The sequence below is a fragment of the Cygnus atratus genome, chromosome 3 (genome assembly GCF_013377495.2).
Source record: "Cygnus atratus isolate AKBS03 ecotype Queensland, Australia chromosome 3, CAtr_DNAZoo_HiC_assembly, whole genome shotgun sequence".
Classification (NCBI taxonomy): Eukaryota; Metazoa; Chordata; class Aves; order Anseriformes; family Anatidae; genus Cygnus; species Cygnus atratus.
Window position 1 is genome coordinate 103498397 of NC_066364.1, and position 72089 is coordinate 103570485.

General features: G+C 45.0%; 1 protein-coding gene and 1 long non-coding RNA gene across 3 annotated transcripts in view; both read right to left on the bottom strand.

Moving 5' to 3' along the window:
- Positions 1-373: 373 nt before the first annotated feature.
- Positions 374-58732, bottom strand: LOC126913274 (uncharacterized). 2 transcript variants are annotated; one of them, XR_007708141.1, is made up of 6 exons: positions 57141-58732; positions 10646-10724; positions 9151-9425; positions 6896-7017; positions 2310-2377; positions 374-2159 (listed from the first exon to the last, which is right to left on the bottom strand). It is a non-coding gene; the product is annotated as an uncharacterized LOC126913274 (long non-coding RNA). The 2 variants fall into 2 exon arrangements; XR_007708140.1 differs by having other exon boundaries at positions 374-2162.
- Positions 58733-66028: 7296 nt separating this feature from the next.
- Positions 66029-72089, bottom strand: part of LBH (LBH regulator of WNT signaling pathway) — an 11135-nt gene continuing 5074 nt past the window's right edge. Inside the window, exon 3 of the mRNA XM_035563898.2 lies at positions 66029-68543. Within this exon, the coding sequence (XP_035419791.1) occupies positions 68340-68543 (204 nt within the window). The 3' untranslated portion in view covers positions 66029-68339. The remainder of the gene's footprint in view (positions 68544-72089) is intronic.

The window sequence follows — 72089 nt, forward strand, 5'->3', positions numbered from 1 at the left end:
AAAACAGGGAAGGCAGTGACAGCATGGAAAGATTGCACTGATTTAAGCTGGTATAATATTTCTGGTGCCAGCAAGGTAGGTGTATATCTCTGGAAACAGACTAAACTTGTTCTTCTGCACAGTCCCATGAACAGCAAACAATAAATGCCACTGTTTACTGCCTTATAAATATAGTAACTGGTACAGATGACATAGGGAATTTAGCTGATTTGAGAAACACTAGGAGTTTAGTGTGTTAGCTATCAAATTCAAAAGGCATCTGCAGGTATAACCACGAAAGATAATTCAATAAATTACTGGTGTTTAAAAAAAAAAATCCCCAAAGCCTGTGAGAAGATTAATTTAATTCAGAAATATTTATTTGACTTATTGGCTGTTTGGTTCACAGGAGACTCCCCCACAAGGGCAATAAAAAACAAGACTGCCTTTTTTGAATTACAAGGATTTTACACTGCGGTCCTTTCCAGTCTTTTTAAACATACCCCTCTCTTGTTTCAAATACTAAGAAATTCCATTCATCACGTCTCAGAAATTTCAGAGATGAAAATGATCTACTAAGTCCCATGCACCATCTCCTAAGCAGTGCAGAATTGCTCCTTGCAGTGAATTAGTATTTTTAATATTTTGTCCATCAAGTTTAGAAGGTCATGTTATCAAAGTGTTTTAAATCGCATTTCATGTTTGTATAAACAAATACACAGCTGGTGTATTTTGGTGTGGTATTACAGATGTGCCACAGAAGGAGGCAAGAAGTAGCCAGGATAAATGGCAGGTGCCAGTATCAGGGTGCTTTGTTTTGTTGTTAATGTGATTGGTGCTGCATGCAATGGGCTTTCAACTCTTCCTCTGTGGAGAACAGTCACTCTAATGTCAGTCATTAGCAGTTTGCTGTTGGTCAGTTGGGAACAGCATGCTTTCTACAAATTGCTTCCATTAGTCACCAATTCTGGTCAAAATAATTGGCTAGGAGGGAGAACAAGTCCCTGTGAAACAGGAGTTAACAGGATGGCAGAATGTACATTATTCTAAAATATATACTTAACATTTTTTGGATGCCAAAAGGTAGCGGAATTAGATCAGATCTCTTTTACACTGGGGTCAGGCTAGAGCTGCACCACTAACATCCAGTAGAGGCATTTGAAAACACAAGGCTAAAGTACATGAGATCACAGTCTGGCAGCAATACAGAAGTACATTTGCTTGTCTCTGAAATGCAGTCACCTCTGGCTTGAAACATGGCAGCTGTTTAACATAAAACGGTGAGCGTGTTGACCAGTATGCCTCCGAAAAGGATGAAGAGGGAGAGGAAGAAGAGCATGGAAGAGTCTCACCAGTCCACAACCTTTGGTCACCAGCCTGTTTAGTAGAAGCTCCTATGACAACAACATGGTGTTGTCAGTTCAAGTACCTGGTGTTTTGACAGCCTTTTGTATCACTGAAAATAAGTGTTTTGGCATGACAGAAAAAAAAATGGAACAAAAAAATGTAACTATGTACTAAACAGAAAAACACTGTGGCAGAGAAAACAGGTCAGAGTCAGCAGCACATCAACATTTGGTAAAGTCATTCTCAACAGGGTCTTCAGCCTTCCCACCATATAAAAGGAGCTTTGAGATCATACAGGTCATACTGGAGCCTGTGAAAATATATATTGGAACTCAAATGCAGACATGTTTATCAGTAGTGCAGAAAGAAAAGCAGCAACCTTTGAATCCAGATCTGCCTGTCTCTGAACCAACATGTAGGAGACTAGACAGTTGTCCCTCTCTTAGGCTCAGTAGGATCCTATCCTATCTCAGACTCAGTAGGATCTGAGAGAGAGACTGGGAAAACAAAGGTGAGTTACTGCTGTCCCCAGAGGAGGCAGCAGCACCCGAACAGTGGATGGGGTCAGAGCAAGAACAGAAGAGCCAGACTTGCACAAGCCATTTTTCAACATTACACAATGGAGAACAGTAATAACACTAATGAACTTTTATAATGCATTCCTATGGAGATTTAAAGTGCTTGGAAAAGGTAAGTAAATATTATGTCGCAAAGTGACAGATGGAGAATCCAGAGCAATGAGGAAATAATCGACTTCCTTGTAGCTCTGTGGAGAGTCAGAAGTGTGGTGGAATGCAGAGTTAAGGTCTGCAGGGCTCTTGGAGGGCACAGGTCTGCTGGAAAGAAGAAAAACTGGCAGGTTAGGAAGAAGTTTTCCCTAAATATGGAAACAAATTAGAACAGAGAAGCGCATTTTTCAAAATGGGAAAAGATGTTTGGTGAAAACAACAATGAAGCATTTTGGGTTCCCAAGATTTTATTACCTTTTTCTAATGTGAGCCAAAGGATCCTATCCAAGTTTCCAGAGATTCCTCACGGGAAAAGCAAAGGCCTAGTAAAAAACGTAGCAATTGCACGGTAAAAACAACAACAATAACAAAAAGATGCCTTTTGTTTAACCACCTGGACAGATCCAGCATGATGCAAACAAAATGTGGGATAACAAGCTGTGAGAGGCAGCTCACATCTACAGGGGCTTGCCAGGCCAAGGCAGTAAAGCGAGACAGTGAGGTGGGGAGTGAGGAAGGACAGTACTGCCAGTAGCACGCTCCTGCCCCCAGTCTTCATAGCTCATAGCTTTTTCATAGCTTCATAGATCAGATTATGTTGTCCACTACTCGCCCTGCAATGCAGAAATTGAGCTTTCATCAAAAACTCAGCTCTTCCTTCTCCTGGATGAGAAGCTCATCTGTGAAATGAGAGCTCAGCTGTGCAGCCATGGGCAAATGTACAGATCTGCAGGAATAGCTTTGTGTTGTCTGTGTTAGCTTAGATGCCAGTGACTTATGGAGAAATATATGTCCTGTCATATGAAACGCAGCAATTAATCTGCATCTGATCTGCATTTCTCTGGCTGCAACATTTAGCAACCATTCACGATTGTGGCATGATAACAGGTCGGTGACCAGCCAGGTGTTACTCCCATTTCTTGTTGGAGAGGTTGAGAGCACAGGACTACTCCTTTTTCCCACTTCCCACTCCAATCATCCTGTTTGTTTTTGGGGGGGGCAGAGCAAAGCCAACACTCGGGTGCTATATTTGGGCCTCTTCACAGTTATAATCTTTCCAGAGTAGTATTGCTGCCAGGGAGAGACCCCAGTAATGTCCCTGGGGTGTAGGAGGCACTGCTGGGGTAGTGGAACGGTGAGCATTTACAGGACACATCTAGATCATCCTCCCTGGCTCCTGCCTCTGACAGGCTTATCCACAGACTTGGAGGTAAGCAAGGTGGAAAAGACTCGACCAGCTTTGTTAGAGAGGTCATATATCTGGCTATCAGAAGGAATTCTACAATTCTGTGAACTTGATACTGAAGATATGAAACCCAGCACTGCTTCAAGCAGCTCTTCTCATCTGCTCTAACTTGGGGGGGACAGGATCTGGCATTCTGGGTGAGAGCAACCACAGCAACAGAGGCCGGCGTGGAGGGGATTGAGCTGGCTGCAGGAAAAGCATGTGGCTTTCCAAACATCTTGCAGTCCGAAGCAAAATCAGCAGTTCTGACATGCTGTGAGCAATAAGCAATGAGTTTTGTCAGCATGTCTAGAGGAAATGATAATTCTCAGAGTGTGAATGATGAAACGTTAACCAAGGTGGAGGCTTCGAATAGTATTGTGGTTAGGAAAGCATATGTGCAGCACTTTGGAAGAGCTGACACTAAGACAAAGAGCCCTAACTAAGGCATTAAGGTCTTCCTGGTTTCTCAAGCTACCCCAGTGGTGGTTTCTCCTGCTCCCTGCTTCAGGTGGTACAGCGTTTCCACAGGAAGGGAGATTTGCACTGCTGTAACCATCACCTGAGTCTATCCTGTCTCCATGGACCTTCATCACCTACCACTCAGCACTGTCATTCAGTCCTCTGAGACACACAGGTCTTGGGTCAAGTCAATTTACTACTAAAAATGCATTGCAAGATTGATTATCCATCTTTCCCATTCTTTTCATTGATGGGCAGCTCTGATTGCTCTGGTCTTTTCAGCTTAAGATAAAGCTTAATGAATTCAGTGGGAGGGTTTTTGTTTGTTTGTTTTTTAATAGGTTACTGTGGCCTTGATAAAGCCCAGAGCTTAAATATTTTGCAAATCTGTCCCTTACTTCCAGGGTCAAAAAGTTTACTTGTCTCCTTTGCTCAGAGAACATTAAAACTATACACTGTAAAACATGTGAAATGCTTCCAGTCACTCCAGTGATGGGTACCACCAACGTGCATTAGAAGAAAACGAGTGAGAACAACTGGAATCAGAGAAAATGATACAATTATTCATAGTAATAATACTAATTTAATAATGTCACCATTGTAGAGGTCTGTTGAAAAAATAACCTAAAGAGTTACCCTAGTGTGTGTGACAGAGGACATATGTGTATATTAGTGCATTAGTGCATCAGATTACATACTTACTTTTTCCTGATGCATCCTATGAGACATGGATCTTTGATCTTTCTCTCCAACCACCCATTCTGAGGTTGTTTTAAGAAAAATGTCAGTCCCATTATTTAATGCTGGAGAGAAGGAAAGAAGGAAAGAAGAAGGAAAGAAGGAAGGAAGGAAGGAAAGAAAGAAAGAAAGAAAGAAAGAAAGAAGCCCTGATGTTCTGCTGTGGCTAGTGTTACCCTCAGGCATTTCTGGTGTGCTTCTGTTATAAATTAATTTTATATGTGGCCAGGAAGCACAACATCTTATTGCATCATGTAAGAAAGTACCATATTTCTTCCCTGTTGCTCGTTTCCAATCTATATAACCATCTGGTGGCAGAGTTCTGTTGCACATTGCAGTTTCACGCCTGGGCCTCATCTTGAAAGAATAAGATCTAATGGCATTTTACTTTTCTCCCTTTTTAAGTGTGTCTTTTTATTGTGCTTCCCTCTTTCAAACATGACAATGATTTTCTTTTCTACCAAAAACTGCTTTTACCACTTCCACCTCTGGGAAAATTTAGTTTGAGTAGAGATAAAAATTAAACCCTGCTGCTTTCCAGGAGTATCCTAGCACCATCCATTTCCACCAAGGGCTGGCCCATGTTTTATCATCTCCAATTTTTGAGGCACACTTAGCAAAAAAAGTACAAAATACTACACAAGGAAAAGTAGTAAAAGGCCAAACACTCCAGTTTGTATTAGTGATACAGAGAATATGAAGGCTCATCTGCAGTATGATGAACATGGCTTCTCTCCCACTTGTTGTTCATTTCTCTTCCCGTATCTCCTGACCAAGCCAACATCTGCTTCACCACTCCTACGATTTTCACAATGGCAACTCCAAAACATGTCTACTAAGCATTAGGGGAAAGGCAGAGGGCCATTTGCACAGCATAAAAACAGACTTTCATTGGTCCTACTAAGCCAAGGTCCATGCTGTGTAGTCTTTAGCACTATCTACTGGCACAGTGCCTGTCAACTCAATGCTCCCCCCTGTTGCCCCCAGCCCCTGCATACATGGACTGCATACATGGCTCTGCAGTAACAGAATTGGATCATTTCTGCCATGCTTTTCTCTCACAGTAAAAGGCCATGACCTGCCCATTTCTGTCACCATGCCTTGCATCCTGTGAGGGTCTCCTTGTCACCTGGTTAATTTGGGAACTGAGACATGGATAAGACAGGCTGTGTTTACTAGTGGTCAGAATAGTTCCTCTTAGATAAGCCTCACACTCATAACAGAAGCAGGGAAATTTGAGAAAATGCATCTGATGTAATTAGTGTGACCTTTCTGTCAGGTGATTAAGAGCAGAGAAAATATTTGGATTTAATATACCCCCCCCTTAGTCCCTCTTGATAAAGGATGATAAAAAGATGGATTTTCACAACTTACGTGCATTCCCAGACCTTTACTAGGCATGAAGGAGCACAGTCATAAAGCCATGCAAAACCAGCGATGGCAATATATATCTATATACTGAGTAAAAGACCCTTTCTTTTGGGATTTGTTGGCAAGGGTCCACCTGCCTCTCTTCCCTCCCTCTGGTGAAAATACCCTAGGCAAACCCCATAGCTCTGGAAACCATGCCCAAAATTTAATATACCCCCCCTTGGTCCCGCTTGATAAAGGATGATACAAAGATGGATTTCCACCACTTACGTGGATTCTTTGCCACATTCAGCTAAGCTCAAACCTAAGCATTACTCTTAGGGATGAAGATGTGGAGTTAGAAATTATTGGGAAGGTGTGAGTGGAAAATGCTGAGTTTGAAGGGTTTGGATATTTTTCAGGTTTTTCACATTAGTCTTTTGCCTAACTAACCTACACTTTGTGCCCATCCTAAACCTAGAAACCTATTCAGAAAACCTAAGAGAATCGTTCCAAGATACTTGCAAACTACCTTTCCCAGAAGAAAAGGGAGGTGCTTTCTCCTTTCCTTAAGTCCTCCACTAAAATAATATAACACCTTGACTCCAGAGCACGAAGGAGCAGGATCATAGTCAGAACCAAGGAAGGAGACTACGAGGAAAAGACAGAGAGAGACTGGAGATACAGTGCAAATAGTAGCAGAGGAAACAGGAATTGTCCATGGGCAGCTCTCCAGGCAGATTTGCTCATCTTTCCCTCCCCTACACAGCACTGATGACCAAGGAGAGCTGTGTAGACTAGCCAGTGTTACAGCAGAGCTGTGAAGAGCATTGCTCAATGTTTGGATAATACAGCCAACCACTCTCCTGGCTGCCCAACGCCTCTTGTGAAGTGAGCAGAGGTGAGAGAGGCTGTCTGGGCAGTTTGAGTGAGAAGCAGGGCTCATCTTTCCCAGCAGTATTGAAACATTTCCTTTTAGCTCTGTTCTTTTCTCTCTCTCTCCTCCCACCCTCCACACACCCCCCCTTTTTTTTTTTCCAGAAGGCACCCATCCAAACGGCCCTACATGCTGCCTGTGCAGTGTAGTTGTTTCCTGTTGAGTAGCTGTCAGCTCACAGCAGGGGATCTCAGTGGTGGTAGTTGCAGTGATCTCTCTTTTGAAGGGTTTGCATAATGCCCCGGGAACTCCTGGAATGAAAAAAGAGTTATGTAAATAGGAGATATTCCTGCGGTCATTACACACTGCAGGAAGATCCTGAATCACACTGATCCTATGAATTTCCTTCATTCATCTCAGCTGATGTCAACAGTCCAAAGAATTTTAAGCACTTGGATCATACAGAATATATAAATACCTGTATTCTGGCTAGCTGCAAAAATTGAATAGTAAGTATGGCTCCCTGGTGAATGAACAGGATATCACAGACTTATTTTGTCTTCCAAATGGGTCAGAGTTGAATTTCCACGTATATTTTCTCTCAGTAGGTTAGGTTTTTACTTGGAGTTATAGTTCTTAGACTCATCATCGTAACAGAAACACCTCCAGATTTTCTGAAGATGTTTGAAATTATTTTTTACCAACTGCAGTTTGTTTTCTCTTTCTAATGAACCACTTCATTTTTATACATACAGTTCAGGCTTATGCACTCAGCCCGTGTTCTACATATGTAGAACCAGTAACCTTGAATCAATATGTATCTTTTCATGACAATTCTAAGGGGAATTAAGATTAATTAACCTTTAGAGACAATAATGGCCTTTCCTGTGGTATTCCTATTGGAGTACACATTATCTTAATTAATGACATTATATTCCTTGCTTCAGATACCGGTGAGTCTTACTTCTGTGCCTGGCAAGATCATGGAAAAGATCTTCCTGGAAGCAATGTCAAGGCACATGCAAGACGAGGAGGTGATTTGAGACAGCCAGCACAGCTTCACCAAGGGCAAATTGTGCCTGACCAATCTGGTGGCCTTCTAAGATGGAGTGACTGCATCATAGTTGACAAGGGAAGACCAACCCATGTCACCTATCTGGACTTCTGTAAGGCCTTTGACAAGGTTCCACGTGATATCTTGATCTCCAAATCGGAGAGAGATGGATTTGATGGGTGGACCATTCAGTGGATAAGGAGTTGGCTTGAAGGTCACAGCCAGAAAGTGGTGGTCAATGGCTCTATGTCCAGGTGGAGGCCGGTGACAAGTGGTGTCCTTCAGGGGTCTGTCTTGGGACTAGTATTATTTAATAGCTTTATCAACAACATAGGCAATCAGATTGAGTGCACCCTCAGCCAGTTCGCTGGTGATACGAAGCTGAGTGGTGCAGTTGATACAACAGAAGGAAGGGACGCCATCAAAGGGACCTGGACAAGCTTGAAAAGTGGGCCCATGTGAACCTATTGAGGTTCAACAAGTCAAAGTGCAAGGTACTGTGCCTGGGCCAGGGCAATCCCAGACATGAGTACAGACTGGGAGAAGAACTCATTGAGAGCAGCCCTGCAGAGAAAGACTTGGGGGTTCTGGTGGACAAAAAGCTTGACATGAACCAGCAGTGAGCACTTGCAGCCCTGAAGGCCAACTGCATCCTGGGTTGCATCAACAGAGGAGTGGGCAGTATGTCAAGGAGGTGACTGTCCCCCTCTACTCTGCCCTCGTGAGGCCCGGCTTGGAGTGCTGCATCCAGGTCTGGATCCCCTAACACAAGAAGGATGTGGATCTGTTAGAGCAGGTCCCAAGGAGGGCCACAAAGGAGATCAGAAGGCTGGAGTACCTCACCTATGAAGAAAGACTGAGGGAGCTGGGGATGTTCAGCCTGAAGAAGAGAAGGCTCCAGGGAGACCTCACTGCAGCTTTTCAGTTCTTTAAAGAGTGCTTATAAAAAAGGTGGAGAACAACTTTTTGCTAGGACAGATAATGACAGGACAAGGGGGAATGGTTTTAAACTAAAAGAGGGGAGAATTAGATTAGATGTTAGGAGGAAATTCTTCACTCAGAGGGTGGTGAGGCACTGGCACAGGTTGCCCAGAAAAGCTGTGGATGCCCCATCCCTGGAGGTGTTCATGGTCAGGCTGGATGAGGCCCTGGGCAGCCTGATCTGGTGGGTGGCATACCTTGTCACCTGTTCACATATTTCAGTAGCAGTGTGTTCAAGTATAGGCATCTCTGTATTCACATTAGATAAAAATTAACCCAGTCATTGCAAATTTGATATATTTCTGTGTTTCTTAGTGAAATGAGCTGATTGCCCCAAGCCCTTGCTGGTTAGCAGGACTAAGAGCAACAATCAGAAGTTCTGTCATCTCATCCAGAATCACATACTCACCATCAGAGCAGGTGGTCTCTCCAACTGTCTCATTTTGCAACAAACTGCTCATTTAGCTTTTGTATCCTGAAACAGAAGGTAAGACATCTGAAGCACCTCAGCTCCAAAATGGGTTACACTCAGAACCTTCCAGGATCTGACCCAATTTTGTCAGAGGAGATGCAGGTGTGGTGCTCAGCAGCCGGGTGAATCCCAGTGGAGGCCTGCAGGATTTCTGCTAGATGCTTTGTTGAGCACAACACAAAGGGATCAGCATCTCAGGTCTGCTCTGATCACTACAGAAGGGAAAACAAAGTTCTAAATTAAAAAAAAAAAAATCCTATCAAGGTTAATCTTTCAAAAGCTGTAGTTCAGCTGAATGCCCTCTTCCTTGGTATTAATTACGAAGACTCACTCTGTAATCCGTAAGTGAAAAATGAGTGAAATGTAAGCTCACTGCAATTGCATTTAATATTTTGCTTGCTAACAGGGCATCTAATCCACCATGAGCAGAATTCATTGAGCCTCAGGGACTTCCTAAAACATGCAATCCCTTTAAATGAGCAGTGATCTTCTCTGCTGAATCTTCAATCTCGTGAACTAATAAGTGATGCTAAAGGCTCATTTGCTTTAGGAGCTCCCAAGGGGGAAGGGACCAGCATCATAGCCAACTCCAAGCGCAGCAGCAAGCATGGCTCTGAGATGAGTGTGTACAAAGAAATAGATTCCAGGCAGTTTTATTTTTGTGGCAGAGAGCACTTCTTCCTTGGCATGCTAGCACTATCCTGAAATTTGTGAGCTGTGTGGACGCTGGCATAAAAAGACCCCACTAACAGTCTTAAGCAGTGAGATCAATAGTAATTTCCACAAACTCTGCTCTTTCGTATCTCTCTTTCATATCCCCATGGGATAAGCAGCTGGATGCAGGGCTGACATTCTGCAGATGCTGGGATTGGGGTCTGTTCCAGGACCAGCAGTGGTGGTGGCAGAAGGAAGCAGCACAGGGGAAAAGCAACTGAAATTCATTACTTGGAGAGGTCACGGGGGTCAGTGACAGAGACACTGAATGGATTTTTCCAGTCATTTTGAGCTGAGATTTGCACTCCGTAATCTGAAAGCTTTTATCTATTTCTGAAAATAGACAGGAATTTTTTCCACAGGCTGCTCCAATCTGGCCATGGAGATGCAGGGAAGGATTACAGGGATAAATTCAGGTTTTGTTAAGCAAGCATAGCTTTTCCAAACCAAACATAGACAGCTCCCTTGCAGTATAAACACACATACAATAGTTCTTCTCTAGGAAGGAGACAGCCCCCTGAGAAACAGATGCAAATGATAGCTGCCATGCACTGCCCTGGGGTCCTTAACTCCTGTTTTGCATGCTGTTTGTGTCTCTAGGCCAGCTGTGCTAGAGCCAGTGAGATCATTCCAAGGCTGCGGAGACTGATCTAGATTTGTTTCCCTGCTGAACGGATGAGTACAAGTTTACTCAGTGATTATTTTCTGTTTCACTCACATTTTGCTGCAGTTAAGCTTCCTCTTTTGCTTAGTCATGTCCTCTTTTGGCGGAGGCTTCTTTGAAAAGAGGGCTGATTCTAGAAATTAGGACAGAAACCATTGGGCGGGTGTAATATAGCCGTTTCAGGGACGAGGAGTTGATAAGAAGCCAGCTTTATTTACTAAGCCTTTTCTATCTATCTGGAGCAGACTATAGGATGTTTTTGGCTGGTTTTGGTGTTCCTTAAGGGCTTTGACCTAGAAACTCAAGCATGTACTTGGCTGTGTGTATGCCAATACCTTGGGGTAAAATACTGTGGAATAACACAACCTGCAACCTCACAGAATCAGCTGTTCTCACAAGGTTTTACCATTTTCTTGGTGTCCCTCTGTCCCACCAGCCCCATGGCTCACCTGCCCACCCTCCCTGGGTCGTGCAGTCACTCAGGCCTGGCTCCTTCCAAGTGCCAGCAGTGAACCAGCCATGCTTTTCCCCTACCTGCATTTTAGCACCCTCACTTTATACACACAAAAAAAAGTTTTTATAAACTATAGACAGTTAGGTACTAAGACATAACCCTGCTCTTTCTGTCTGCAGGCTGGGGAGACTTCATGGTGCCTTTTTTTTTTTTTTTTATTAATGACTGTAATATCTTTGTGGTGGGGAGGTACGGACCTGGATGGAAAGCAGTGCATATGGATGGGCTCATCTCCAGAGCAGGGTCTGCATCAATGCAAGCAAGGCTTGGAAAACCATGCCATGAGCTGCTAAAGTATTCTGACAGCTCTGAAAGATGGTGATGAGGAGAGACTGTCCCCTGGGAGTCTCCTCAACTGGAGGTTCAGAGGGGGGAAAAGGTCTCCTAGGAGGCAGCCAAATCCACTGAGCTTCAGATGTTTGACAACAATGAAGTTTTTAGATCAGCCCTGGTCAGACTGGAGCTTTAAACATCACCATCTCCTGGGCAATGAAAAAGTCTAACAACAAAGCCTAAGTAAGCGTTCAAAGGAATTTGCTTGTGGGCTGAGATGTTTTTGCAGAAGACTCAGGATTTTAACCCCAATACCAAGGATTTTAACATGGTACTTGGCTCAGAGAAATCTGCACTTGCTCCTAATGGTCCCAACAAGTAGAGTGCTGTGTGTACCCACAGCAATGCTGGATGGGCTCTGTGCTATCAAAACTCCAGCTGGCTTTTCTGCTTCTCTCCCTGCCTTCCCCACTAAACAAATAATGTCAGACTCCTGTTTACCTTGTCTATTCTGGGATCTCTGACAGTCCTACTGATATTCACAGTTATACATGTTTACACTGATAGGAGACTGGCCCATATTGTGCAGAGATAATAACAGTACAATTTGATATTCATGAGGTGCTGATGATCTCCAAATATAGAAATGGAGTAATTATTGCTGCCATTACAGGCTGGATTTCAAAAAGCAGATAAATGGAGAAATGGATATGCTGTTTATTGCAGCTTCAACAGTAACAACAGGAGAGCTGTCTCACTTGATTAGGCAAGGGCCAGACTGCAGAAGACAGAGCTCAGGGCAGAGGGATGAAAGGCTAGGATACCCTATCAATAGAATGGAAAAGCACAGAAAATCTGAAAATGCACCTGATGTCAAGCTCACCCCGTTGCACATCACTGTACAAGACACTGATAAAGCAGGTTGACAGTACCATGAAAACCTATTGTGTAGCCGACTGGAAAAAACATTGCAGACTTTTCTACCAACCCCCCTTAAGGAAAGACAAAGCCTTTGGCTACTGTAATCAATGCATGTCTGCAGCTGGAGCAGCCTGCCAGGCTGTGATGAGAGCATGCTGAACGCCAATCCCAACCATTTGCACCCACAGGCAGTGACCCTTGGCCTCTCTCCATGTGTACAAACCACAGTCACAACACTTGTGCAGTTGCCTATAGGATGAGCAGGGTGTGCAGCAGCCCTGCACACTAGTCACTGAACGTGCACTTTCCGTAGCAGGGGATATGATATCATCTCATAACTCAAAGCCAAAATCTCTATTTCTGGATAAGGTGACACAGAGTTCTTTTTTTTTGTTCTTTTTTTTTTTTTTTTCCATAAGGTCTTAGGAGAAAATGGCCCTAGGATCTTCTCCCTGGCATAAGCCAAGGAGGCCTTATATCTCAAAACTATCACATCACGAACCAGCTGCATCACGTCCAGTAACAAAAGGTCAGTGTTCTACAGACAGTCATGATAGATAACGGCAGGGGAAAACACACAAGCAAACAAACATGGTTCCCTTAGTCTGTGTTTTTTAGATTAATTTTATGGACCTTTAGCTCTTACTGAAGACAACAAAAATAATGGGTACTCAGGGCTTCTCATAAACAGGCTGCTGGTTGACTACAGACTCCTTACACACAGGGATAAGCACTTAGCTTCAGGCTTGCAGGTTGAAACCTTTGAATGATTTTCCAACAGAATCTCTCCTTTGTCAAATTTTGTGTGGTTGTGTATCTGAGAGTATATGTGTTTGGGGTCGTGTCCTTATCCCAGTCTTGGAAGGGTGCTAAGCAGTATTAGTTACCTAATGACTGGGAAGATGTCCGTCTGTCTAGAAGAGTGGCCTTTGGAGTTCCCATGCAGCAGTGATACCCACAGAGCTGAACAACTGTGCTGTTTGGACCACCAAAGTCATCCAGGATATAAAGCTATTTTGTGCAGCCATTCCCTCATGTCCCGCTGAGGAATCCCACCCCTTGCTCCTGCTTTCACAACAGGCAAAGCCAGATCTGCTTTGACTTTGACCTTTACCACTGCTGTGCTTAAGAAAGCACTCACCATCTTCTGTTGCTAGAGGGAAAAAAAAAACAGCACATGGACAATAGCCAGCCTGTTGTCCCAGAGAGATCAAAAGAAGCGAAGCCTTCAAGCAGAACAGGACAGGAGCTGTAGGTGCATCTTGGGTTTGGTTGTCAGTCTCACTTTTGACACTGATTTTATGAAGTGAGATATGAAAGGGATAAAACAGACCCTGGTCTGAAAGTTGACTGCAAAGGGGATTTTTCTTAGAGAAGTAATTCCTCAGTCAGTCTCCTATTTAGGTGATTCTGGAGTCCTAAGAGCGAACTACACTCTAAATTTCTCCAGGGTTTAGGGAACCAGTGCTTATATGTGGACTTCACATGAATCACCTCAGGGCATGAAGAAATGAAATTATTCACATGCTCTGCTGCTCTGCCCTCCCTGTATCTTCTCTATGAATGCTACTAGCCAAAAAGGGGGAAGGGAAGGGAAGGGAAGGGAAGGGAAGGGAAGGGAAGGGAAGGGAAGGGAAGGGAAGGGAAGGGAAGGGAAGGGAAGGGAAGGGAAGGGAAGGGAAGGGAAGGGAAGGGAAGGGAAGGGAAGGGAAGGGAAGGGAAGGGAAGGGAAGGGAAGGGAAGGGAAGGGAAGGGAAGGGAAGGGAAGGGAAGGGAAGGGAAGGGAAGGGAAGGGAAGGGAAGGGAAGGGAAGGGAAGGGAAGGAATCTAAAGAGTTGCAAATGAGAAAAAAAAAATAGAGGTAACACTCCATAGCAGGTACATGGTGTTTAATATGTTATTTTAGGTTTACGAATATTGACCAACCCTTGAAATGCACTATAGATTATTGAAGTGGCTTTTTTCTGTGTTGTAGGGGCAGCAGGGTTGAAATGGACTTGTACAGCTTTCTGTCAGGCAACATCAAGGGATTTTTACTCAATTTTACAGATGGGGAAACTAAAGCACTGAGAAGTTACATGTCTTAGCCAGGGACCAACAGCAAGTAACTGGTATGATTTTCCTGGGAACTCATTCTGGCTCTTGGTCTTTGACACTCTCAAATGAGAATGGTCTTGGTTAAACTGGACATGCATGGGGTTTCGCGCTCGTTCTCTAGTTCTAGTTCTCAGCAGCATGAGCTACATGACTTTGGGGATGCTCTCATGTGATGTGCTTGGCCTTGTGTCGGCATGATGGAGAGAGATGAGAGACTGCAACTGGTTCAGTGTCAGTGCCCAGAAGTCACAATGACTTGGCAAATGGACCCTGATCTCTCAGACCAGGTTCAGATTTGTCTGCACTAACTCCCACACTGATAGATTCACCAGACATTTTGCTTAAATAACTGCTGTGGGATCTTGTTGAACATGTGTTCAGCTGGATAAAAATCGCTCGGCCTGTAGGGAATCTGTGCTAGCTCCTTTGCAGCATGGTGCAGAGAATTCAAGGCACATACTGGAGATTAGAAGGGAGTTAAAAGAGCAGGAGAGAGTTAGGGTGAAAAAAAAGAAGAAACCCCAAATCTTCAGTTCACATGTATGTTGTCTTATGCACTTTAAAGAGAAGTATGTCAAAAGCATGTCTTTACATGTAGCCAGGGTTCAGTTTGCTGTCTGGGACAATGAGGGTGGGAAGTGGAAATAATTATTGTTTTTAGCTCAGGTTACATGTCCAAACCAAACCTCCACAGCTGTCTTTCCTCATAACTTTTTCCACTTCCGCTACCTGCAACTCTCATTTTGGAATGAGTGGTGGAAAGTCCTTGTGGGTCATGAGAAAGGATCAGGCCTCTAAACACGTTGTTATTCCTGTTTTCCAGCTCTCAGCACTCACAAAAACAGATGATTAAATAGGGTAGGTAGCAGTCAAGTGATCCAGCTCTCCTGACAGGTGCAGAGAATTCTCTGCAGAGAACAAAACTTCTGGAGTAGTCATTTACCCTGTTGCAAATTTGCTTATTATACTTTACAGCCAAATCAATGCAGGTGCTGCAAAGAAGCATCACCACCTTACTGGAACACCCTTTCCTGCATTTTTGCTCAGGCTTAATACTAAAATACCTTGTCTGCAATTTCCCTTTAACAAACTTATGAGCAAATTTGCATCTCTCCTGGTTTAGCAAGGCAGAGCTGTGTTGGTTTCTGTTTGTTTAACACAAGCCTTTCTCCTACATATTGCACAGGACCTAAGAGAATGGGCTTTTACTTTGATCCAGGTTTCTTGTCATGAATAATAAAATAAATAAGAAGAATCAGTAGTTCAGTATCTACACATATGCCCACACCCTTTATCTAGTACTGAAGTTTCTGAATTTAGAATAGTCTTACCCCTTAAAAACAAGAACAAACAAACCACCAACAACAAAACTGAAAAAGACCACAAAGTTTGTGTCTTTCCTCCCACAGAGTCATGGAGTCTATTAGATATCCACAGCAAAGAACATTTCCTGCTGATTCATCATCATCCCTTTCACTGAGCTGATGTTACTTCTCCTCAAGCATTTAGACCCCTCGCGGCAGTATTATTTGCAAAACACACAGGTATTACCTGGAAAAACACACGAAGTGCACTCTACATTTATTGGAAGCTGTGGGAAGCTTTAACTTGCCACCACGTTTCCACTACCCTCCTATGCCCCAGGGAGAGACCTGCACAGTGTGGAGGTGATGAAACACAGCACGAAGCTAGTACGAGAGATCAGAAGAAGGTAGATGGCAGAAAAGAGCCCACAGGGCCTGTCCTAAAACTCTCAGATGGCTTTAGAAGCCAGGACATCATGGGTAATGGCAGTGGAAGGGAAAATATAACAGGTGAATATTAGAGAAAGGGGTCCCTGGAAGGACAGGGCTTCCGGCTTGCAGTAGGAATGGGCCCTCTTCATCAGCTTTCCCCGCTGCTCCTAACTTCATGTGCAGGGCAAATTCCTTGGTGTCTGCTGGGAGGGGGGTGAAGTCACTTACAATGACAAGCTAGGGAGAAGACTCAAAGCCTCTCTTCCATGAGAGCGTCTGACAAAGATGAAAAAATTTCAAAGTAAATCAACATTCAGAATTCAACTTCAGAATTGCTTAAGACCTCCTAAAGATAGGCTCCTACTGTGCTGGGGTACATTGAGCTGGCTAGCATGGCCTTACAACACACCTAATCCAGTCTCCCCTGCGCTGTACACCCTCTGCTCCCCCAGGACATACCCACAGAAATACACAGTATGCCAGGGCAGTAGTTCCAGGTCCAAAACAACTTTGGTCACCAGGTCTCAAGCAGGAGAGGGCTCAGCAGAGTGTTTGCTGGTACTAAGGTGGGGTAGAAATCTCAGCAAGTACAGAGAGCACCTATTTCACACTCTGGCAATTGCCCACAGCTGACAACAACACAGAGAAATGAGTTATACTAGCCCACAGAGACAGAGCCTGAAGGAGGGATTCCAGGTTTTCAGGCAGGAGAAGCACAGTCCATTGTGTCTCTGTTCCCTCCTCGCACTGGTGCATGGTCACTTGGACATGAAACACTTCCCAGCTGCTGCGGCTGTTGCACAGCAGGGCTGGCAGTGAAACAGCCTTTACGAAATGCATGGCCATCCCTTGAGACATGACTTTTTACTTCAGAAATGCTGGTGGTGTTCTCAGAGAGGCCAAAGCCATCGCAGCCCCTGCTGCACACTTAGGGTCACTAGTTCACTGGGGTCTCCACTGCAGCAGCGTTGGGGTCACCAGGCTGACTGGTCCAGGAGAGGGGGCCTTGCTCAGACCCCAACATGCACATACTTCAACACAGTCATTTCTTTGCACTACCAGAATAGGAGCCTTGGGAGATGAGCAGTTCAAACCCTAAACAACACTGCAAATACAACAGCCAGCTTAGGCACTTCTAGCAGCCCTGGTGCCTGAAATGAGAAAATAAAGCTGCTTGCAAAATGAGTGGCAGTGTTTTTCATGTACATGTGCAACTGGGAATCATTCAGCTATAAAGAGAGAGTTTAAAAAAAGCTGGATAATTTTCTTTTGTCCTTTATTTTTCTGCAATGACACAATGCAAAGGGCAATGTTATACAGATGGTCAAAAATGAAGCCATGTAACAAAAGGGAAAAGAAGTTGGCCTAAAATATTTCACAGGGATCCTTCACAATTAAATACGGGCCAGAAATAAAAGTGACCCATGCAGCTCTGGTAGGGATAACTGGGAATTGACTCTCCAGTGTGTCTTCTACACCATACCAAAAAGCTACCTGAAAATCCCTTACTAGAGTCAGCCAAATTATTTGGAGGTATTCCGGGGCCTTGGCCAACTCCAGTGTCTTCTGGTTTATGAGCCTTGTGGACCCTAAGGCATGTGTGCTGCTGCTATTCACTGCAATGGATCCAGACAGGCTCTCTGCTATCTATATTTATCACGATCCCCTCAGGAAGTGCTTTGGCAGGATTTTGTAATGAAAACCCTGCCCAGAGCACTCTTTGGCATGCAGTGAGCAATCTTAAAATAGTGCACTGACATACTGCAATAATTACTCATATTAACACTCTTTATTGTGCAGTGTGCTGTTTTGTCCCCGTTGCCTCGTTCGTTCCACTGCCTGGTGCCGGGTGGGAAGGCAGGGGAGAGCTAGGCTTTCTTAAAAGGTAAAGTTCAGTTCCAGGCTCAGATCCAGAGCCCTGAAAACAACTCCAACCTGATCATGATCTCATCCGTTACACAAAGAGAGCCAATGCCAGCACTGTGATTTTCTGCCAGATCCAAATGTCACAGGTGTTCAGACAGGATATCTCAGATCCTCTTTTGCCCATAGGTGTTGTTTGAAGAAAACATTAAAATAAATAAGCATAAGAACAGAACCAGAGAATGGCTTTGAGTGCACACTGTAGGAGCAGGCTGGTTCCTGGCTGGTTATGTACTGGCTTCCAGTCTAATCCATGCTTTAAGGCTTTTATACCCTTAGGAGTAAATCTTCCTGCACTGTGATAACTGTAAACATCATTTTGCTGTAAAAGGTTAAAAAAAAAAAAAAAAAGGCAGTTTTCAGTCAGAGGATAGATGGGAAAGTGAGGACAACTTTGCTTGGGGTTGATAGAACCCACAAAGCTGCTGCTTCTTTTTTTTTCTCTTTTTTTTTTTCAAAGTGTTTTCCTCTTTTCAAACAGAAAAAAAAAGAAAAAGAAAAAAAATTGAAACCACTTGAATTGTTGAACTGTGCATTTTGAACATCTGCAGAGTGTTTTTTCTGTTGATGACAAAATGAGCTTTTAAAACAACTTTTTACTCATGCCTATTTACCTAAACACCTAAACTTGCTGGATAAAAAGAACTCAATCTAAAACCCATCCAAGTCAGTACAAAGAACCCTAAAGACTTCGATAAGCTTTGTTTAAAACCTCAAGGCCCATACAGTTGCTCAAAGTTCCCAAGGATCGTGGTCCAAAGAAGACACAGCTCTATAATTACATAGACCAGGATCTCTGAATAGATGTTAGTAACTGCTTAATCACTGCCTCACAAGGGTAGATGATACTATGGTCTCTTCATTATACTCTATACAAAGAAAGAGAAATTAGGGCATGGAGGCAGCTACTCTTTTAAATCTTTATTATCAGCAAGTGTACTGTTAATTCTGAGAAAATTAGCACCTGATAACACACATCATTTATCAAAAAGATGATCAGAGAGCTGAAGCCGCCTATGAAGACAGGCTGAGGGAGTTGAGGTTGTTCAGCCTGGAGAAGTAAAGGTTCCAGGAAGATATACGGAAGAAATTCTTCAATCAGAGGGTGGTGAGGCACTGGCACAGGTTGCCCAGAGAAGCTGTGGAAGCACCATCGCTGGAGGTGTTCAAGGCCAGTTGGACGGGACTTTGAGCAATCTGGTCTAGTGGAAGGTGTCCCTGTCTATGGCATGAGGGGTAGAATTATCTTTAAGGTGCCTTTCAATCCAAACCATTCTATGATCCTACAGTTCTATTACTTGCTGGTATAAGATGTGATCATATGACAGAAAGCCATCCTGCATGCTATATTTCTGTATGCTAGCCCTTTGGACTTCCATAATGTTACCAAGGAGCTCAAAGCACTTACTGAATCCTAGCCATGCCTGCACAGCAAGTTGCTATCACTGTAACACTTCTCCTCGGCCCCATTTTTCAGACACAATGAAATCAAAGATGTGGAAAGATGGGTTGCCCAGCTCCACTGAAGCTCAAAGAGGCTGAAGTTAGTGTGTGGAAGTGGGGTCCAAGCTGAAACCTCCCTCATCTTTGTGTAATCCTTCTGCTCTTTAGAGAGAATGGCAGGAAACCAACAGCAACAACATCAGGAGAGAATGGCAAGAAATGTTACTCCAAAAAGTACAGTTAAATGATTCAAACACACATCTGCCTAGAGCAGATTACACCTCAGCATCAGTGTAAGCTAATTGCTGAAACGCAAATAACTGAAGTGTTCCCCTAACAGTCTTATTAGTTGCAAATATGTTGGGATTTGGATTATATTCACTGGGCAACAGTCATCCAAGGATCTGTTTTTTGGTTTCACACTAAGGGCCACAGTTCTGCTTCCTGGATGACTAACTGAAACTTACTAAGGAGAAGCAAAGAAAAAGTAGCCCCAGTGAGTAAAGCACTGTGAAGAAGCACAAGGGGTATGTCCCTTCCTGGCCAGTTTCCAAATATTTTCTGGGTGGGGAGCATCTTTCAGCATATTCATAAACAGCAAAATATGACTGAAGGAACAACAGCAAACTGAATCAATACTCAAGGCTATTTTCTTCAATAAGAAAACTAATTCAGGTCACATGAGTTTGTGAATGTGCTCACAACCACTTCTGTAACTATGATGCCATGGAAAAATGTTATTCCAAGAAAGCATCTGGCGAAGTACAGCACAGTTCCATTAAGCGATCCTACACTTCTGTCAAACAGCGAAACATCTTTCAGAATATATCAAAGGACATTTTTTTTAAAGCTGCCATTCTCTAGTGTGTCATCAAATCTACCCTAAAATCACAGCTCTGCAATGAATTCAATATCTGAATTTGTAATGGGATAGGTATCTGCCAAACATATCGTCACCACTGAACAATGCACTAGTCATATGGATTTTTTTTTCCATGCACTAGCCTTTATTAAAACTTTTTCAATTAGTTCCATGGTCTCCAGGACCTTCTGCCAAGGTCACTATTCATGGCTGAAAGGGCTGCTCACTGAGTAACGAGAACTAACTTCTCTGGAGACTTTTTTGAAAGCTGTATTCAAACACAATCTCCTGTTAATTGCTTACACATACTTGGTGCATTAACAAGAGCAGCTTTAAATATATACACCCAAACACAACAGAGGAAAGCAAAGCTTAGATATTAGCATCATAAGAAGAGCCTGTTGATGAGTTTTCTACCAAAGCCAGATCTGATAAGTGATGTGGGGCAAATGTTTTATTTGGAATAAAGCCTTTACTTCAGAATACTGTCTCAAATGCAGTGCTGGGTGGGTCCCGTTGTTCTGCGATAAATTCTAGCCTGTGAGAAGAACTCAACAATAGGCTTTTGCCCTAATTACTAGTCTAAGAGTTGCTGTCCACTGAAAATTCACTCCTAGAAATCTGGTTTTGCATGACAGTGGGTTGGTTAGTCTAAAAGACATCTCCTTTGATTTGTGACTCCTTAGGGCACGTCCTGCCTTATGGCACTCAGAAGATTAAGTCCAAGGAATTGCTGTCATGAGCAAGTAGGGCCTGATCAAATTGAATCAACCTGCTGACGTAGCATCCCACTCATCCATAATATAGGGTTATTCAAACTTGAAACATTCAAAATGCTGCCTCTTAAAACTGATTGGTCAGGTTGGCAATTATCAGGGATGGTTCTGAGCCCTCTCTCAGCATGACCTCTGGATGAACAGGAGCTGATGGCACAGGAGACCGGCCTGTCACTGAGTTAAGCCACAACTGATCTCCTCTTCCCAAAACACTCCTCAGTATGATTTGTGACCCAAAGTAACTGATAACCTCTGCTCAAAGATGGTGCAGAGCAGGAAATAATCACAGACAGCTCCAGGAATTAGCAAGCTCAGCAGGAACCAGTGGGGAATCAGTGGTCAGGGGAATGTCTGAATGCATCTGGCTAAAATTCCAGTTACATGAGGGAGTTCGCACAACTTTTGCCTCCACAATTCAAATCCTTCCTCTGCTGCCATTTATGCATAAAATAAGAGCTTCTGGAGACAGCATATTTGTAGCCAAGTGTCTCAGGTGATGCTCCAGGCCACCCTTCTTACACCAAACAGACAAGACCATGCATCTTTAGTTGTACATTGCTTCCTATCTAGTGAGGAGAGAAGCAGCCTCCAGTCCTCAGGAGGAAAACCAGGGAGTGCAGTGATGGAGAACTAGCAGAGCGTACTAATAGACCCATGTCCTCCTTTTTGTTTTTTCCCTTTAAAGTACTGGCACATGAATCCTTTAGACTTCTGGTCTCTCTGGAGAGAAAATTCAATAGGTACTACAGCTAGAAAGAGGGTTGGATCAAGGTCCTGGAGAAGAATAGAGTAGATCTCTAGGCTTCTCCTTGCTTATGTTTTACGATCCTTGTGTAGGTTAACATGTTTTTCTAGGTATGCCACAATCCATATTACATTATTTTTCCATTACTAGTTTCAAATTATACCGCTTCTCCCTCTAAGCTCATAAAGTTCTTTTTAAAAGCTCATAAAATTTCACCTGTGTTTGTTTATGGCTCTCAGGATATGAACTAAACTCAATCAATTTAGCCCTATTTACCACTGCTGAACTTCACTCTATATTTCACTGAACTACCTTTTCAGGAGGAATATGTTACTTCCCCTCCCTTTCCTTTTGCTGAACTCTTCCAGCATGGCCACAGAATCCAGAACACTAATCCAATTCAATTTTTCCTTTTGTTGGAAACCCATTGATATAATTCTGGCCTAAAATGTAAATAACCGTGTCTACACTGACAAATAGCTTTGTTCCCTACCAGCACCAGACAACCAGCAACTTTCCCCCTAATGCTGGCAGAAATTAACACACATAAAGCAAAGTGGTAACTAGGCATAAACCCCCAAACTGGAAACAAAGTTTATCTAAACATGTTTGAGTTGCCATGATTTCTTTTCCCATTTTAGACAAGACCATGAAAACAGTTTTGATCTCTAGCCCTTTATTTCCTTTATGGCTGGAACATGAAGTGAATCAACATTTCAGGACCTCCAAAATATTTTGATTTGCTTTTGGTATTTGCTTATAAAAATGATCGGATTTTATCAGGGGGGAGTGGAAGAGCTGGGTTATTTTTTGCTGCATGGGGAAAGAATTTGCAAAGGGTACAACAGAAATTGACTCCAGCCTTTGCAAATCTGTGGCTCATTCTCTTTCTTGGTTTCATAGTACATTGTTGCACTGGACTGGAATGAACTGGCACCACTTGATTTCTTGCAGCCTTGTGACTTTGAAGGAATTGTTCAGCTCTGGTAGCTCACGCTTTGGCACAGGTCAGCCATGCACATTCCTGCCCATCACAGAAGGTGCACAGCCTCCCTCCTGCATGCACCTTGTGGACACCACAGGAGGAGGAGGAGATGCACATGTAGAGGTGGGAGTGGGTTGGAGGGAGGGAGGGACAGCTGCTGTTGCAGTCCCTGGGCAGCGGCAGTGGCCATGCAGAGGCATCCCATGTGCTGAAAGAGGAGTGCTGACCACCTGCTCCTGAGAGGGAGGCGGCACAGCCTAGCTGTCACTGGGAAGCAGAAAGTCAACTGACTTCAATTATGTGTGTTATGCAGAATTAAATTTGCTGGAGGAAAAAAAAATCACCCCAGTGTAGAAACTTCTGCTTTTCTTCTCATAAGAGACAAAAAATTGTGAACCTGTCCTGTTCAGAGAGCTGAAACAAGGACTGGGCCAAAAGCAACACAACAGGTACAAACACCCCTGAAGTTTAAGAGAGGATCTCCTCTCCTAAGATGGGCCATCTTAAAAGCCACTCTAAAATGGCCAAACCAAAGTCCTAGATTCTAAGCAAAAATGAATTTGGGAGCAGTACATCCAGATGCATATCTCAGTTTAGCAGGTTTTGAATACGGGAAATCACTATGTGGCATGCCACACCATAAAATTCCTTGTTTCTCTTCAATATCACATGCACTCAATAAAAAGACTCTCACGCAGGATATTTTAAAGTGAGTAGAAATGCATTCATACGTGGAACTTGCCTCTTGCTTGGTTTTATACAGCAGACCCTGTGTGTGTGAAAAACAGCACTCCTTTCCCATTAACAGTCGCACACTCCTGATAGTGTTTCATGAAGGTAGGTAGTTCACTAAAGTCTCATCTGCTCCCTTTGTATCCTTTTTTTTAAATGTCCTACTGTTTTCTTCAGGAAAGACATTGACTGCTCTTAATGAAAGGACCTTAAAAAAAGGACAATTTCATAAGAGATTGTACAGGCAGTTGTACCTAGGAGCTATGTGGTCAACCACACACATATCAGGGTGAGATACAAGCAGCCAGCAGTATGGGCACAGGATGAACACTTCACCTGCAGTCAGAGTTCTCTCTAGGTTCATAGACTCATGAATGAGAAAGAACAGGATGAAAACCTCACATAAAGTCACAGGTCTTAGCTTTACCTTTAAGTCCATTCACTTGAACATTCCTTTATATTTCCTTTCCCCTCAAAAGCAATGTTTCTTGACTCAAAGAAAAATGGCCCAGTAAGCATATAGGCCACAAAATGTGCTAGCACATTGCCAGCTGTGACATGGCTATCTGAATGTGCTCATAACCCCACATCCCTGCCACACATCTGCTGCCTGCCCAGAGAAATGAGGGCTTTTTCTTGAGGTCCTGGGTCTAGAGCTGCCAAAGTGCTGTCTACATCACCATGCTGAGATGACAAAGGCTAGCCCAGTCCCAGTCATAAAAGAATTTGACTATTTATGTGAATATGGTTCAAATTGCTTGGGATCCTTTGCAGATAATGACACTGCAGATCTATACGAAGATCTAAAGGAAGCAAAATCTTTAGGGAATTTCAGCAATGGGTAACCAGATGCTATAATTTCTTAAGCAAGCAGCTTAAAAAATGCAGCTGCAAAAATGTGTGTGTACATAGACCTGGTACCATCCCCTCAGCCCCTGTCCTCCATTGTCTGTCCTTTTCATGCGGACAAACCTCCTCCTGCTTTAAGCTAGTATCAGTGTATGGACTCAGCTGCTTCATCTGATGTAGATGAAGCTCAGATGCTTCATCTCAAGCAGGGTGGACAGCAACATCTTAAAGTACCTTTGCAAGGCTATCCAGTGCTTACCTATCAATCAGAGCTTCTCCCAGTGTTGAACATGCTTTCCTACCCACACCAATAGGTCCCATACCATACCTCTGTGCTACCAAAAGACAGTAAGTCTTTAACTGCAGTTCTCGCTGGCAGACATGTGTGTGCTCTTGTGGTACACCAAGCCAGATGAAGGGTAACCAATCCAACCACAGCGACGTGGCTTTCAGTCTGAGCTGGCTCCCGGCCCCCAGCTCAGGGCACAAGCAGTGCAAGCACAGCTGCATGCAGAAGACTGCATAGACAGTGAAAGCAAAAGACAGATGGGCAGTGGTGCAGCAGTGGTATTCTCTTAGAAAGCACCTAATGATCCCTGGAGTGAGAGTTTCTTGAAGAAACTGGACTCTCTTCATCCTGTTCTCACTGTAGTCCTAATTTGCCTTTCTTTACTGCTAGCTGTCCTCAAGCTGGGCTTGGGTGAACAAATAAATGTGAGGTATCTGAAGTTTTGATAAACAATGTTGCTTACATAAAAATAAAAAATAAAAATGAGACTCTCTCTACATCTTTTCCAAACTGAAAAACAAAAAATCCCATCCTTTCCCCTTTCTTCCTTCCACTGGAAACTTCTTTAACACATTTAGATTAACAAAGTCCATTTGATAAATCACTTACCATTCACATTCCCATCTCCTACTCACTTTCTTGTCTCTGAAGACTGATAGTTGTCCTTAATAGCTGCCCATGAGCACCAGGCACAGCACCGAAAGCACAGTTCCTGGTGCCAAGGCTCTCCCCACATCCTGAAATCCAACTGGAAATAGATCCTGCCCCTGCAAACTGGACAGTGGATATTTTCACCCTAATAATAACCTTCTATTTTTAAAGCAGTGGAGGGAATCAACAGCAAGGCTTTGCAAAGACTGGCTTTTTTAGAGCAGCACTGGTCACAACTCCATGGCATGGGTGAGGTCCATACTGGCCCCACCACTGGCTGTACAGCTGGAAATCAGCCCTAGGCATCAGCATCAGATGCTTCTTTTGATGCAGCCCAGTATACGGTTGGCTTTCTGTGCTGCAGGTGCACAGTGCTGGCTCATGGTCAGTTTTTCATCTACCAACACCCCCAGATCCTTCTCTACAGGGCTGCTCTCAATCCACTCATCGCCTAGCCTGTATTCAGATTGGGGATTGCCTTGATCCATGCGCAAGGCTAGTGACTATACTTGGTTGGTGACTATAATTCATGACTTCATTTGAATTAATTGCTTTTATTACTCTGCCCCTTCCATAATTCCAGAATAGCAAAGTGGGATACCTGACCAAGAACACACCCTAAGAAAGGGGATGTTCCTCCCTTAGGAAGCAGTTGTCTCTCTGTAGCTTATTTGTTAAACTTCCACATAAAAGAGGCTAGCAAAATAACATGAGGACTTTCCTTCAATCTTACTGACAAATGGGCCTGCATAAAAGAAAACTCAGTGTACCCAAAGACATAAAACTTGACTTTGCACATAACACTTAAACCAAAATCTGGATTTTTTTTTCCTGAATGGCTTCTATCTTTTCATTAGGCTGAGCCAACCTCAACAGCCTCAAAAGTCAGAATTTCCAAACTGTGAGTCCAGAGTAACAGGGGCTGGACTCACCTCCCTGAAGGAGCACTAAACACCAGCAAGAGTGGGCCAGGACAGTTTTCTGCAGCACATGGCTATGCTGCAGTTCCTCTTCTCTACCCGAGCATCTGGGCCTGTACCCCTTTCCATTTCAATTTTCCTACACCACTTCCCTTACTCAGATGACCACACTAGACAGTTGTGGCCATCTCACTAAAAGCTTGTGTGCGTAAGTAAACCCAGGGCAAGGGTGAAATTGCTTTAGCAGAACTGGAAATTTGGGTTGTCTGTTTTTGAGTACCCAGGCTGAGATTTCAAAAGGTCCAGAAATAGGCTGATGCTGGGTCCATTTCAAACCAGGCCCCACAGAATCATAGAATCATTCAGGTTGGGAAAAAGACCTCTAAGATCATCTAGTCCAACCTTTAACCTAGTTCTGACAAGTCCACCACTAAACTATGCTACTAAGTTCTACATCTACACGTTTCTTGAAGACCTCCAGGGATGGTGACTCAGCTACATCCCTGGGCAGCCTATTCCAATGCTGCACAACCCTTTCAGTGAAGAAATCTCTCCCAATCTCCAACCTAAACCTTCCCTGGCACAACTTGAGGGCACTTCCCCTCATCTTATCACTTGGTGTTTGGGAGAAGAGCCCAATCCATACCTCACTACAACTTCCTTTAAGGTAATTGGTACAATAAGGTCTCTCCTGAGCATCCTCTTCTCCAGAGTAAACAACCCCAGTTCCCTCAGCCACCCCTCACAGGACTTGTGTTCCAGGCCCTTCACCAGCTTGGTTGCCCTTCTCTGGACACACTCCAGTGCCTCGATGTCCTTCTTGTAGCGAGGGGCCCAAAACTGAACACAGTACTCAAGGTGCGGCCTCACCAGAGCCGAGTACAGGGGCACAATCACCTCCCTAGACCTGCTGGCCACACTGCTTCTTATACAGGCCAGGATGCTGTTGGCCTTCTTGGCCACCTGAGCACACTGCTGGCTCATATTCAGCCAGCTATTAACCAATACCCCCAGGGCCCTTTCTGCCGGGCAGCTTTCTAACCACTCTTCCCCCAGCCTGTAGCACTGCTTGGGGTTGTTGTGCCCCAAGTGCAGGACCCGGCACTTGGCCATGTTGAACTTCATACAGTTGGCCTCAGCCCATTGGTCCAGCCTATCCAGATCCTCCTGCAGAGCCTTCCTTCCCTCGAGCAGATCAACATTCGCTCCTAACTTGGTGTCATCTGCAAACTTACTGAGGGTGCACTTGATCCCCTCGACCAGGTCATTGAGAAAGATACTGAAGAGAACTGTCCCCAGTACTGAGCTCTGTGGGACAACACTTGTGACCAGCCTCCTACTGGCTTTAATTCCATTCACCACGACTCTTCGGGCCTGGTCACCCAGCCAGTTTTTAATCCAGTGAAGCATACATTTGTCTAAGCCTTGAGCAGCCAGCTTCTTCATGAGAATGCTGTGGGAAACGGTGTAAAAATCCTTACTGAAGTCTAGGTAGATCACATCCTTGCCTTTCAGGACTGCCTCCCAAGGGACTCTGCCAACCAGTCTCCTTAACAGGCCAAAGTCTGCCCTCTGGAAGTCCAGGGTGGCAGTTCTGCTAACCCCCGTCCTTACTTTTCCAAGAATCAAAAACTTATGAGTTTGTGATCACTGTGTCCAAGACAATCTCCAACCTTCACATCACCCACAAGTCCTTCTCTATTTATGAGCAAAAGGTCCAGAGGGGCACCATCCCACGTGGTGCTCCCTCTTCAGGCTTATTGAGGGTTAAGGACAAATCTGCTAAACTCCTTGTGCTCATTTCAAAACACCAGGCGCTACACTGGCAACTCCCAGGCAGTTTGCATCCTAAGCTTACCAGTAGAAATGAAGCTCAAGAGCTGCATTTACAACGTCTGGGAAGTATACAGGAACCCATCAGGAAACCACTGAGAAAACTCCAGCTCAAGGCTCAGATCCCAGATGTACCCAGAGCTGCAGGTGTGTTTGGGTCCAAGGTTACTGCACAGACTTCTTTCTCCACCACCAAGAAATAATCACTGTCGTTGTCTTCCCAGCTGGCGAATGACTGTCAGAGAGAAAGCACCATGACCGGAGCTGCTCAGGCAGCTTAATTCCTCCCAGTGCCTCCCTGCCATTGCATAGCCTAAATTAGAGCAAAGTGGCACTTGCATGCCCCGAGACAGATGTGCTGCTCCTGCTTGTCTTGTCCCTGTCTGCTGAGAACAGCCAACTCACAAGGAAAGCAGGGCAGCAGCTGGGCACAGTGCCTACAAAATCAAATATTGCTGTCTGGGTCCTTGCACAATGCCTGACACTAAGAGAGAGGTTTCAGAGCTACTTTTTGCATGTGAGGGGGCACACCACTTCTGGCTTGAAGAGTGTAACTCTGCTGAAAACAAGGGAGCTGTACTGATTTACACCAGCTGAAGAGTTGATTACTGAGAAGTTGTGCTGCCTCACTCTGTAATTTTTCTTATTTTATGTAGTGTCAGGGGGCAAATCAAGTCCATGTGAAGCTCTGTGCTAAATTTCTCACTGTGATTTAGGAAATGTGTGGGAAAACAGGCATGTGCAACTACATTGAAGGACCAGCCTCCTCTCTGAACAGAGTCAGTAGGTCGAAGATGGTATCAGTAAACAAACAAGCAAACAAACTCCAAACCCACCATCACACCTGAAATGAGCTTTTGTGGATCAACCTGCTCATAGAAGGAGCTTCCTCCTGATCCTAAGCAATGAGCTATATATCCTGAAGCCCACAAGCTCATGTCCCCCGCAATATGCCTTGTTTATTTTTTAACTTAATGACTGCTGTGCTTCCTCCCTTCACTCAAAAGAAGGGTTAAAAGGAGGAAGTGCTATATAGGCTCACAGCCATGCTGGGGGGTGAGAAGAGAGGGTCTGGGTCAGCTTGTGCCAGGCAGGAATATTCTCATTAACACAGAAAATGTGAGCTGTAAGAGCTTCTCTGGGGCATGCTGAATAATGTGTCCTGGTGCTCAGCAATGCCGAGGCAGAGCACCTATCTAAATTATCCTTATCTCAACCTGTGAGGTGTTGTTTTTGTTGTTGTTGTTGTTGTTTTTTCTTTCCAGCACAGTTTCTTCTTCCCCTCTTCTTCTAAGGAGGGGGAGTGAGAGAGTGGTTTTGGTGGATTTCAGCTGCCCAGCAAGGTAAAAAACACCACACCTTCATTTCAGATACAGGCAGGGGTGGTACACAGAAGGCCTGCCTCTGTCCTCAGTCCTTCCCTTAACATTCTTCAGTAACTGCTTAAAGCTAATGGTGGTCTTTGCAGAAGGACCAGATTGGGATGGGTGAGATGATTTCACAAAAACATCTCACCAGAGGTGGCACAGATGGACTTCCAGGTGCTGTGACATGGCCACAGCCAGTCTGGTGACCCCACCAGCAGCAAGACTTCCTATCCTCAGAAGCTTCCCACTCGCAAGGCCACTCCACACAAACCAGTGTTGTCATGCATCACTTTCCCAGCCCCAATGACCTATTGCTGAATCAGTGACCTGGTGAGAAGCACCACAGCCCAACACATCCTGACCTGCAGCAGCCCAGCCTTGCATGTGACAGAGGTGTCCTCAGCCACTCTTCCCATCCCTCCTGCTTGGAGAAAGGACCTAACTGCAAAGGAGGATCTGGTAGTCGAAATCAGACAGCTGAAAAATGTTGGATTGCAGCCTCCACCATTGCATATTGGAATTGTTTGTTTATCTTCCTGCTTCCTCTGTAAAACAACTCATCCCAGCTGGGTCATAAGGAAAGGAACAATAGCCATATATTTTTAGGATCTATCTGTGAATCATTGGTAACCAGTTTTTCCATTTTGTCACCCAGAGCGTTTTGTTTGAACGAGATACCATGCAAAGCAGTTCAAGGTAGAAGCACGCAGGGCTTAAGTAGAAGAGAGTCCTGGAAGTCCTTTTTTTTTTTTTTTTTTTTTTTTTTTAATGAAAGGTGCCATTTTTCTATGTAAAGCTCAGACAGATTTTGCATAGGTGTTTTTTTTTCTCTCCCCTCCCCTTGACCACATGACACAGAGACAGTCAAAAGCAGCCACAGCCCACGCTCTGTGCAACAAGTAATTTGCCTGCTCATTAGGAGCAGCAAGTTAACAATGCAATTCTGCAGCCTAAATATAGTGTGTGGCAGTGTGCCCCAGCCTGAGCACAGCCATGCAGCACCTCCGGGGATTGTCGGGGCAGTAACAGCAGAGATATAATATACGGGCATGCGATCAAAGGCATTGTGAGAGGAAACAAACACCTTTTTGGCCTGGCTTTCCCTTCGGGCTCAGGGCTTGCAGGCACTGCTGGACAACCTCTGTGCTGCCGTGAGCTCTCTAGCAAACCTCATCCTTCTCCTCCATGACCTTGTCATCTCCTTCTGTTAATGACTGCTTTTGGAGGAAATTAAGAGTGGATTTCAAAAGCCCTTAGTTACGAACACAAGTTCTGCTGCCTCTGAGTAATTAAATAGTATGGGAATCATTTCTCCTTAAGAAAAGGGGTTTGGGGAATCACTAGATCACAGATTCCCCCCCATCTCTTCCCCCAAGTCTCCTCTGAAGCAGTAACTCCCTGTAAACTGCAGATTTAGCCCATGAGGCTCCCTTTCAGCAGTGTTTCCTTTTCTTTTGTTCACAGATGAGGTAGTGTAGGTGCAGAGGTAAAGAGGTTTGTTTTGGCGCGTATGGAAGATCAGGGGAAATTCTGCCCGCTTGTCCTTAATCATAACCCTATCAACAATCATCCAGACTCCTAACATTGCTTTCTCATTAAACCTGGCGACTCTCCAAAATGTCTTTTTCAGAAGTTTACCTCACACTCCTCAGTACCTCCTCCCCAGGTCTCTAATGAAGGTGTTTTATCTTTTCCATGCACAGGGGCAGGACCTGGGTACACATCTTGCCCCAGTCTTCCCTCATTCTTCATAGCACTGATTCATGCCAAATACAAACATATCCCATGTTTCATACGAAATATTCCCTTTTCAGGTCATGCTCTTAATGATAGTATTTTTGTGGATCAGTTTCATTCTACTAGCCCATAGAAAACTCCAGATCACCCCAGATCATCTAGCATGTTTGCCTATGGAAGTTTTTCCACAGTGCTGCTTTGTAATAAATTCCTTTCATGCAGGAGAAATGATTCTATCAAAAAATGGATGGACTTGTGCAGTCGTTTCCCAGTATCTCATACTCAATAATGGGAAGGAGGGAAGGAGGGAGGGAGGGAGGGAGGGAAGACGGGAGGGAGGGAGGGAGGGAGGGAGGGAAGGAGGGAAGGAGGGAAGGAAGGAAGGAAGGAAGGAAGGAAGGAAGGAAGGAAGGAAGGAAGGAAGGAAGGAAGGAAGGATCCTGCTTAGCTACACTCTCCCTTTGATGTTGGAAGGGGCTTGGAAACCAAGTGCATTTTTCAAATCCCTGAAGAAATGCTGAGATCTGAGCTTTTCACAGGGGCTTCCTCTCCCTGTTACACACACTCTCTCAGGCCCTCTGATCCAAACCTCCTCAGACTTAGTCACTCTTGGGGTCCCTACATGTCATCTTGCCTCCTAGATTTAGAGCAGGATTTTGCAGCCTAGGAATCACAGGTACAGATGAGCTACAGCCAGCAAAGTCTCAAGCCTAAGGAAAGCAATTTGGTTGGGGGATTTGCAGACACAACAGAGTCAGTCCCTTTTTTCATGCCGGGTCAGACTTCCTGCCACAGTCATGTCAAGCTGTGTGGCATACTCAGGCAGAGTTAGGAGTACCTCATTTCACCTGTGGCACTTTTCATCTGGAAATCCAAAAACATTTCATGGAGAGATCACCACAGGGCTGCCATAGGCCCAGCAACTTGCCTCCCAGTACACGGTCATAAAGTGCTCCCCACCCTCCAGAAGGCTCGATATTACCTCGTGTTAGCACACCTGCATGCTCATTTTGGGACAACCTGGGACATCCCGTGCCTTTCAGGAGCACCGTGTTGATATTGCTGCTTTTGCAGGTGAGGAAGCCAAGGCACAGGAGCTACATCATGATTTACCTGAGAGCGCTTATCTTCTCCCTCTTTGCAGTGCTGATGGCTCTGCCACAACATGGCCCCACCACTTGTTCCCCAGTGGGTTTGATTCAGTTAGGTCATGTCCTGCCTGTGCTGTGGGAGGTTGTACATGAGCACAAGTAGCCCTCTAGACAGGAGATGTTCTGCTTGGATTTGGGGCACTCTCAGCTACATCTTACAGCCTTTATTCAGGCAAACCCTCTGCTGAGGTGTATCCCTTCCATACAGCTTTACTTGGTTTATTTAAGGTTAACTAGGACAGCTGCACTGGCCAGCTTAGTCAGCAAAAAAGAACTGTTTTGTGTTTTGAATTTTTTTTTCTTCCTTGCCTTCAGACAGTCTGTGAAGGGAACAAGTTCCATCTGCCCCAAAGCTGTGCAAGACTTGACTAGGCTCCAGCTTAACTACAAACCCTGCTGATGGCAAAGGAGCATGGCTGTCTAACTCTGAAGCTGCTGCCGCACCAGCTGTAAAATGTCTCATCAGTGCTGTAGGCTCTGGGTCATCTGCTCCAACAAGAGATTGGGGCCATCAAGGTTTGGCTCCTGACTCTGAGCAGGCTCCCTGCTCTTCTGTGTTGCTCTCACCACCTTGTGTGTGTGCCACTCCCTGCCTGCAGATTTACAAATTGGAGGTCTGAGGGCAAGATTTCTGCAAGGCAGCTCTATTGGACCCCCATTATCAGTGTTTCTTTTAAAAGCAATGGTTGTGTGTGAGGAGGAGGAGGAGGTCACTTGAAGGATGCCTGAAATTCTTTCTGAACATCAGCCACTTCTGACCCATCACAAATTTCCCCAGTTGCTCTGGCCTGTGAACTCTGTAAAATGCAATTAAAAGAGAAAAGGCAGAGGCCTGAAACCTCTGATTCAGGCAGTCAGTCTTAACTATTCATCAACGAGGCCAGTCTTATGCAGTGCTGATTCAATAGGACTGCCTGTCTGCTTCCAACCCCAGTTCATCAGAAGTTCATTAGACATCTGTTCATTAGACATCCAACAGAAACCCACATGAAATTAATGCCATGTTCCCAGAAGCTAAGGGAGAAGCTTATTTAATGCAGGCAAGCACTCACACTCCTGCCCAAAACTCATCCTCACAGCTGGAGCATCTGAGGAGTGCGGAAGATGCACCAGGCTCAGCCAGGCAACCCCTCCCCATCGCAGCATCCTCTATCACCTTGCACTCCATGCGCCTCAAAACCCAGCTGCGCTGGTGAGGGGGTGGCAGGCAGACACAGAAAGAAGTGGCTATTTGGGGTGGAAGGATATTAATGATGGGTTTTAATGGCTTAATCACATTTATTCCCGGGGGAGGCGGCCCTAGGCTGATGACTGGTCAGGACACCATGCACTGGCAAGTGCAGTCTGAAGCCTGGTGGGGCCATTACATCAGTGAATCAGTGATATTTTCTCAGTGTCCTGGTTTCAGTTAGGACAGAGTTAATTTTCCTCCTAGTAGCTGGCAGGGTGCTATGTTTTGGATTAGGATGAGAAGAGCACTGATAACATGCTGATGTTTTAATTGTTGTAGAGCAGTGCTTACACCAAGCCAAGGACTTTTCAGCTTCTCGCTCTGTCCTCCCAGCGAGCAGGCTGGGGGTGCAGCAGGAGCTGGGAGGGGACAGACCCAGGACAGCTGACCCAAACTGGCCAAAGGGGTATTCCACACCATCTGACGTCATGCTGAACAATATATAGGGGTGGCTAGCCGGGGTGGGGAACCGGCTGCTCGGGGATAGGCTGGGCATCGGTCAACAGGTGGTGAGCAATTGCATTGTGCATCACTTGTTTCGTACACATTATTATTAGTAATACTATTATCATTATTATTATTATTATTGTTATTATTATTTTCCTGTCTTAATAAACTGTCTTTATCTCAACTCACAGGCTTCACTTTCCCATTTCTCTCCCCCACCCCAGAGAGGGAGGGGGGAGGGTGAGCAAACGGCTGTGTGGTGTTTAGCTGCCACCCAGGCTAAACCACAACACTCAGTTATGCCCTCTGCCCCATACATAATGGCTTTTCATCATGTGTTCGAATTTGTGTGTTTTGGGTTTTTGTTTGGTTGTTTTTGTTTTGTTGAAAAGGGCTGTTGGCTTTTTAGTTGCAAAAACTATTTTAATTCCCAGCCCAATGGAGAGGACCTCACCTGTACAGTTATAGAACCCTGGAAGAAAGCCACAGGTGGCTGTTCAGGGCAGGCTGTTGAAGACATCCACCTGTAATTTGGTACCACTGGGGTTTTCTACACTAGGTTATGAGTGGTTCCACATGCTTCCTCCACAATTTCCAGACAGGTTCACTCAGCTCTGAGCTGGCCAGGAGGCACTGCAGCAGCAGACAGGACCGCTGCATGGGTGCCTGGCTCCGAACCACCCTCCAAGCAGCACCATGGACTGAAACAGCCTGGTGAAAAGCACCTTAATCATGGCTAAGTGCTACCCTCATTTAATATATCACAGATCAAGAGAGGCAAAATATGCACCTACAACACAAGAATTGATATGCACTTGGGACTGCAAAGAACAAAGAAATAACTTCAATAATTCTGGAGGATCTGGCTGTATTTTCATTGAGGCTAGCTTGACCTATTTTATTTTTTTTATCCCCACACTTTTGTCTGCAGCCATAACTGGATTTACTGGCTATAACAGCTGAGTGACAATCAAGTTTTCATGGAGAAAACAGAAGGCACAGCTCATACTCTAACGTACTCTTATCTCCAGCTCCCTCAGAACCACTGGCTTTGCCGCTGCCTGAAAGCTCCCTCATGGTGAAGACAGGAGTCCCGAGAAAATAATTGCAAGCACGGTCACACTCCCTGCATCTCAGCAGCCTGGCATGTAGAGCCAAGGAGTTTGATCTGTGCCACCTCACTGCTCTTCAGGGGCTGAAGGGAAGATGCTCATCACAGAGCCATGTCATTCCAAGCTCCCAAGGGAGTCCTGGGACCCAGCAGCCTCTCCTCGTGCTAGCAGCCACTGCTGCATCTACTGCTGCAATGCCAGACAGGGAGTGTAATGAATGGCAAGTGAGATGAATTCTAATTCCCTTTTTATACTGCAAATTTGACTGAATTAATAATACCTGCAAACCATGCGACCGTCTTACATAACCTTTAATTACTCAGGGAGCTCAGCATTTTCTATTGTCGGACAGCTTGCTGTAAGCTTATATTGTCTTGCTGGTTTGTCAGGCCCTGCAACGCGAAGAGAAGTACTTTCTGCAACTTTGCACAAACCAGGCGTCTGAGAGCTTTGTGCCTGCTCCAAAACCTTTATGCTTCCCTCCCATTATTTCCTCAGACCAGAAAGCCAGACATCACCCAAACATGTTGTTATAGTGTATAAGGGAAGGGAAGGGAAGGGAAGGGAAGGGAAGGGAAGGGAAGGGAAGGGAAGGGAAGGGAAGGGAAGGGAAGGGAAGGGAAGGGAAGGGAAGGGAAGGGAAGGGAAGGGAAGGGAAGGGAAGGGAAGGGAAGGGAAGGGAAGGGAAGGGAAGGGAAGGGAAGGGAAGGGAAGGGAAGGGAAGGGAAGGGAAGGGAAGGGAAGGGAAGGGAAGGGAAGACATTTGTGTTGAAAGAGTTATTTCCAAGGAGCTATCTATATTACAATGATAAAAGATGAGACTAATGGGTGGTTGACACACTGCATGGGGCCAGACCCAGCAAAGCACTTAAAAGTGCATAAAGCTCCTAAGCAAGTTTTCCAATTGACTGGAATCTATCTTTTATTGAGCACTAGACATGAGTAAATGTGAAGAGAATAAGCTCTGACATGTCCTGGATCAATCAGATTTTTCCTGTGGCTTCAGCAGTGGCAGGAAAAACATACTCATCAGCCATTATGTGAAGCTGTCCTCATGTGGTGGTGACTGACATGCCAGAAAGTCTGCATGGGACAAGAAGCTGAACTCCTCTGTCCTCCTGTGCTTCATACTACCAATAGCACTCAGGTTCTCCTTAAGTTTCTTTGTCCTCCATGTGCTTGAAGGCAAGACTTGCTCCATGTCATTCCCCTTCTCCCTAAAGCAAACACTAATTATATGGGCCCTGATTATAATGCTGGTTTGCACTGGCACCGCACCACAGATTTCATCAGCATTACTGCTGATGTGTATGAGCAGAACTGCAAGCAGAATCAAGCCTAAAAAAAATTATTAATATTGGTATTATTGGTATTATTGGTAAAATTTGTACCTAAAGCATTTGTGGATTCCTCTCATTTCACCACCCCCGTGTTTTTATGTGCAATTAGCTGTCCTAGGGTCTCTATTGGGGATCATTGCATTAAATAATAGCTCAACACTGAGTTACAGAAATGGGTCTATAAAATGTTATATGGCACATTAAATGATGCATGAAAATGAACTAGGCAAGTTGGGGAATAGGGATTTCTGTTCTCTGAAAAGTCCCAAGGGAAATGACAGCAAGCACAGATATGTAGACTCTGTCATGCTGTCTCAGACTGGTGGTGCTTCCCCTTCACCACCCTGGCTCAGCATTGACCACTGTGAGGAAAGCAGGAAAAGATTTTTAAAAGAAAAAAAAAAAAAAAGCAGTGTAATTGCAGATGAACACAAGAGATGTTGTAGCATACAGTGTTAACATGATCCCTACGCACACATTCATATGAGTTTTTAACCTGGTGCTAAAACACAACATGTTGGTGCCCATGGTCACACTCTAAAAATGAGAAGAGGGCAGAATCAGGCCACAGAAGTTGCTTCAGAGCTGGAGAATATGCCTTACAGGGAATATATATATATACTATATACATATATTATATATAGGGAAGCATCCTGAGGGCAATGTATTACTGGGAAGGTGGATTTGATTACGGTGTTTGAGTGCATAAGTCTAGACATCAAAACGCTCCATCAGAAAAAGGCAGAACTTTTTGTTTCAGACTGAAGCTGGCCAAACTAAGTCAGAAATACACAAGCAGTATAATCTTAGGAGTTAAAGACAAATGCCAAAGGAAACAAAAAGCAGAGTCTCCATCTTTTGAGATGGTCAAAGTGAGCTTGGAGAGCTGCCTGGAGGAAAAGTTTTAGCTAAAAATACAAGCCCGCAGACTAAGTGCAGGGTTGGTGAGTTGAGGTTGCATGGCCTCAGATGTGGAGAGGGTCAGATTGGCAGTGCCTTGTCAGCTTGTGCTCTGTGGACAGTTTATGAAAGACTGTACAGGACCCAGTTCAGTCCAAATTATTTAAAAAACAAAAAACTTTTCTTATAGAGTGCAGTGATATAGAAGCCACCAACCTACAGCTATCAGAAGAAGATTAATACACAGATAAGAGTATTGAAAGGAAACAAAGAAACACCGCCAGGGATTTGTCACGAGATGAGAAGGGTCATCCCTTCCTCTCAGAAGGATGTGAGGGCTGGGGATGCACATCCCAGCTAAGTCACTGCAACCCGTCACTTCATACGAGAGAGGAAATCAAGTTTCCAGAAGGGTTTTTTTGCTATAAAACTTGAGAATGACTGGTGCTCCATAGCAGGGCTGAAGGGCTGGGCTGTGGGGACCTGATGTTGGCAGGTGCACCCACAGCATCCTCGCACTCCTTACGTGCCTCCCAGGATACAGGAGACTTCATCAAACATTATGAAAGGTCACCGATGCTCAACAATAAAATGGTTTCCTGCTTTCATGAGCTTTTCCTGGTGGTAATTAACGTGTCTTCCTGCAGAAGGAATACTGATAGAAAGGTAAAGCCAAGAACTGGAGAGAATGGGCTTCCAAGGAACTGCTGATTTGTCCTTGTTTGAGAAACCTGGTTAAGGCAAGTGATCAGGTGTTGCTAGAAATTGGAAATAATCTGTACAAATTGGAAATAATCTGTGTACAAACACATTCCTTCCTATGTGACTGCCAAGTTAATTATACCTTCTTGGGCAACCACTCCATTTTACAGAAATTCTCTCTGTCCAAAGTGTACTGCTGCCTGGCACAGGCTACTCCATCCACTTTAGCGCTTTGTGTCAGTGCTGAATTAACCCTTTCTGTCATCACAGCTTCAGAGGATGGATATTGCTATCAACCCCTCTCCTTCCAAGGACAGGAGAAAAATCTCTTTCAGTGCAGGCAGTCAAAAAAAGATGCAAGTCTGGGAAAGCCAGGATAGCTCCATGACATTTCAATGTCTAACTCCAGCTGTAGATGAAAGCTCCACATAGCCTTTTCCTCTCCTCTCTAGCTGCTGACCAAACCTGTGACCAGCAAAGAAGGGTTCAGGACATATGCCCATGTCCACCACCCGTAACGAACGAGAGGCTGAGGTGCTATACAGAACACTCTGCCTTGTGCCTGCTGTAACTTCCCCAGCTAGTTCTGGTCTCACCCAATGTCAACACTGGAACAGTTTCTCCATGTTTACATGCTGCATTCCACTTCCATGGCATGCAATCAAAGCTTTGCATCCTCCTGGAAAATTAAAACGTCCCCTGGGGGAAGATGGTAATTAACACATTGAAAGAGGATGATTCCACAGTGGCAACAGGAGTAATCAGAAAGCTAATTATTTTTATATAAGCTGTTTTGTGTGCAGACTTTCACAGGTGCAATGGTCTCATTCTGTTGGCTTGATTGGGGGCCAGTGTGAGCTGTCCATGCACACCTGAGCGCTGGAACCAAGAAAAAGGGAAAGCACAAGCTGACATAGGAGGGAAGCAGTCAGCTGTATCTTTATTTGAACAGGAAGAATTTCTTAAGTGAGAAAAGCACCCTCCCAAAACTGAATTACCTTTCAACCCATGGGAGAGCCCATGCTCATGTTCAGTTTTTCCTAAACCCATTTCTGACTCTGCTTCCACTCAGAGCTATCAACTCAGAGCTACCAGAGGAACTGGCATAGCCCTAAGATTTTAACATCTGATTACTTCAGATTTGTTAACATGCACAATACAGAATGATGGTGATGCTTCCATTCCTGAGATGAGGAATTCAAAAGAGGTAAATGATTTTCTTGCTGAAGTCTTTCTCAGGGTGGGTGCTAATGCTCCAACACTGCTCCATTATCCCTCTTCAGTCAGGGATGTCCCCATTCTTGATCCCATGGAGGTGGGAGCTTAGCATCTCTGTACAACAACAGAAATGTGTCCTGACCATGCCCCAGTGCGGCACAGGGGATTTTGTTTCAAAGAGGCATGATCTCTATCTGCCTATCTCCAAACCACAAGGTTCACATGCCCTTTCCATCTCTGGGGTCCCCAGATGCAGACTGGCTGGAGTTGGACTCAGCTGTGTACCAACAGCAGATTGGTTTCCATGGAGAAAGCCCCTGCTTTCTCCCATAGCACCTGGATGGTGCTATAGGTGCCCCAGCCACCTCCCCAGCCTGGCCAGGTGAGGGACCGGACTCTGGGGCACAGTTCAGGGTATACTGAGGCCACAGCCAAAACACAGCCAGTGCTGCTCAATGCATACAGCAAGGAGAGACCATCTTCTCCCTCTCTCAGATGGCTTGATGTATCCTGGGGGCACATCCTTCCCTCAGCTTTCTCTTCTTTTAGTCTCAGTAGGTCTGGCTGGTTTGCTCTTTTATTGTAGACTACATTCCTGGTATGATGTTTGTCTTTTACAAAAGCCTCATTACAACATTGACTCATGTCAAGTTTAGGTCTTATGTATGAGGCTTAGAAATTAATTACTTGGGACATGGGAACTGGCTCCAACCCGGAGATGGCTGTAATTCAGGCCTCTCCCAAACATGACTCTAATTTTAAAATAAATCTTGTAGGTTAAAATAACAGCAAGTCTTGGATACATCTTCAAGCTTCCGAGCCACTTCAGGTCAAAGGTACCGAGGCTGGGTATGTGGTTGTTTGTTTTGTTTTAAGTGAAAGGTGAGATTCATCACCCAAATGACATCTGCAGTGGGGATTTTAAGCAAATACATATCTATTGTAGGTCATTTAGTGAGATGCTTCTGCTGGCAGCTACTTTAAAGCCCAGTGCAAGGAGTGGTCACCACACATGACTCACGCAGACTCTGAGGCCTTGCTTTATCCACAGGCCATGGCCTAGCCTTTGCAATGAGGTGGAAACCTGGCCAACAGCGAGCAGCTGATGCCCAGCATGACTTTCTGGACAGGCTGCCTTTGTTACATGGGACAAAACCTGGTACAAAAAAGACAGGGAATTCCTGGAAAGAGTCCAGCAGGGGGCCACAAAGATGATACGGGGCCTGGAGCATCTTCCCTATGAGGAAAGGCTGCGAGACCTGGGTCTGTTCAGCCTGGAGAAGAGAAGACTGAGAGGGGATCTTATCAATGTGTATAAATACCTGAGGTGTGGGAGACAGAGGGATTTGGCCAACCTCTTCTCAGTGGTTTGTGGGGATAGGACAAGAGGCAATGGCCACAAGATAGAGCACAGGAAGTTCCGCATCAGCATGCGAAAGAACTTCTTCACGGTGAGGGTGACAGAGCACTGGAACAGGCTGCAAAGGGAGGTTGTGGAGTCTCCCTCTCTGGAGATATTCAAGGCCCCTCTGGACGCCTACCTGGGCAGCCTGCTCTAAGGAGCCTGCTTTGGCAGGGGGGTTGGACCCGATGATCTTTTGAGGTCCCTTCCAACCCCTTCGATTCTGTGATTCTGTGATTCTGTGACAACAATAGTCAATATCTGTCTGAATCACCTCAGTTTATGAGGTGAAGGGAGCAGTACAGGCTCAGCAAACCTCATCTGAAGAGTGGTTTCAGGCAAGGCCTGGGATCTATCTGCTAGTACAAACGCATGAGATTGTGTGAGGCTTCCTACCTGCTCTTCCTACCCTTCAGTCCTGGCAGCTCCTATTTATTGCATAGCCATGGGATCTGCTAGCACCCAGAGAAGAGCTGGGAGGCAGATAGGACTGGAGCTGGGATTGGCTTCTCAGGAGGGAGGTGATCAAGGAGCAGTCCCTCTGCTTCTTAGGACTACAGAGGTGGATAAAATAAAAGCACAGATTTTACTGCGGCAGATGTCTCCCAGCTGTGGAGAAGCATGCTTTTCTCCTGCAAACAAAAGCTCTTTCCCTCTTCTGCCTCTGACACTGCTTCAGTTTGCTAAGAAGGGTTGCTAATGTACTTGCCTGTTGACAGAGCAGACTTCTAGGATGGTTTATGGCACCTACTGTACTCCCGGCTCAAAGCTGTAAAACAATATCCGCTGTAGCTACTGTGTAGGGCTTGGCTAGCACAGCCACATTCAGAAGTGTCCAGCAAGAAAAAACAAAGCTATTAAAAACACTCACACGCAAGCCAGGAAACATCTTATTATAGATCTGGGTTTGAAGAAGAGAAAGTAAAAACTCAAACCCACATTCAGCGTATGCCCAGCTACAGCTGTCTGGTCCACTTATTATCTTCACCAACGTGATTTAAATGCTGTACTACTCCAATATTTCACACTTTAAAAACAAATAAACAAACAAAAAAAGAAACACAAGATGACATTGCTTGCTCATAGCTGAGGTCTATCCTGTTTCCCTGAAGGTTTGCTGATTTGGCATCAGAACAATACCAGGGGGAGCGGAGGGTGGGGGCTGTGTTCTGACTGGAAGATGTGGATGGCAGTAAAAGGAGCTCCTTCTGTATTTATATAATTGCAGCAGTCGGTTCATGTGCTGATCTTTAAAACCGTGGTGGAGAAAGAATGCACGGCTGTGAATGAGCTTCTCCACTGAAGATGTACCTCATGGGTGTATTTCTCAGACTGCAGAAATTAAAATGAAAGCTTTGGGAATGCCACACTACACATGCAAAGTTAGCTATGCAACAGAAAGCTTTATAATTAGCTCATTTATTGTTTCCATAGGGCAAAGACTGGAGATCAATACTGTAAGTACTTTATTAAGAAGTAGGAAGCCTGGTGATGGCTTAAAAGTTGAACTGACCTTCAGCTGTGAAGGTTTTCTGCCCTTAATGCTGCCAGTCACCCCAGGAACCAAAAGCCTGAGCCATCCCTCCCCTTAACTTGGAAGAAATGTGGCCTAGGTGAACAGGGAGCTACTTCTGTGTCCTTGACGAAGGCAAGCTTAAACAGGGCTCTGCAACACGTGCTTTTATTAGTAGCCTGGATGTCTCAAGCATTTTCCTTTTCAGTTCTCATGAGTTATTTTCAGTGCACAGCTTCCCACAATCACTCGCTTTTGGGAGCTGATTAGACCAACTGGTGGAATAAATCCCCACAGATGAAAAACAACAATAACGACAAGAAAAGCAAGCAAACAACAACACAACAACAACCAAACATACCCAGAGAATCAAAAGCATTTCTATAAAAAGTTAGGGACATGGGTGTGGTGTTGTGGGTACAAACAAGACTAAGGCATGTATCTGTCTTTCCACTGCTGAGAAAAGCTCATTCAGTTACACGGAGTGTTAAATACAGAAGATGCTGATTATGTGTCACTTGCCATTTGTCACTTCTGGTGGTACCTGGCACTCAAATAGCCCAATTGCACAACTACTTCAACTTTATTCAACAGGGGAATTACATTTCAGTTCTATCTCTGTTTGCCTGTTTATAACGAAGTGCTAGGGAACAGATTTGTAGGTGACTTTCTTTTGCACAAACACCTGCCTTCTTTTACTATTTTGACCATCCTAGGAGAGATGTTTGTGTAAACAGATTCCCCTACCCACTCCATCCTCAAGAGAATGTATGGTACACATATCTGGGGGATGTGCATGTCATGTAACTCATCGCAGCCCACCCTGAAAGACAACTCCTTTGCCTAGGCTATAATGTGAAACACTCAGGAGCATGCTCCTTAACTCGTTGTGTAGGCAGGAGAACATAATTATCAATTACATGATTACAGACTATTTCTCCCTCCCACATTCAGTTCCTGCTCTGTATAGTGATCACTCACTGAATGAAAATTTCATTTTTTGTCCCTCCCTTTTCTTTATATTTTACCATACTCAAGCTCTGCTTTGAAGGTAGGTCTATCTACTAATATTCTCAGGGCTTTTTGTTTAGTTTCTGCCATGGTCTGAGCAGTAACGGAGTGAATACTAACAGCACAGGAAGAAAACTTTCATGGCACCAGTTCAGGTATTTGGATCCAGACCTGACAGCTGCCCAAGTCTTATTCAATCTCTGTTTTAGGCTTAGAGAATGTAAAATCTTCTGGGAACTTCTCTGTAAAACCCATAAGAGCATATGCAAATTACATTTTTTTTTCCCCAAAAAAATGTTTAACATAGTAAAACTTAGATGTACTAGGCTGGCAAACAGATGAGGCCCCACCAAATTTCATAATTTCCAGCAGTATGAATATTAAAGCTGCTGCTCTAAAATAAGTTTGCCAGAATTTAAACTGGGGAAAAACACTGAGTTTTCACAATTTTTTTTTATTATCATTTTCAGCAATATCTGAACTTCTCTAAATAAGAAAATATATCTGGAGATAGAAACTATCGACATGAAATATGTCAGCTGAGTTCAAAGCAATTGGGAAGAAAGTAATGGTACCTACATGCAACGTAGCTCAATCTTGCTCTATGAGATATGGACCCAGTGGCCAATCTGCTAGACTGTGCTTCTTCCCTGACGTATATGACTGTACACCATTTACACAACCTTACATGTGATGTGTGTGTGTGTGTGTCTCTGTGAGAAAGACGGGAGAGACCTGATCTACAGCAGCACCGAAAGCTGATGCTGTTGAAAACAGAGAACTTGAAGATAGTCTTTTCATGGTCACTAACAGCAAGAATATTTTAGCACCACTCTCCACACAGTTAAGATAAAAAAATGAACCTTTCCATAAATGCACTACTGTATTCTGAAGTCAAATAAGACTCTCAATAAAGTCACCCCAGGGTGTTCAGAAAGCAATTTACTATTTATCTTGCTGAAGAAAGCTAGTCTTTATTTTTTCCTTGTCTTTTCTTGCTAGGGCTCTAAAACCCCTGGAGGATGACTACCTTGATAAATTGCATAACAAATTACATTTCAGGGCTGTACATCTCCATCAGAGAGTATGGAATCAGTGTAAGGCAGTCTGCTTTCATGAGCTATTTTGAGACATGATGGCCAGCCCTGGCTCTCTCAGAATCCATCAGCATCTCAGTAAATGTTTGTTCATGGACACACACATACATTTACCACTGCATGTCTCCCACTGACCCAATAGTTTCCACATACCCGTACCCCAAAAGTTCCTTCTCACAGAAGAGGACAACTGAGGAGATGCTCTGCTCAAGAAGGCCTGATAGCAAAAGGAAAAAAATAATAATAATACAAGCTCATTCCCATGGTGGGCTTTCAGCTTTGATAGCCTTAAAAACTACTGCATCTGGTGACCATCTGTGGTTAAAAATGGCTTCCCAGGAAAAAACTCTTAGGCTTACCCTGGGGAGGTCAGTTACTGTTAACCAAAAACCTTTTCACCTTGATGTCTCAAGAAAACAAGCATGTTCAGCAGAGTTGGTCCTTTAGAGTCAAAGTATGTTATTGCAACCTAATGTTACTTTTGGCAAACACATCAGTATCACCTACTTGTCCAGGCTCGTTGGTGTACAGCATGGCTGCCAAAAACAGGATGAAGAAAAGGATGACACACTACTAATCTCTAACCATGCATGCTCAAAGTGCAAATGGAAAGAATGAACACCCTTGACCCTACAGTCCCCTGTTTGTCACCAGAACAAGTGAAGCCCTGGCTGTGACCAGATAACTTTCCCCATAGCATGAATATGTCTCTGACCTAGGCAGAGGGCCAAGAAGAGAGCTGTCACTTCAAAACTCTTCAGCTCCAGAACATCTTGGCTGGGACTGTTGATCATAACAGTGGCAGGGATGCATGGAAGCTAAAATTGTTTGTCTCAGATGACCAACAATTCCTGCTGCAAGAGAACAGAGCAAGGGCTTACTGTCTGGACTCTGCCTGTGGTTCAAGAAGACCTAAATGAAATAAAACCCAGGAAACCACAGAAAATAAATAAATAAGTAAAAAATCCTTCTCTCATCCTTTCTTCCCTCTGCCCAGTCATAGACAAGTGGAAAGAAATGGGAAGGCATTGTCCTGTCCCCTTTCGTGATCTGCATCTCCCTGTTCTGGTCAGCACCATGCTTTGTCTTTGAGACCATGGATCAAGGATGCTGCTCTATGTTTGCTGTCACATGCCTTGTGCAGAGCATCCTGTGTAAACAGTGCACATCTTAATTTTGCATTGTGGAGACATGCACACGTATCTGAGTCATGGTTTCGATGTGATTGACAGCCCTCTGCTCCAGAAGATGAGTGCTTAAGCTGTGGGAGCTTGGTAAGCAAGGACGTTGTGTAAGTGAATAGTTATTTGTGTTCAAAGTTTAGTTTTGCACTCTGTGAGATTAAAATATATGCATACAAAGCTGAAGAACACATTTCTAAAACCCATTAAACAGTCACGCCCTTTCTCTCACAATCCTCTTCCCATTAGCAGCAACTGCCGAAGTTTTTACTTGTACTGCAGAGAGCAAGGCTTCTCTTTACAACCAGCCTCCTCACTGCTTTCTTCGCCCTCTGAGCCCACCCACTGGCACTCAGGACACCACAAGGATTTTCCCCACAAAGAAATGTGACAGCAACACTTCAGCAGAGAACGAGAGAGCTTAATTTCTTAGTGTTCTGCCAGACAGGTGAGGGCAGCACAAGACATCGTGAGCTACCAGGGGAGGAAAGGCAGCTTTGTGGCTGACGGCTGCCCTGTTTTAGCAGAAGCCCCTGTTCAGCTCTAGAAGCAAGTCTCCTACAGGACTGTGCCTTGGTCTCAGAGCAGCACATAGAAGAGGCCTGGCAATGTAGCATCACCAGATCCATGCTCTGCCCAAAGTTTTCAGAATGATTTTGGGTCAGTGCCTTAAGCAAAGATCCATAGATGTCTACTGAAAGGCTCTGGAGATTTGACCAGACAGCAAAAGTAAGGTGCCCAAGTCACTCTGTGGGGATTTAGTCTTTCTGCAGGCCTTGGTTCTTTCCTCTGTAAAATTTAGATAGCAGCATGGCCCTATCTCCCTCAGAATCGGCCTTACACATATTGCTGGGAGCTGGTCAAGGGGCTTGGAGGTGATCAAGAGGATGGGAATAGGAGCTAAAATTAGTAGGATATAGCTCAGGCACAACCTAAGCCTTTGCTTGCGTCCTGTGAAACATTTCAGACTGAATAAGCCAAGCCTGTTATCATTTAGATGCTTTGAAGAAAAAACTCGGGACTTCTAGAAATTTGTCTACTGCTAGTTAAGAACTTGAGACAGTTAAATGATACTGGCTAATTCTAGTACTCTGCTATGCCCAGACGGATTTTGGTCTGCACAAGAAATGGTTATTCATCATTTCTCCTTGCCCCTTATGTAAGTGTTCTGCTTTGTCTGTGAGGAAAAGAAAGAAAAAAATCTATAAATATAAAGTAAATGTCTATTTTTGGAAAAGAATTTTCTTCCTGGCATGTGTGTCCATGTGTAAACAATCGTATTCCACATTTCTGTCAGCTTATCTAACCTCTTAAATATTGAAGTTGTTTTTTATTGCCTAGCTGTGTTCCTCAGTCTCTCTACAGGACTCTTTCAGGGATCAGGTTCTCCAAACTCCACTGCACGTCCCAGCAGTGCCCTTCATAGCAGATGAGTTGCACCCATTGCACAAGGCAAACTGCCCCTCAGAGTCATCACTTGATTGCACATCCTGTAAGAATACAGATCCCCATCTACCCATAACTGTATACCTGCCTATTGTACATGCTTGGATTTCACTCACCGTTGTGTCCAGGAAGTACATGGATGTAGATGATGGGATCTGCTCCATGCACCACCACCCTCCCTGGTCAGAAACATCCTATTGAACACACATTTTCTGCTGTCACTTCCTCAGAGGATGATAAAACTTCGTTGGGAACTTCAAAAGGCTTTCTTGCCTCCATTAGTCACTGAACCTATAAAAGGACCTCCAAGTAGGGTGAAGTGGCCAGTGGTTGCCTGCACACCAAGAGATGTTCTCCAAAGGACGCTACACAGGTAAGTGTGGAGCTGAGCTTGCCTGTGGGATCCATTAGGTGGTGAAGGATAGTGTTCAAATCCCCTGTAGCAAGGTGGAAGCCTGTGCTGGACTTGTGGGAGCAAGCAGGGAAAAGGGGATATCAAAGAAAATGAAGTTGCTGTAGTTTGGGATGGATGAGTACCTCAGTGAGGGCAAGGGGCAGGATATATATGTAAAATGCAAAGCAGCTTTAGGAACAGAAAAAAGCTGCTAATGACAATGGAAAAGCTCTTCACAAGAGACAGCAGCATCCTGTGTGCTGATAAGAGACAGGATTAAGTGAGTGGAACATCACATGCCTGGACTGGTCATAGCTCTCCTTCCTACGCAAGCAACAAGCTCTGGAGGTTGATAACACAGGAATGTCAATGCAGAGCTAAAAAAAAACCTCCCTTGTGCTGCTTTAAATATTCCCGGGAACTTGTGGCTTGTTTTGAAAGGATCTGATTCAAAGCCCAGGGAGGGCCTTTCACTCCAGCTCGTGATAGCACTGCTTACAATGCTAGAAGGCACACACACACAGGCAAGGAGACTTGAAACACTGAGTTGGCCTTGCTGCACGTCAAATAATTTTCACCAGGAGCAAAGAGATAACCAAAGAAAGGGACAGAGAGAACAGAATGACTCAAATGACAGGTTTACTAATATAGTAGCAAGCACATTATAGAAAAAATAATTTCAAGCAAGCATTCAACGTGTGCTCTGTTCCTTATCCCAAACCACTCGCTGCTGCCCAGTGTCATAACAAGCTTGTACAGACCTTGCGTCCAACAACAGCTGTCAGCTCCTATGAGGAGCATCAAAAATATCTTAATTTTTAACTATTTACCTGAAATCCCAACCCTGTTGAAGACAGTGAGAGTTTTGTCATTGCACTCAGCAGGAACAGAAATCAAGTCATTTGGCTGTGGTCATGCAAAAAACCTGTGGCAGAGGGAGACTTCAGTCCAACCCAACATTACAAACAAACCTGCAATGAAAGGAGGAGCTTACAGGTTTCGATCAAGTCCATATTTCCTTCATCCAGTTGCCCAAAGATCAATGACTGTTGAAGGTCCTATGCCAGTGTGGGGATAATTTGAATACAGGTCCCCCAAAGATCCAGCATTTGTCCCTCATTCTCAGCATTTCACAGAGTCCTTTGAAAGCCTACAAAACATAGCAGAGAGCAAGACTGAAAACAGCTGCCTACTCTACCACCTTTAATTTTATGCCTCTCTTTTAAACTACCATGGCAAGGTTTCCAAGGTGGGCTCTTGGACTTCGGAGCAGTGGTGTTCAGGCTCCTAGCCCAACATGTTCATGTCCTTATCTTGAGCAGCAAACACCCACCTGACAAGTGCAGTGAGACAAGAGCCAGACGTGCTCAGCATCTCTGAAAAATCAGGCCAACAATATCTCAGTTTTATCAGCTATAAACCATGATACCTCAAAACTCTTTCCCAATATTGGTCCCTGGGGAACTCTACTCATCTCTGATCTCCACTTGGACATTGAGACATCGATTGTAATGCTTTGAGTGCGACCATCAAGCCAATTCTTTACCCACTGAGTGGTCCATCTGTCAAATCCATGTCTCTCCGATTTAGAGACAGGGATATCGTGCACGACAGTGTCGAATGCTTTGCATGAGTCCAAGTAGATGATGTCTGTTGCTCTTCCCCTATCTACCAGTGCTGTAACCCCACTGTAGAAGGCCACCAAATTTGTCTGGTATGATTTCTCCTTAGTGAAACCACGCTGGCTGTCACCAATCACCTCTCTGTTTTTCATGTGCCTCAGTAGAGTTTCCAGGTGGACCTGCTCCATGACCTTGCCAGGCACAGAGGAGAGACTGACTGGCCTCCAGCATCTTGCTTACCAGGAGTTTTAGGGCCAAAGGTTAAATTCAGCTCACACACTGAAGTCAGTGTGGTTTTGTGGGAGCAAGCTAGGCTGGAACTTCAGTCTGGCGGTTTGAGGAAGGAGGAACAACTTTGTTCTGACTTAAATAGGAAAGAGAAAGAGAAATAAAATGTTGCCGTTCTCTTAAAATTCTCAGACTGTAGTAATTCTGCTGCAGTATGCTGCTTTCCCTAAGCACCCAAGCGGAGCTACTACAAAACAGAGAAGAAAACCAAGGAAGATCAGATGGCAATGGGGTATGATAGACCACCTTGATTTTCTCTTGTTCATTAACCATGCTGTTTCATTTCAGCCACCATCAGCAGTCATAGCCAGTTCTTGAGAGATTTAAGAGGATCTGGCAGGTCAGGCAGACTTTGACAGATGCTTTACCTTGGTGTCACTGGTGTAGAAAACACAAAATTTGCCCTAATGCTTTCTCTACTACCTACCATCCCTTCTGATACAGGTTGTGCTGTTCTCCGCTCACACCCCTGTAGGAGTTTTGCAGCACTGCCAGTGCAGACAGTATGGCATATCCATGCGGCAGGTTAAAATGTGACACTTCCAGTGACACCTACTCTGTACTTCTTTCTCCGGGTAAGTGGTCTTTAACAAAAGGCACGCTTATCATCGGGGGCCAGAGTCAGCATCACTCGGGAGCCTCTCAGTGAGGAGTGTGTGATTCCTTGGAGATTTTAGCCCACCTGGGAGCATCCAGGTGTTGAGAGCACGGATCCACCAGCATCACTGGTGAGACTGGGAAAGGCCAAGTCAATGACTCACCAAACAACCCCATCCCCAGCCCTGTGTAGAAATGATTCCACTGCTCGTCTTGAAAACAAACTATCCCAATAAGCTCTTCCCTCTGCAACTCCGCAGATGGAAAATGCTCGAGATCCTTCTCCCACCCTCCCCACACCCCCAAAATACACACACACAAACACACACACACACACTCTTTCTCAGTCAGTCACATCTTTACTAAAGCTGATTTTAAGAGGATGGTTAGATCTGGGAGTGGGACAAGACCAACTCTCCCCAGCACAGCTTCCTATGGCAAACTAGCCTTCATGTTCAGTGATAAATCCCTTGCCTACCTGGCCTCCTCTTCTGAGAAGAACTGAAATAACTTGATGGTTTCCTGAGGCTTCCTGCTTACAGTTCTTCTGATAACAGCAATAGCTCAGTAGCCTTATTCATGGTGCACAGTTGTATAAATATACCTTGATCAACCCTAAGTCACCTCTTCAAGTAATGAGTGTTGGCCTTGGCACTTTCTTCTTGTGCAATTTAGTTGATACTTAAATTAACTAAGAACTAAGAATTAAAGAGTATTTCTAGTAAATGGGGTCCTACTTACAGTAGATCAGGGGCACGGCTGAGTAAGCTGACCAATAGGTGAAATATGAAAGAATTAATTTCAGTGTCTGCTACCTCTGCTGTGCTGTTACGGTGATTTTTTCACAAGGTGGAGGAGTTAGCCCTAGGTACACAAAGACCATCTCCACTCTAACACCCTCCCAAGGAGGAAGAAAGGCTCATCCCAAAAAGATTCTGCATAAATTTTAAGAGGAAAATCCATTTCCTAAAGCATTATTTTTGTAGCAAGGTACAATACAGAAAAAGTAGGGCATCTTCCAGTCTCATTAGATGCTCATTTCACAGGATCACAATGTGGCTGAGGTTGAAAGGGACCTCTGGAAGTAATCTAGTACAAGACCCTGCTCAAGCAGGAATACTTGGAGGAGGTTGCACAGGACCACGTCCAGAGAATTCCCTTCACTCATGTATTAAGAATAGAATAGTCTATCATAGAATCACAGAACGGCTTGGGTTGGAAAGGACCTTAAAGACCATCTAGTTCCAACCCCCCTGCCACGGGCAGGGATGCCACCCACTAGACCAGGCTGCCCAGGGCCTCATCCAGCCTGGCCTTGAACACCTCCAGGGATGGGGCATCCACAGCTTTTCTGGGCAACCTGTGCCAGTGCCTCACCACCCTCTGAGTGAAGAATTTCCTCCTAACATCTAACCTAAATCTTCCCTCTTTTAGATTAAAATCATCCTCCTTGTCCTGTTATTATCTGTCCTAGCAAAAAGTTGCTCCCCATCTTTTTTATAAGCACTTTTTAAAGAACTGAAAAGACTGCAATGAGGTCTCCCTGGAGCCTTCTCTTCTTCAGGCAACTTCTCTTTGTTTTTCCCCTTCTCCATCTCCACCTTCCCTACTGCTTCTGCTTTTATGAATAAATCTTTACTGTGCCTCAAAGAAAAAGTACCTCTGATGGGCTCTCTTACCCCTTATTGCTTGGGGCCATCAGAGAGGCAGTCAGAGGGCAGCTTTTGTCATAAGGAAAGCTTCTTCCAGGAAGTGGAAGACACTGCCTGGAGCTTCTGTATTTCTATTTCTGGCTCTCCCTTTTCACAGGGCTTTAGTCACTAAACCCTGTTCTTCCCCTGTGGCATATTAGTGGGTATACTTACTTCGGAAAAAGAGTGAACTTGGGGGGTGGGGGTGGGGAAGCAGGGGGAAAAAACGCACACACACCACCACACAACACCAATGCTACCCTCACACCACGCCCATGCCACCTCCATCCCAACCCACAACAGTCCCCAGCCCCCAACCACCAAAAAAAAAACCCTCTAGCACAGCCCATGCCAGAAATGAGTGGCTTTTTTACATCTCACACATCTGCCTTTTCCAGGGCACATTGGGTGCCCCTTCCCTTTCCTCCTGCCTTACGCAGTGTGGCACCACAGGGCATCAGCACCACCAGCAAACACACATGCAGGGAAGGTGTTGGCCCTCCATCCTCACCACCTCTGCATACTGTTTAGCTCTTCAGAGCTAGCCTGTCCTCTTTCCTAATGATTTCCATCACTATTCCTGCAAAGGTCCGTTTAGACCAGTCTCACCAGTAAAATCCAGTTAACTGCTCTCCCATCCACTGAGGCTGCAGCTCACCCTCCTGCAGATTTTCATCGGTGGCTCTTCTGAACATTTCTTTCCAATGCCTCTTGAAACCAGCTGGCGTTTGAGCACAAGCTTGTCTGACACCTATCCTGAGGTCAAACCAATAGTTACGCTCCTTGCCCACAGGCACCACGACACATTTTGTGCCAGCCTTACATCATCTTTGTCAGCTCCAGCTGACCTCAGCCTTATCCAGGGAGGTTTACACCTTGTTGCTGTTGAACCCTACAAACTTGCCAAAACCATGTGCTGCCCAGCTCTCTCCAGTGCTGTTCTGAATGGCAAATGTTTACTATATGGCTCCCTTTCTGAACTTAAAGCCAGCTGGTCCTTCAGCCAGAAAGTTCTCTATCTTGGGTGCAATTTTTTCCAGGATGTGGCACAGCAACACTTTGATAAGGCACCAATAATGAGAGTATATAGTGGTTTCCATCAATAAATGAAGTCATCCATTTCCCAGGAAGGAACAGTCAGGGACTTGGCTGTAAACTTGGATGATTCTCCAGGTTCACAACTACCACTGACAAGGTTTGATCTGCACAAGTGAATGCACTCCCATTCACTTCAGATCTTGTCTCATTATCCCATCCAGTTATTGCTTTTTAAGGTCCAGCCCATCTCTTCAGTTCTTTTGATTTGAACACACATCCATTTCACCATCTGGCAGCAAACACCTGTGTGCTCAAGTCAGCAGGTCTAATCAGAGTTATTTCTCCCAGAAATTTCTAACGGGACAACAATGGTCTTGCAAAAACAGCTCTTACTTCTCTAAACGCTTGCTAGGAGCCACAGCAGGAATAGGGCTTGCCAGAAGAGCAGAAAGTCCTTTAATTTTCACAGAAACTATCGAGCAGCTCAGTCAGAGCTATAACATTCATTCACTGCTGGCCAGTGACTGGCCAAACACCAGGAGCCTGGAGGTGGAGGACATTCATAGCCCATTACCCAGCCTCCTAAGCCATGCAGCTCCCAGCTGTCACTGGTCTTGACAGATCACCTTATTACACAGAAGTTCTGTCCCTGCTCCAATCTCAGCTTGGAAACAAAGTGTTAAAATATACTTCCCTTTCTCCAAATATTTTTCTCTCCTGTTCAGCAGATCTGCTCCTAACCAGTCACCTTCTTGAAAGAGAGAGGAAGAAGACTCAGCTTCTTACAGGGGGAGATGTTATGTTTAGCTACATGCATGATAAAAACTGGAAATACGCATTATCAGTAGCCAAGTGGGCAAAAAGCTGAGAAAAGTGGAATTGTAACTTGGGAAACTTCAGGCATAGCCATGGAAGGATTCAGTGATGTATTGTTTTATCCCAGACTGACTCTCAGAAGGATGCTACACTACAGACTGCTCCTCTAGTTAAAATAATTATTACAGATGATTACTGAAAATATCAGGAAGCCTTGTTCCCATCCTGAAATACTGTAAGCATAGTCACCCATCCTGATCACCTACATGTGCAAAGGAGGCTAGGCAGATCCTGAGTGCCAAGGCAGAAAATCCTTCCCCTACCAGCAGTGCAATAACATCTTACAACTGTTTTTATCAATAGGCATTAGCATGCTTTGTAGATGAGCGTAGATTATTATAATCCCTATTGCACACTCAGGAGAGCAGTCAGAGGTGGCAAGGCTGAAATTAAGAAACAGCAATGGAAGTGAGAGAGAAATGCAGGCCTCAGCCTAGCACTCCCCTTACCCAACACCATGCCCCCTAGGAGTGATGGAAATAAAATGAAGCAGAGCTCTATGCCCTCTTAAGCTCTGTAACCAACACAAATCAGGATGCCCTTGTTTTCAGAGAAAGCCCAGGAGAAGGGTCTTTGAAAGGGCTGATGGAGGAATCCAAGAAGCCAGGCTGGGGTTCACCAAACCTCTTTGTACATTAGGGACAGCCTTGACTTAGGGCTGGTTGCATTTCTGGCACTGTTTTGCCATGGATCAGCCTCAGCCTCTCCCACAAACAGAATTATAGAATCACAGAATGGTGTGGGTTGGAAGGGATCTTAAAATCATCTAATTCCAACCCCCCTGCCATGGGCAGGGACACCTCCCACCAGACCAGGCTGCCCAAAGCCCCATCCAGCCTGGCCTTGAACACATCCAGGGATGGGGCATCCACAGCTTCTCTGGGCAACCTGTGCCAGGGCCTCACCGCCATCTTTGTAAAGAATGTCTTCCTTATATCTAATCTAAATCTACCCTCTTTTAGTTTAAAGCCATTATTTCTTGTCCTATTACTACACTCCCTAATAAAAAGTCCCTCCCCAGCTTTCCGGCATGAAGGCGTATTAGGCATTTTAAACAAAATGACATACATATGCAAAGCTTGTTCTGTGAGAAAGATCCAGCCTCCAAATCTCGGAAATTAACTGCAGAGGAACTAGAATTTCACCTGTAATATTTGCTGACCTATTGAGTAATCATGTAACGCCTCGTTGAATGAGAACTTCTGCTTCTCTATACCTCTCACATGGTTTTCTACACGATGCTTTAATATTTTTTGTTTCATTTCCTCTTTAAATTCCAAGACAGCTGTCTGTATGCAAGGATAGCAGCTGTTTTGTTCCTGGAGTTAGCATGCAGTTACTGGACAGAAAAACACCGGGCTTTCTGCAGAAAACTTGACTTAGTTTTCAGTAAGATATTTTTGCTGTGTTATGAATCCAAACATTTGGCAGAATCATTAAGGCAGGGAGACAGAGAGAGAGAATTCGCTGAGATAGAGAAGAGCAAATGGGTTCATAGCTAGTCTTCACATGAAGGGCATAGCTTCCAAAGAGAAGGCTTTTATGCAGAGCCCTCTGTGCCCACAGACCCACTGGCACAAGGGTAGCACAGGAAAGGTGTCAGACTGCTGTACCTTTTTTAGCATCAAATCTATGATTCTATGATTCTGTGACACCTGGGTGCCAGCCAAGGCCAGGGGACACAGGCAGCAGCTGTGATGCCCCCGTGGATGTGAACTTGGATGGAAACACAGAGGAGAGGCAATGCCCATTGGACTAAGCCACCGCACAGAGAGGTGGAAGGGACATGGGACAGAGTCGTGCCTGATGTTGCCATCACCTACACTGTAAGACCCTGTTGGGCTGGACAGAGCAGAATGCCCCAGCAGGAATTACCCAAAGACAACATACAAGTAGTTCGCACGGCCAGCAGCAAAGCTACAAGCATTCATGATTGATAGGACTGACAATGCCCCTGCAAGCTGGAGAACTAAAAGTCACAGGAGAATATCGGGAGAAGAGAAAGAAAAAGGGCAAGGGTGGAGCCACCGCATCTCCTGCTGCAGGCTGGAATCACTGAAGGCTGCCTGCTTCTTTGCAAGGCAAGTGCATGGGCCAGGAACTGCCAAGCACAAGTGTCTACAAGGAAGGAACAAAGGAAGGAAGGAGGAAAGAAAGGAAGGAAGAGGCTGGAAATGCTCCTTTTCATTAAAAATGAAACCGAGACTCTTTGACAATGGGATGACTCCAGCAGCTGGGCTTTTAAGGACATTCTAGAAATTACAAAGCTCCTGATAAAATCGTAGGAGTTGGCAAGGCCCTATTTCCCCTGAACAATTATAATTTCTTTGCCTGTGGGCATCTCTGTGTTGAAATGCCTATGAAGTTCCTGCTGTGTCATTGAATTTGCAGTCATTTCTTTTTGGTTCCTTCTTCAGCCCTGCCAGAGTGCAAGCATTCCTGAAAATCAACTAACCACACTCACATGCTTTACAGCCTGAAGACCTTAAAGTAAATGAGCCTTGAAGAGTAATTGTATCATTACAGGTACCAAATTATCCTGAATTATGCAGCATTTAGTGGACACTTTTAGTGGATTGGTCTGGGGAAAAGCATTATCTAATTGAATGTTAAAATGTTAAAGAAGAGTTAAAGTGACACTGTGTGATGGAAAGCAATGGAAAGCACTCCTTCCAGGAGGTCAGCTGAAACGTGAGAAAAAAAATCACTTCCCCAAATGACACAGCAATGCTAGCAAAAACTCGCACTGTTTTCAACCTTATTAGCAAAAAATATGACCTTGCTCATAGAAACCTGTGTGTAGAAAGGACTGCTTTGTAGTAGGTGCTATGTCTCTGCTGGGAGAAGGAATGAGAGGTCAGGCACAGCATCTTGTGATATCAGTAAGACATTTTCCACTTAGACGGACACAGTTTGGGCCCCATCCCAGAAAAACGAGACACCTGTGGGAGATGACAATCTTTTTTTTTCTTTTTTTTTTTTCCCCCTTTCTTTTTTCACATTCATAGATTTATCTAGCTCTTACATAGCACTCTTTCTAAGGTACCCATTTGGCTGAGGCTCTTACATTAAAAGTACAGGGCTCTGTGCATTTTCCTTCTGAAGCCCATGGACAGTTTTTTTCAGAGAACTGCAAGAACTAGCTAGAAAACATGTCAGAGGCATTATCATGAACACACACAAAAGAAAAGCAGCAGCAATAGAACTAATGAATGAAACACAGCTATTCCAAAGCATGGAACATGTTCGGCAGTCACCAGAGGTGGATGCCCAGCAGTCACTGATCATCTCTGCGTGCATTTCTGCACGTTTTACAAATGGCATTCATTATTATCATCTCTGTTCTTTACAAGTAGAAATTAACCTGAAATGGAGCATTAATTAAGAAATTAATGTAGAAGGTGAGCAGTTTGCTCAAGACCACACAGAAAATGAGTGAGAAATGAAGGATGGGAAATAGGTGTTGCACTGTCCATACCATCACATGGCAATGGCTTCTTACCAACACCTTGACATTCAACAGGTCCTGGAAAACAAAATATTTGGAGGCCCTGCTCCCGAAACTCTGGTGTTTGTTCATGGACAAGAACTTGGGAGAAGGTAGGAAGAGAGCAGAGGAAAGCCTATTTAGAACCTCACCTGAACTTCATGATGATTTTCAGTCCCCTTCTTGCAAAACTGGGGAATTAGCAGTGAGAGTGATGGACGGGCCAGTGGGAGAAGAAGGAACTTTTTTTTTCTGACTAAGAAATCCCCATGCAGCAATGTCACAAAGGCAGCACACGAAGAGACTGGCATTCCCTGGAGGCAAAGGTGAGCAGCACATGGCTCAGGCATGAGGGGCTGTGTTGCAGCATCATGAGACGAAATGCCCCTGCTACTCACAGAGGCATTTCACCCCGGAGTAGAGACTCCAGGCACCCCCAGCTTGAGGAAACACGGGGGCTGGAAGGCTTCTCAGTGCTCACCCATCACGTCACACCACGGCCCTGCATGTGCCTGCTGGGGAGCACTGGAACACAACCCAGCAGGATGTCGCTTTTCCACTGACTCACCCCACAGGTTTGGGCAACTCACTTCTTCCTCCTTCCTAACTTCCCACACGGGCAAAACACCAAGCACCAGGGCTCACTCCACGTACTGACTGAAGCAGAAGTCTGGGGGAGGCAGGTAGAGGGAGGGAAGCACAGTGACAGTCTGACTGAGGAATGCATGATTGCACCCTGCCAGGCTGCAGGCATTTCCTGACCCAGGGATGCTGCCAGCTGAGCTCCCATGACACAGTCCTAGTACTGAGCACAGACACCAGCCTCGTCATGGCCAGAGACACGGAGATGAGTGGTAATGGAGGAGGCAGCCACAGAAACCTGCCTGCGTGCAGCGCAAGTTTGCTTCTGGCTTGCTGCCTGCCACTCAGCAGTTAAACACAGGTGTCCACTGCTGTTAACACTGAGCAGTAAGCGGACATTTTTTCCATCGGAAAGAATCTCAAGAATTTCCCAGTTCTCTTTTTATTCCTTTTTCCTCGTGCCTCTTCCTAAGGAGGCAATTACAGGTGCGACAGCACTCATGACATAACCCTTGGGTGTTATCTCAAAATCAGCCCCCCGCACACCCTCCTGAGGACACAGCCAGCCTTTAAACTGAAGCCTTCCTCCCTTTCCACATCCCCAGCTGGTTCTTGATGATTTCTGCTTCATTCCCTGACTTGCAAACCAATACCCCCAAATGCAGACCGCAGACACCTCCGGGACACAATTACCTCCCCCCCCCGAAGCAGCAGAAGCAGCAGGTCATTTCCTATGGCACTTAAGTCTGTTAGTTTTTTTTCCCCAAGAGAAACTAGTCCTGACATACTCTGATACAACACAGGGCAGACCCTGTGCCCCCTGCCAGCACCATGCACTATGGGGAAATCTTTGTCAGGTAGCAAGGTAGCCCAGTGGTCCCACATACACCTGCACAAACACAGGGTGCTGAGATGTTCCTACATGCACCAGTGTGTCCCTGCATGTGCAGTCATTACCACTTTAACTACCCTTGTTCTTCTAGGACTTGGTTGGAAAGCACAAGCACATCTCCAGCCCTCCTGCTTATACCCAAGCCTGAATGCCTCTCTCCCTCTCGGAGTGATGGTGATGCTTCCCAGGGACAGCAGCAGTGCCTGGGAACAGCAGGCATCAGCCCCACTATTGGGTGTTCTAAAAAATATTAATGCATCATTGTTCTGGGAGTTTCCATGGAAAAAAAAAAAAAAAAGAAAAAAAAAAAAAGAAAATCAACAACAGCAACAACAAAAACCAATGAACCCTCAATGCAATGCAGGGTTGTCCTCTCTGGACATCTCTGCTTGTGGGCTGGAGGAATTTTGGTGGCATGCCCAGTGGAAGAAAGCAGAAGGGTTTGAGTTCTGCTTGGGAGAAGACAAGCCTCTATGCTGGAAATCTTTGGTACAAACTTCAAAAATTTCCCCTTTTCCTCCTAGATGCATATGGATATCTCCCCTCAGCACCCTGATCGCTCCATCTGCACCCACAGGGAACCCAGGAGCATCCCTCCCATCCCAAGGGAGGGATGAGGAGAGGAGGTGAAGGGGAAGGGGAGGGGACATGTTTTGAACGAAAGAATGAGGTCAAACCGCAGGTGAGGCACTACCACTTCACAAGGGGAAAAATAGATAATGACATTAGTCAGCACCCAGCACACGACCTGTGGCATTTGCCCTCCTCAGCCTGCGGAGGTTACAAGCAGCCTTCTGTCCACGTCCTCATTGTCCTCCTCCTCTGCCACCACTGCCTCCCTCCACTCCTGCTGGTTTATGATATAGGCTTATGACAAAACAACTTATGAAAGGAATTATGCAACTGAGCTCCTAACCCTTTGCGTGCTGGATTTTTCCAAAGCCTTATGCTTACCAGGTACTTGTGCTCGAGACACCAGCTACTTGTCACAAGCCCTGCATTATTTTTTTTCCTAATGAGGCCTCAGCTCCTTAATTGCTTGCATGCTTTGTTGAGAAAGCTCAGTCACCTGGGTGGAAAGGTAATCCAGGAAAAGTACTACCTGCATGCCCCATTACAGGGGCTGGCACTACCTTTGCTATTGAACTCTGCCTACCACCTTGGTACCAGCACCTCAGGAGGACACTGGGGGACAGGACATCTTTATGCTTCTCTGTGTAGACTGGCGTCCCAGCCATGTGCCCTGTGAGATGCCCTTCTGAGATGCCTTTGGGCACTGGGGTTGTATATGGTCTAAAAGCCATCGGAGTAGCATCTTCTTGCTGAGATGGCTGCACTGCTCATGTACAGCACACAGGCACACTGCGATGTACAACAGACCTCACCAGGTTCCCTCACTAACACAGAGGGACAGGCTTGCCAGCACTGAGCACTGATGCCTGAATTTGGTCTGAGGAGATGAGTGGCATCCTGAAAACATGAAGGGATGACACAAGCCCTGGGTACAGGCACATGTAAGTTCATGCAAGGCGTGTTGGCCTCTTGGTAGGTGAATGGGGCAAGGCAGAGGGTGCCCCAGAACCAGGTTCAAGGTCCGGGCATTGCTTAACTTTCAAGAGGCCTGATCTGTTGGTGCTTCTCTGAATGGAAGAGCTGTTCCTTTAAGGTTTCCTTTCACTTTCTCTTGACCACACTGCTACTGTTTACTTCCCTATGTAGGTACCACCTGAAGTGGTAGGTAGGTAGTGGTAGGTAGGTAGGTAGTGGAGGGTAGGCATGCACCCACCCTGCAGAGAGGACATCCTTTTGGCATCATCTACAGGGAAAACAAAAATGACCCTGTACCACAGCCCACTGGATCATCCCACCCAGCCTCAAATCTTCTGGCAAACAACATCCATGGTACTAGCCAGCAGGCTTCTCCAAGCATCTCCACACACTGGTACTGCGCACTGCGGCGTATAAACCATATATCTCTGTATAATTAGGAGTGTACGGGGCAGTGACTCAGACATTCCAGTCAGCTTTTTTTCTCATCGTTGGTGTGTGAACTGTAACTTTAGTCATTTTTTCCAATTACTTTGGACTTTAAAAACAGTAATTAGCAAAGCCAGCTTGTTATCAGCTCCTGTCAGTAACCCATCCTCACGCTGGTCCTTCGCTCTGTTTTGGTCACAGACAAAACTTTGGCAGTTGTTTTTCATGGCTGGCATTTGTCTGGAGACTGGAGCAGCTAAGCAAGGAAAATAAGCCCTAAACCTGCAAGCACTTCCACACATCCTCATTTTAAACACTCAATCATTTCCATTGAAGTAGCTCCAGACTGGGTCTTTACAAAGCACAGCAAACATCAGGCAGGACATGACATAAAACCTCAGAGGTAGCATTTTCTCACTTCTCTTTCTAGTTATGGCTAGGCAGGCATCAACTCAGACAAATTGAAAAGACCATCGTCACTGATGATACTTCTCCTGCTGTGCTTTTACAGTGTCTTTCCCTTCTCAGAGAACATTTCACTACACGTACATCACCACTTAGCTGCAGCTGACTGGAGAGCGAGTGGCAGTCTGTTACTTACCACCTCTCACGAGTCTTTATCCTACAAAATGGTTCAAAGGGTGCTACAAAGCCTGCATTTAGTGAGGGAACAGGGGAGACTGCTGTTTCCTCTGCCACGCTGGTGGTCCCCTTATTTCCTTCCCTGTTGGGACGTCTGCTACTGCTGGTTGCAAGGTCCCAGCAAAGGAGGAGGTTAAAAGATCAATCACAGAAAGACTCTGATCTAGCCAGCTTGCACAGATGAGCCATCACCAACAGGATCTAGACTGGAACACGAGAGCAGAAAAATGCCCAGGAGAAATACTTCAGTTGGCAACATTTTAGTATGAGGAATTAGAGTGGAAAGAACAAATCTTCCTGAATAATTCAGGCAAAGAATTCCTGGCAAGTAGATTGTATTTGTCCGTCATTTGTTTTGCTGTATGCAGAAAGACAACAGCATGGTCAAGGGCCCATCTACAGCCCACATATGTGGAAACAAGGGAGCAGCCAGAATCAGGCACTCCAGTTGTGCCAATGCCAAAAGATGGGGAGTACATTTTATCTTCATAGTCTAACTGCTCCTATCGGCTCAGGTAGGATGAGCCTCATGAAGTTCAAGGGTCTGTGAACCTCTCTAGCTACATTTGGGTTCAGACAGTTTAGAAAACGCACCCGAGTTCACAAACCTGTTTATTTTCTTATGCTTCAGACTGATTTCTCCCAAAGGGAGACTGATGCTGCTTAAACCACACATTTTCGAGGCTGAAGGAAGGTCCATGTTATGTGACCACACCTGGAGAAAGTTCTCATGCTTCGGGGACCATCTTTAGCACGTGCCCAGCATTCAGCATGAGGTTAAATCTCACTGAAGTCGATGGGATCTACTGCAGATGTGGGTATAAGCGTGCCCAAATGGGACACGGCTATGGGGCAGAAGGGCTTCCAGAAGCTAGGCCAGCATGAGAAGCATGCCAATGGCATAAGCCTGCAGATACTGTCCCTGCAGTTTCTCCTTCTACCCCCTCCATCTTCATTCCACGTTCATACCATATTCATTCATTTGCGGTATTTTCACCGTTTCATCTTATTTCACAAACACTATGCTGGTTTTTGGTTGTTTGTTTGTTTTGTTTTGTTTTGTTTTTAATTATTATATTTTTTTTGTGGTGATTGAAGAACATTAAGTTCATGGGGCTTGGCCTACCTCAGCCAACTGTGCTCATGCTGAAGGGATGGCTGTGGGTGGACAGACATCTTTACACTATAGAAACAGAGGCATCGACACATGAAGACACCAACCCAACAAGAGAAGAGCACAGAGAAAATTAGGGTTGAGGTTCAGCTAGCCTAGCTTCAGTTACTCAAGAGCTGGGCATGCAAACTACCTGGTTATCTACATCTTCTCTTTAGATAGAGCCAGAGGACCTCCATAAAGTCATTCTTTCCAGATAGGCTATTAAAATTAATCACCTTCCGGTGGTGTTTATCTCCTTCTGCGGAGCACAGGAAGAGATGAAACAATTATCTCAGGCTAGATGACCAGGTATTAATTAAGATGAAGGCAACTCTGCATGACTAGCCCAGTGCCAGGGTGTGAGGTGGTGTTAGTGCTTACAGCTGGGAGCTTTTCACTTGCTTCCAGAGCAAAACTCAGTCAAATACAGCATCTCTCCAGAGAACAGTAGCTCTGGATATTTTTTCTTACCAAGTTTTCTCAAAACCTACTGCTATTTCACCCAACCTTCCATGTAGACAAGTGTCTAAGGTTTGTTGGAAAAGAAAGGTATGAAAAGTCTCTATAAAGCACTGAGTGCTCACTTCAGTTAAATATTATACTTCACATGAGCTGTGGCCAAGAATGTTATACAGAGGTCAGTAATAGCTACAGAGGTTTAGCTGTTAGATGAAGCAAGGCAGAGATTGCAGTGGAACCCCCTTACTCCAGCAGCAGCAGACGCTACCAGAAGAAACTAGGGAGGACACTCTCAGCACACTACAAAGGGTTTTCCCACTTGGGGCTGTTTGCAGATGGTGAATGGTTCCACCACTGCAGCCTGCACAGCCATCTGACCTCAGCCAGCTCACCTCTACCCCACACAATGCAGAGAGGTGACCGTCCCTGTCCCCGGGTAGGCACTGTTTGAAAGGGAGCCAGTCCTCACCCCCAAAGGCAGCACCCAAAGCAGCAGACCCGACAGCCACAGCTCTGGCAGCCACCCCAATGGAAAAGAGTTGTCAAACATAGCTCAGGAAGGCTCATGCCTGACAAATATTAGTTGAGCTGATTGCAACCAGCCTGGCTCAGGTTGCTGAATGCAGGCAACCTGTAGGGAAGATTTTAAAATACTTGAAATTCATCCACCCTGTTTTCCTTCATGAGCACAGCTTGTATCCATCCTCACTTTAGAGGATGTAGAGCCAAAAGCATCAGCCAGTGGGAGCCTGGAGGATCCAGGGCTGTGGCTGTGTGAGAAACACCTGGCCACCGAGCTCGCTGACCACAGAGTAAAGAAGGAAGTGTTGAAAATAAAAGCGAGGCTGCTGTGACATTTTCGTGCTTGGCTTCTGACATCCTCTCCCTCTCATACACTTGACTTGCCTGCTTATTTTTATCAGATGAAGCTGATGGTTGCTGCTACGGTAACACTGTGGTTACAGAGCTGGCAGCAAACAAGTGCTCAGTGCATGTTTCCTTTGTGGCTTCCCTCCCTGCTCTGTGCTTCCACCCCTCAAGTCTCTCAAAATAGTGTATTTGACGCTGCTGTGCCTCACTTGTAACTGCTGCCTGCTGTGATGGCCAGTGGATTTATCAGTCCTGTCCCACCACAGTCATTTCTGTTAATGATATTTCACTAGCACGCATTATGGCTCATTGTACTTGAAGAAATAAATGTTCAGACTCTCTCTCAGGCTACTTCCCAGCTGGTCCGTCCTCAGTTTTGGCACTCAAACTGCACCAGGCCATTACAAACCACCACCCCAAGCCTTCAGCTCACACCACAGCATTACAAACCACAGCCTTGCACACATCTTCCTCCAACTGGGCTTCCCCCAACAAGCACCAGGAGCTGTGAAAGGGCAACTGAGGCACAGGGTACATCCCAGCTACACATCCAACCCTTCAGACATGTGCAGGGCCACCAAGGACCTTGAGTAGCACCTAACAGCTGCACAGTGTTCTTTCTCTTCTGACGTTTCTTTTCTCCAGCTCTGCTCATCAGCAGGTTGAAACTGTGCTACCACCAGCCCAAGGCATTTTCTAAGCAAAGTGAGCCAGTTTGCAGGTTTCTCTGAGCTCAGTTCCCCCCTTTGGTGTCGGGCCTGAAACTTCTTTCCTCCTCCTACTACAAACACCACTCAGAAGCTTTCATTTTTGTTTTGGCCACCTCATACATACTTCAGCAGAGCAATCTAGAGATGCTTTTACACATAGCAGGCATGCCTGTCAGCTATGGGGTAATCATAGAATATCCCGAGTTGGAAGGGACCCATAAGGATCATTGAGTCCAACTCCTGGCACCACACAGGTCTACCCAAAAATTCAGACCATGAATACCATCAGATTGGTATTAAACTTTGTGGTGCTTCCACTGGACCCAGGACCAGCTCTTTGCTTTCCTGACAGCATTTCTTTCCTGTCCAGTCAAACACAAGCAAAAAAGACATCATTTATTTAAATCATTAACATTCAGAGTTGTTCTTCTCAAGCAAGGATTTAGGGCACAGTGACTGCTCTCATTTTACACAGAGATGTTTGATTTCCAGGACCAGGGCTCAGAGCACTTGCATTAGAGCAGTGATGCTGATTCTCCTCTCACTCAGAGAGGAGGAGGAGTGTGGTTACACCAGAGCAGGACCTGGGCCTACACTGCGCTGCTCCCCACGTGTTGTGGTGATAGTGAATTATCTTTGCTTTCCAGCACAATAACTTTGCCTAGCTGCACCCAAATGCAGGCACAGGTAGATGCCAGAAGTTCTTCTACTCAGTGTATTTCAATAACTAGGTGCTCCAGTGAAGCCAAACAGAAGTGGACACACACCAAAACCAACAAACCAAATATCTGGGAGACGCAACAGACTGAACTAAGCAGGGCAGCAGTGCAGAACTCACTGTGTCACCATCTGCAATTACAGGGCAAAGCTGTGAATAGAACAAATGTCTGAACTGTAAATGACAACCAAGGGTACTGCTTTTGGGGGCCAGGGGAGGAGGGGAAGAACATAGAAGAAACCTTGCTCTATGTGCAAATAAGGGTCCTAATACCCTAAGAACTTAATTGTGGGTGGTAACTCGGGGCCACCCATTCAGCAGCAAATTCACTTTCATTTGGTGATACAAATTCCAGTTTGACCATCACAGCTGGAGCCAAGGACCATGGAAGAGCTCCCCTTTACACCATCACCTCCAGCCAAGGCAGACCCCCACAAAAGTGGCCCAAGCAGACAGTGTACGTAAGTTGGCTGAGGTACTAAAAGCACATATTGCAAGGCATCTTCACACCTGATGCCCAGTGGAGGTAAGAATATACACAGGGAACATGTGCAGGTACTGTATTACTATTAGCAGTAAGAAGAACATGTGAGAATAACCTCACCTCTCCACAATTTCATGCTGTCAGCTAAGGGGTTAGATATGGATTATACATAAAACTATACAGATTAGATATGAATTTTGTCTTTATATATTTATAATCTTAAATTTAATTCCAGGACAATGCAAATTGAACACTGATTTGCTGCAGCCATTCACACAGCAACAACCAACTATAGAAACATGGAAGGCAAAGACACTGCCCCTCACTCTCCAAGCTGATTCAGGCTCACATGCTGTTAGGTGAGCCAGATGCGTGAAACACAAGTGCCCCCATGTTCAAAGGACAGCTTCAACCTGATAGATATGAGTACTTTAGGATATTTGCATTAGCCTTGCAAGTCAGCACCCCTCATACCTGAAACACAAGCACTGGTCATTACTTGGAAAGTTGGCTATCCAAACCCACCCCAGCAGTAAGAGCAAAGCCAGTATGTTTGGAAAGCATTTTCAAACTTTATTTACAACTGTCACAGTGACAAAAATGTAGTTTGAAAAAAATGCTAGCTTCTCCCTGAGGCTCAAAAAAGAATTACAGAAATATAGAATGTATATCATACAACAGGAGGATTTTTACTGGAGTGCTTTGTTCTTTAGATGCATTCAACAACAAATAGAAATATACACAATACTTCCAAAAAAGGATGCAGACAGAACTACACAAGTCTTTAGGGCAGACAGCAGGTTTGAAGTCCAAGGATTGCCATCTCATTGCTGCAACATGGTATTATCTTTGAAATACAGCTTTTGACTTAGTGGTACAGCCTGAGACCAACAGAGTAACACTTAGAAATAGGACAACTGGCTGGTATACAGGTGTACGAGCTCATTCCATTAAGACAGCAAGACTAGAACAAGTGTTACAAATACAACAGCTGAAACAATTGTCAGAGAAAGTGGCATCACTATGTCATGACCATTCGGTGATGAACCATCCACCCAGACAGTCAAGGAGAACGTATAATCAGACCTGCATCACTAGGTTTGAGACCAGCTGCAGTGTAGGAACACTAAATTTGTCCTGCTTTGTGCTAACTCATCTCCAAACTCCTGTCTATCTGAAACAGTGATGCAGAGCTGATAAGTTATTGCCATTATGTTTAAACACAAAGACTGAAACAATCCTGTCAACATTTTTAAAGTAGTTCCCAACCCCCACCAGCACTTAACTACTTATGAGGTATTAAAAATACAAATACACACGTTCAAATAGATTTTAAAAATGAAACCTGTTATAAGCAAAGAGGGGTGGCATTGGGATTATTATTAAAGTTTGGTTAAGGCCTTGACATTTCTTTTCCTCTTCTGTGACTCCAGATTTGGTTTAGGTAGTAACTGTTCTCATCCTATTCCAAGAGCAACTGGCTCCCTGAGCTGATCCACAAAGCCACAAAAGCATCACTTTCCAGGAAAACAGTGGGTTACCCTGTTTGGCAGCAGAACTGCCTCCTCCCCAGAGACAGGATATTCTTCCTTGGAGCAGGATATGGTAAATAAGGACAACCACAGACTTTGCAAACCAATCTGCACTTCATTAAACACCTACAAATGTTTCACCCATGCCACAAAGCAGACATCCTATCTCAGGACACTCAGGGTAATACTCTTTAAACAGCAGCCCTCACCCTTCCACCCTAGATCTGGTATCTAACCTTCGGGTTACCTCCAGTTCTGGCAGCACTCCCCCCCTCTGCAGGTTCCTACAGGAGCAGCCAAACCTGCCCTGCACTGCCAGGGTATGAAGAGGCCCTGCAATTCAAAGCTGTAGGAGATCCCCAGACCCAGCCCTCACAAGCCCATGATGCAGCAAGTAGGAGATATGAAACCCTACAGCCTCAGACACCAAGGCAACCAGGTGTAATCCCCACCCTGTAGCTTTGGGCATAGAAACAAGACAAGACCAACAGCAGCAGCCTTGGCAAATAGGAGAGAAAAATCCAAGGTGTTCAAATCTACATGAGCTCATGCTGCAAACAGAACGTGTCTTTACATTGGATTTGCACTACCTCATGCTAACCACCTGCAAGATAAACTAGATCCTTGCAGCAGCAGAGATGACAAGCAGCAGCCTAACATCACCCTGCAAATACAGCTGTTCAGCACCAGAAGGTCTAAAGGCAAACTGAGGGGGAAAAAACCGGCTTTAGGAAAGTGACTGGTACAGGCTCGAGAGCAAGAAGCCCACTACTCCTATGGATGTATGACCCTGACATGACTCTAGGAGGTGCTGAACTGGAGAGCGCTACGGGCCCCTCAGCAGTAGAGCATTTAGCGATGCTTCGCTACGGACACCCTTCTACCTTCAGACACACAAAATGGAAGCTTTAAGAAAGGCAGATCTGAGAGATGACTCCTCTGTTCTCAGGCTTTTGGTCAGAGGCAGCTCACAGCTGAGCACTGCTGTGCTTACTTTCCCTCCACACTCCTCCATCCCCATGCTCCCCCCTCCAGCATCCCTTGTGTGGTCACCCTCCACCACGTGCTCGGAATTTCACTGCTGTCTCCACCTTGGAAAAATACAGATAGTGATCTCAAGAACAGCAAACATTTCTCTGCGACACTTCCTTCCTCAGAAGGTCTGCTGACACCAAGGGCTTCAGTTCTCAATACAGAGAATACAAAAAACTAAGATCTTGCAGGTGCAAAGTTGAACTTGTCTTTTTTTTTTTCCTTTAAAAAGCCATTCGAAAAAGTGTGGCTCTTCCTTTAGAAGGGTGCAGTCCCTTGCCTTTCCCTAGAAGCCATTTATTGCTCCTTGTTGTCCTTCTTTGCATCTTCACAGTTTTCTTCCTCCTCCTCCTCCTCGTCCTCCTCCTGCACAAGGAACTCTTCTGGTGGCCATCTTAGCTCACCGCTCTCCACATCGCCCTCTGTTGGCTCCACCACGATTGAGGGCAGGCGGTCCTTCAGCTTGCAGTAACAGTCGAAGTCAGAGGGATCGGGGAAAATCTGAAAGAGCCAAGAAATAGTCTGTGAGAGGAGCTGCTGTCAAGCAGCCTGAGACAAAAACAACTCTCAAGACACTTGGTCTTCAGGGTGGATTAGTGTCTGGACACAAAGTAAACAACTAAGTGATGAGAAGAACTCCTCAACTTCCTACAACATCTGATTGCTTGAAGCAAGCACTGCCCAAAGGCCTTCTTCCAAGGCATACGTTTACTTGGATAGGGCTCACCAAACAGGCCCCTGCTCTTCTGGTTATTCATCCAGAAAGCCTCAACCCCTCCGCCACAGCTTTTGCATGAGTGCTCCTGATTTTGCAAACTGAGATATCTCAATCTGCAAATCTGAGATCTCATTTCCTGCTGCTCACCAAACTACACACAAGAACAGACTTGTGCTCCAGGCACTGCCCTCAGAAGGGGAAGGAGACATGGTGCAACACGGCACTGTAGCAGTCCTGACCCTTGCCACATGGGCCTGTGCCTGGCACAACTCCTGGGCAATAGCACCAGCCTAAAGGAGAAGTTTAGCTGCATTTTGGATCATTTTGGCAATGTTCTGCATGCTTCAGCTGCCGTACATAAGTGAAATTCAGCAGAATGATACTTATTTTGTGGAAGGGTTGGAGACTGGACCATATTCCTTATGGCAGTGGGTATCTGTGGCATGGCCAGGAATTATGTACTCCAGTGCAAAGAGTAAGGACCTCTTTGTCTCCAGCCCCTTCAGGTACACAGTAACACCTTAAGCCTTCCCTCCCACCCATAGCTTGCCAGGGTAAACATTCTCATGGCCAGCAGCAGCACCAGGGCCCACACTCACTGGTAGTGCTGCTGGACTACAGGCTTTGATCCCACCAAAAACTGAGACAGATATGGGTACAGGAAAGTCTGCCACTGCAGCGGAGTGCTAACAGCAGATTTGTGTGACTATATGGCAGTGCGAACAGAAAAAAGATGCCCTCCTAGACGAACAGTTATCAAGCCCTACCTCACGCAGAAAACTGCTGGGTGAGGACAGCTGCAAAAGCAGGTTCCCTGTGCAGAAACCTTAAGCATTAAACAAAGCACCATGCTCCTCGCGCCAACCATACAGGTACCCACCACCTTAGGAAAGCCTGACCCAAATTTCAAACTGGAACAACACCCAATCAACTTATTCTTCAGCCTAGCAGCTATTAACCACACCATTACCTCATTAATATTCAGTCTTCTAGTATTTAGCCATATTTCTTAAATCCAAAATCTTGTGTGAACCAGGTTATGAACTTGAAAAGGCCAGACTGCAACTTGATACAAAGTCAGGCAAAGTAACTTCAGGACCAGATACTCAGGAAAATGACTCCATGCACACAGCCACTTTGTCCTGGGGACAGTGGTAGAGGAGTCCAGTTCCCACTACAGCACCCACCGTTCACATGCTTTCCACATGCACAAGGGCAAGTGAGGTGTTTTGAACACAGACACATTAATATGGGTGTTGCAGCATGAGTTACTTGCTATTAATCACTCCCAGCGTAAGTGAGACCGTAACTGTTTCTTGGAGCTTTGTGGCTTCTACTTGGCCAAAGACAGTTTCAGACACCCAGTACATTACTGGAAATACAGTTGATGGCTCTTAAGCATCAAGTTATCTAAACTCAGGATAGGAAAAAAAATACCCTTGACATTACATTGTTTAGAAGGTTGCAATGGAAAAAGAAGTGTGGTTCATGAGGTTATATAAGCTGATAATGTCCACTAAAATAGCCTCCTGTGCAAGAAAAATAGCAGTATAATAATTAAACTAACTTTTGACTGGTATCATTTTAAGCATATTATTTTCAAATAAATTGCTCCAATTTGACCTAGCCTGCCAAATTTTTTTTCCAGAAACTAAGTAGCAGTCATTTCCTTAAAAAACAAACAGCACTGAAATGTGGTGTGCAGCCTTTTTTTTTTTTAAACAAAAAACCAGCACAATCTTATCTCAAACAGTTGCAGGACAGGCCAAACCTAAGAAGGTCAAGATTTTTTCCACTAAGTCATGTCTTTTAATCATAGAAGCAGCATGAAGTGAGATGTTGCAACTGCATTTTCAAGGGGTGTGGACAGTCAATGGAAAAATTATACAAAGGCAGATTTCCTAGCATATGACAAGCAGGACAGCACTGCAGGCCAAGTACAAGGACTGAAGGGAAGTGGTTTTCAGATTAAGACTGTTTGCACATTCAGGGAAATGGTATGGAAAAGTCTCCTAGGTCAGCCCCAAATTAAGCAGAGCTGCCAGGCTCTTTTTATGAAGATCAGCAAGCATCATCTTTCTGTTGTCCCACACCAGCAGGGCCACGCTGCATTTGTTGCTCCCATATGCAGAATTTGGTCCTACTCCAGTTTTACACAATGGGAAGAAAAAAATCTCTGAAAAAAACTTGCAGTGAGTTCCCCCTCTCAGTGAGGATGCAGCAGGCTCAGATCTGACCTGCTAGCTCTGAACCCTTTTACACAACAGCCAGGACAGCTTGTCTAACAAAACCTGTCTGCAAGCTTCTCTCTGCTTGCTCACCCACCTGATGGGAAGACTTTTCATCTCCCCATCACCCAGAGAGTACAGCAGTGATGGCTTAGCTTCTCCCCCACATTTACCAGAGGGAGCCAAGGCACACATCTGTAACAGATGCCTACTGCTGACTTATGTTACTTGATGGGGGACAAATGACAGCCACCAACTGGTTGTTTGGGAAGGCTGGCTAAAAGCAAGTGCAGATGTAATTCAGTGGTATTAGTCAGGTATATACCTGATAAGGTACTGCAACTGCTTCCATATATCCCCAGTTCTGTGGCAGTGTCCCAGATTGTGGCCTATGGCAAGAGTCGTCTTATAGATATAAGTAATAAGCACATGTGTATGCTGTTTAGTGTAGCTTCTTGCTTGCAGCAAGACTGGTTTTCACAAGCCTCTCCAGATTATGTTTTGGGAACTGCTGTCTTTCAGGATGGAAAGGGTAGTGAAAGCAGTATTTAAAATGAAAGCTTGAAATGATTTTCTGAAGATCATATTTGCTTTGTTTCAGATGATCTAACTCTGCTACCCTTGAATGAAGTCTTGGCAACAAGAACGGAAAGTTCCCTTTGCCCTGGGGAGGCTTATACCCTCTCTAAGCATTCACAGGGAAAAACACCAAAAGCAGGAGAGATGTCAGACAATTAAGAAGATTAGTTCAGAGCTACCATAATCCAAGTGACACTCAAATTCGAATGTATACTTCATACCAACACAAAGAGTTAAAATGCTTGCCTCCCTACCCATACAGGCTGAAAACTGTTTCAGCTTCAGGGAGACTAAGGTAAGATCTTTCAAAATTAAGCTACCATTTTGGTGGAAAGCTTTACTTCATTGTGGTATTACTAACATAAGAGATGAAGGTCTGCACTGAGAAGCATATCACTTCAGGTACAGGTTATACCCTGATGTACACGTACCACTCCTTTGAATAATAAAAGGTAAGTTTTGTGCCTCTTTAGCAGCATCAAGTCAAAATTCTGATTTCTAATATTAAAGTTATTGAAATAA